Raw genomic sequence first — 70,865 nt, forward strand, 5'->3', positions numbered from 1 at the left:
CAAGTGCTCCCCAACTTTGTATACCTGCTCCTGCAAGGTGCATTAGATGAAGTGGTCTGCAACAGCCCTGGGCATAAAGGTAAAGGGGCCCCTGACCATTGGGTCCAGTCGTGGCCGACTCTGGGGTTGCGGCGTTCATCTCGCTTTATTGGCCGAGGGAGCTGGCGTACAGCTTCCGGGTCATGTGGCCAGCATGACGAAGCCGCTTCTGGCGAACCAGAGCAGTGCACGGAAACGCCGTTTACCTTCCTGCTGGAGTGGTACCTATTTATCTACTTGCACTTTGACGTGCTTTCGAACTGCTAGGTTGGCAGGAGCAGGGACCGAGCAACGGGAGCTCACCCCGTCGCAGGGATTCAAACCACCAACCTTCTGATCGGCAAGTCCTAGGCTCAGTGGTTTAACCCACAGCGCCACCCGTGCCGCTGCTCCTGCAAGGTGCATTAGATGAAGTGGTCTGCAGCAGCCCTGGGCATAGGATTTATTGGGGCGGTGGCAAGACACCCACCTGTCGTCATCCTCTGTCAGGTTCTGCCTAGCAGATTTGGAAGAAAACATCTCAACCGCAGTTGTACCTTCTTTTGACTCCAAGCGCTCAGAAAAATAGGTCAAAATCTTTCTAATTTTAGTCAAGCATTTTTATTACTTCTTTTTACCACTGAAGCTTGTTGCTGCAATATATTTGCACGTCTTTAAAGATGCCACAAGACTCTCTTTGTTGTTGTTTTACACTGAGCAACGCTAAGCAAACGCGCATGCAGGATCGTGTGTGCCCAACTACTCGAGAGCAGCATCTCGTTCCACATTTGCTCCTTGGGCATAAAGCTAGGACTTAGAGGCGGGCAGAACCTCAGCTAGTTAAGTATTTTTTATTGATTTACTTTGGGGGGGGGCAGTTGCCTCCATCCCGTGCCTTCCCCTTGGCTACACCTTGGGCACGTTTTGGAACTACCTTGCCGCTGATTCCAAAGATCCCGGCATTGCAGGGGGGTTAAACTAGATGTCCCCCTCCAACTCTACCATTATATGATCTCGGTGGGGGCTCACTTCTAAGCAACATAGGACTGTCGGCTAGGATCTGGGGGGTGGGGGTGCCATAACCCTGGCACCGAAATTTGTGGTTGCCCGACCCCCTTCCTGGGGAATTTTGTGGGTGCTCAAGCAATGATAATTAATTAATTAATTATACCCCGCCCATCTGGCAGGGTTTCCCCAGCCACTCTGGGCGGCTTCCAGCAAAATATTAAAATACAAAAATTCATCGAATATTAAAAGTTTCACTAAACAGGGTTGCCTTCAGATTTTTTTTTAAACCTTTTTTATTTTGCACATAGTATGTACGGGCTGCAAAAATCCGTAAATAAATAAAAAGGCGTGTCCCTGTTATTTATTCTCCCTGTTTTCCCCAACCCCAACCCGCCTTTGGGAAAAGGAGAGCGGGGGAAGGGAAAGAGAGGGGATTCCCCCCCCCCTCCCTCGCATCAGAAGCCCAGGAACTTCCCTGGAGGGCGGGGCAGAGAAGGAGGATGAGATAGGGAAAGGAAGGAAACTCCGCGCCTGCGCAGGAGCGAGCCAGCCAACCCTCCCCCCTCGTGTCCCCCTCCTCCTCCCACGGAGCCCCGCGCGCCTGCGCAGCCGCCTCCTCGTCCTCCCCCTCCTCCCCCCGGACTGGGCTGTCCGCCCAGCGATACATAAGGCGATGCAGGGAGGCGGCGCTACGGAAAGAGCCGCTGCAGCCGCCGCCGAGAAGTCGCAGGAACCGCCGGAAGGACGCGCAAAGATGGTGAAGACCGTGGGCAGCCTGGTAAGGGTCTTCCCCCTTGCATTGGGGGGCTGCTTTCCCACGCCCAAGGCCCGGGAGGGAGGAACCACCGCCGGGGGAGAAGCGCGCGTGCAAAAATCCCGGGGTTGCAACATTTGCAGCTGCCGACTCCTAACTCCTCCGCCCTCTCCTTAAGGGACCAGATCTGACCCCCCCCAACCCGGGGGGGCTGCAGAAGTCCCAACTTGAATGAAATATTTGGGGGGCCCTTACCCACGGGCGTAGCCAAGGGGAGGGGGGCAGGGGACAGCTGACCCCCACACACAATCCAATTAAAAATACTTAACTAACTGTGGTTCTGCTCCACAGTCTGCTCAACACCCCCCCCCAAGAATCCTGGCCCATGGGACACCCCCCCAAGTATGGAGTAGCTAGGATTTATGTTGGGGGGGCGAGCTATCCAAGGTGCCACTGGGCAGAGAGTTAAGTATTTTTTTTATTTGGGGGGGAGCAGTGGCCCCCACCCGGCAACGCCCATGGGCCCAGGTAAGCCCTGTCGTCCGGCATAACCGGATCACAAGGCGCACACCAGTTTGAATGGCAATGCCTGTTAACTTGAGGGGGGGCTCCAGCCCCCTACAATATTTATTGAGGAGGGGCTGAAGGGACCTTGGACCCCTTAGGAGTTGGCTCCTTGCCTCTTATCTAGTGTGGGAAAGATCCTTTGGGTGCCTGTTGCATTCTTAGTTCCTTGCGCTTAAAAATAAATAAATGCATGCAGGGCTTTTACGCTGATGGTGGCTTTGCAGGGGTCAGGAAGAGGCGCTTCTAGCTTCCTGAAGTGTCCCTTCTTCTTCTTTTTCTTCTTCCACCGGCCGCCTCCTCTCCCTGCCTGGCATTGCGGCTGCCGCTGCCACCCGGAAAACCTGCCCCAGAGGCTCATTGGAGTTGCATCAGCATCTGCTTCCGCATGTGCCACTTAAGAGGAGCATTGGGGCATGGGAGTGAGGGCTTTTGTCTGCTTCCCTTCCCTCTTCTCTTCGCCTGCATCATCTCAGAGCCCCTTCCTAGCTCTGTGTACAGGGGCTCCTCCTTCTCTGCTTGCTGAGAAAAGCACCATGGCGGCTCCCCAGCACTTTTCCTCCTCCGACTTCTGCCTGGATCCGCCTGATTAAACTCTTCCGCAGGGCTGGCTACCTAGAAAGGACACTTTGTCCCCCCAGTGGAAGGAGTGGCGGCAGGTACAATCGCCTCCTTGCCGTGGAGAGTTAAGAATCTTGCGGCACAACTCTGCCCATGTGTAAAGTCCGCCGCCGACCAAAGTGTGGTCCTCTTGAGTCGGCAGCTTTAATGGCAACTCCCCATTTCCGACTCCCGCTTTGAACATCAAGAGTTTTTGCCAAGCTCTTATCTGAGCTGCGGCCGCCTCTTTGCCTAGCCCAGGACTTGATGTTTGGAGAGTTGTGCCCCACTGCCCCGGCGAAGGGCCTCTTGTGTTCTTGCTGTTCTGGATTTTCCTGCGGCAGACTTTAATGGCTGCTGCGAATGGTTGCAGCAGCAGCAGCGGCGTGGGCACAGAGGGAGGAGGCAAATGGCAGGAGGAGAGACAGCGGTTGCAGCCAAAAAAACAACAATTGCTGTAATAACCCACTGCAGAGACACACTCTCTCTCTGACAAGCTCCTGCATTTTGAGAGATTCCTGGCTGTCCCTTTTTTTAAAAAAAGGATTCCATCCCTCGTTTCCTTTACCTGACGGGAAGCTTGTGTTAATTGCAGAGGGAGAGATGCTTGCTGCCTTCGCCATCCTTCAGTCCTCTTAGTCGTGCTCGACCCTCTGTGACCCTATGAACCAGAGCATGTGTTGGAATTTCTCCTCAAAGCTTCTCCTTTTGTCCATGGGGTGTTCATGGCAAAATACTGGAGTGGGTTGCCAGTACCTTCTCCAGCTTGCTACCTTACAACTGTATAATTCTATGATTCTTGTAGTATAGTATTCTCCTCTGTTGTTTACATAAACTGCTCGTGCGCTAGTGCCCTATGCCCTGGGGATGTGGCTGCTTTCAGCGCCCCCCCCCCCCGCTGCCGCCGCCCCTGTGATCAACTGTACTCAGTCGTAGGAAGGCTTAAATTTTCCTGGACTACAGAAGCAGCACAGGGACTTCAAGTGCAGAAACATCCAACACCATTGTCAAGCAGGGCATTGCTGCACACTCAAAGATGTCTGTACTGAGAACTAGGAAATAAGTTTTCTCTTTAATGACAACATAATGTTCCGCTCCGGCGGGAAGGTAAACGGCGTTTCCGTGCGCTGCTCTGGTTCGCCAGAAGCGGCTTAGTCCTGTTGGCCACATGACCCGGAAAAACTGTCTGCAGACAAACGCTGGCTCCCTCGGCCAGTAAAGCGAGATGAGTGCTGCAACCCCAGAGTCGTCCACGACTGGACTTAATGGTTAGGGTCCCTTTACTTTTAATGTTAGCAAGTTGGTGAGTTGCCGTTAGGATACAAGTTTCTTCCGATTTAGGGGGCGGGTATTAGATATGTACTGGAACATAGTTATAAACGACTATTCTAATGAATTGTTTCCTGTGATCTGGGGGGAGACAAAACATCCTTGATTTATTCCTCAATCATATCGGTGACCAGCTGTTAGCTTCTTGACGTTTGCTGAATGTGGTTGTGTGGCTTTGCTCATTTGGGAAGGAAAACTACTGCTTGGAAAAAATTAGTTGGTGTGAGCCTAACCCGTGTTTTTTTTCCCTTTTTCTTTTTAAGCCTTCACGGCTTCTCCTCCTCCTCCTTCTCCTTCTCCATCCCCACAATTCATGCTCTACTTTCTCTTGTATTCCTCTTTCTAGCATCCCTTCCCTGGCCTAAGCAGAAAAGTTGAAATGTGGCTAGCTTTCTAATCCTGACATGCCCTAGGCATGAAACTGAAAGGATGACCTGCTTTTGCTTCTTCCACCCTCCGCAGAGATTTCCGGTAGCCACCCCAATGTCTGAGAAATGACTCACAGTGGCACAGGGAAGTTTTTCTCGGGCTGGTTTCATCTGCTATCATTGAGACATAAAAGGTTGTCTTGGGTTAGCAGCGCTTAAACACTGCTTTGGGAGAGGAGGGCTGGAGTGTTAAAGGGAAATGCCAGAAGGCAACAAAACTAAAAACATCTGCATCTTAAAACAACAACAACAAAACTTGCATTTTGTAGAGATCTTTCTCTCCCTCCCCTCCCTCCTTCCAGTTTAAGCCTATTGTGACTTGGTAAGGTAGGCCAGTCCTTTCAGGGTGGGATCGATTACAAAAGACGCAGCCAATGAGCTTATTGCTGTCAGATGACAGATGAACTTCCTGGCTTCCCCTTTAACAAGACATTGACTTGTTACAGGCTAAAGTTATGGAAGTCCCCCAGTGTCTGTGGGTGCGTTCATTGGAATTTAGCAAGAATCCAGCCCCAGATCTGGATTTTCTGCCTCTTCATAGAGAGTTCCTGGAATATGTTTGCCCCAGCTCTTTCCATGACAGCTTCAAAGAAGGAAGCTTTGTAACTTACTAAGCTCTAGTCCATTGCTGAGCTGTTATCTCCTAACCTTTAGCTTGACTCTTTCTCTCTACTGTGATCTTTAGGTTATTGCCACTTGAGCTCTTCTCAGTCATGTTGAATTGTTTTTGCTGGCCTCTTAATATAGTTGAAACATAAGGGTATTCCTTCTCTGCTCTCATCCCCTTTATGTAAATACAGTCAAACCTCAGTTCCTGAACGCTTCCGTTTTGGACCGTTTTGGCTCCTGAACGCCGAAAACCTGGAAGTAAATGCTCCGGTTTTCAAACTTTTTTGGAAGTCGAACATCCAATGCAGCTTCCACTTGAGTGCAGGAAGCTCTTGCAACCAATCAGAAGCTGTGCCTTGGTTGTCAAACATTTCGGAAGCCAAATGGGCTTCCGGAACGGATTACGTTAGATGGCCACGGTTAGACTGTACAGGGAGATGGTAACCGTAAGCACTTACTAGGAAGTTAGCATGACCAATCACAGTGGGACTCGCTTCTGAGAAAACATGTCCAGCTTGTGCTGCCATACGGCATACAGACTATCCTTTCTCATTCTGTTTTCCTGCTGGAAATGCTCTTCTAACTCTCCACTGGATTGCTTTTTCAGTATCCCTTAAATTTGGTGCCGTGCTTGAATCTAGCCTTCTTGCTATCCAGTGAAGCATTGCTGCTACTTTATTCCTTTATGTGACCTGCAGTGCTAGAAAGTCAGGTATACAAGCTAGGCGCCAAATGGCTCCTTAAACCAAGGTTGCAGTTGCCAAAACAGATTGTCTAGTTGCCGTTTGGGGGCAAGACAACTCTAAAGTTTTATTTTCCAAATGATGGACTGACCGGGATTGATTCTCAGTTAGATTTCTACCTAGTTCAGATGACAACCTTGAGCTAGGTTAGGAACTTTGAGAACTTTCTTTCCTTAAGTCACTTGATCCAGGAAAAGTCTGCAAATCTAATGGCTTTTCCGACCTCTTTCTTAATGGTGACACAGACCATTCGTAATGTAGGAATAAACAGCACCCATTCAAGTTGAAACCCCATCCCCATTAAAACAAAAAGTTTGCAGGAATCCAAAAAAGGTACATGTCACCAGACCACATTGGACCGCATGCACACCTGTGTGAAGAGGCCCCGAGGTCTCGTCGGTGTGATGTGTGAAAAGACTTTAGCTTCCTCAGCTAAACTTGTGCTTTGTAAAAACAGAAGTCACATGGTTTCTGTTTTGCAAGCTGTAACACAAAATATTGCAACTCTGGGAAGTCCAGAATCCCAGTTTTGAATGAAACGCCGTGTGATAAATTGAAATCAGGCAAATCGGTCCCAGTTTCACAGTGTGCAGCAAAAGCCACAAGTGTTCTAAAAATAATCGCTGTGGTGCCATCCAGTTTCACCATGAGAATAATACCCTGGATGTTGAGATCCCACGAGAGCCGTGCTAGAAACTCAGATATATAAGCTAGGCACCAAATGGCTCCTTAAACCAAGGTTCCAGTCGCCTAAACAGAATCCCTAATTGCCATTTTGGGGCAAGACGGTTCTAAAGTTTTATTTTCCAAATGATGGACTGACGAGTTGATTCTCAGTTAAGCATCTGTCTAGTTCAGATGAAAACATTGAGCTTGGAGACTGCAATAAGGAAAGTCCCTTGATCCAGAGACAGGTCACATATAAATTAGCCTATTCCGACCTCTTTTTCTTAATGGTGACAGGTATCATTCATAATGTAGGAATATTCTTCACAACGGTGAGCAGAGCAGTGGGACGGGGCAAGCGAAGACAAGCTGCAACCATTCACTGTAACGTCGTTCACTGCTTCTGCTCAGGCTGCACAGAAAAAGCATTTTGGTTCCTGAAATCCATTCCGATTATGAAGATAAAATGTAACTGATAGAATTCTACAGGATGGGGCATTGATGTGTGAAAACAGTTTGGGTCCAATTATTCCCAGGCATGCACCTCCAGATGGTGGAGATGCCATCCTGGTGCCCAGGCATCTTGGTCACAAGTGGCTGATGGCCAGCTGCAAAATGCGTTTGGCTAATTTTGAACACTGGTAACCCGAAATGGTTACCAAAAGGGACGCGGGTGGCGCTGTGGGTTAAACCACAGAGCCTATGACTTGCTGATCAGAAGGTTGGCGGTTCGAATCCCTGCAACGGGGTGAGTTCCCATTGCTCGCCTGCCCACCTAGCAGTTTGAAAGCACGTAGTGCAAGTAGATAAATAGGTACCGCTCCGGCAGGAAGGTAAACGGCGTTTCCGTGCGCTGCTCTGGTTCGCCAAAAGTGGCTTAGTCATGCCATAAAGCAAAATGAGTGCCGCAACCCCAGAGTCGGTCACGACTGGACCTAATGGTCAGGGGTCCTTTAACCCGAAATGGCAGCATCCCTATGTGCTGCACTTTGTGCCATCTGTTAAAGAGTGATTTGAATCTTTAGCTTGTCTCTTTCATCTCCTCTCCACTTATGAGACCTGTGGACTTGTACTGTCTTCTAAATTTTGGGGAATGCTGTTTATTTAATAAATAGTAAACAATAGCTCTATTTAATGAACACCATCCTCTTTAAATGCCACTTAGGTTAAGCATCACTTAAGTTAAAGCCTGGGTTATTCCACAATGCCCATATGCCCCCCTCCTATATGATTATCATTGTGAGCTTTGTAGATATATATTTATACCTTGGCTAATAGGAAGATCTGCTGAGCAAGTACCATGTTATTAATGCTGCAACCTGACTGCCTCTTGATTAAACTGGCCTGTAATTTGTGGGCAAGCATCTATTAGTTTAGACTTCAGAAGAATCTTTCTCTGAACAGCAACTTAACATGGAAATGTGGAATAAGCTTATTAGGAGTAGACTGTTGCCTTGTCATTAGGAACAGACTGCTTGCTGCCTTGTATGGCAGAAAGGAAATTTGAGAGATACTATTGGGACTTCTTGGCCATTCATTGGTGACCTTCACAGGTTGATTTTTCTGCCAAAGCAGCTTACAATTTTAAAATGCTAAAACAAACAAATGATGTGAACTGTAATAAGGGTTGAGTCATAGATGGCCGTCTTTTATGTTTCTGACTAACATCTCTTCAGTGGTTGTGAGAGGAAAGGGCTCTCTCGCTTTAACAATTGGGTGACGCCCTTCAGAGGGCCGCCTTGAATTCCTAAGTCAGTGTGGTTTAATGGACTTGTCTGATGGCTCATTCAGCTATTGTGGCTGGTGCACATGCTTCTACTGAACTGTAGGTCTCTAGGGAGCTATAGAGTTCGATCGCTGGTCCCTCTAATGTATTGTCTACATCAGGGTGACCAACTCCCAAGAGACTACGATCTACCTACAGAATTAAAAACTGGCAGTGATCTACCCCCATTTTGGGGGGGGGGGGTTCAGGTCAAAGTCCTTGAGTTTTTTTTAGGGAAGAGGAAAGCCCTGGTTTTAAGGGTTTTGGGGGAAACATAGGAACACCAGCTCACCAACAAATTGCTGGGGAAACAGCTTCACTCAATAACTCCGTCTTCTGTTCTGCAGATCGTGCAACAATGAAGGGCAGGGCAAGGGGGCTGGGATGAAAACGATTTTAGCAACGCTAAGGAAAGGGACCCTGCGATCGACCGCTATCTATGAAAACCTCCCGGGGATCTACCAGTAGATTGGGATCGACCTGTTGGACATCCCTGGTCTACATTAATTAGCAGCAGCCCTTCAGGATTTCAGATGGGACCAGTGCTTGAAATTGGACACATTTTGCACCTGGGTATGAACCACTAGCGACCAAGTAAAGATGTCTGGGTGCCAATATGGCGCCTGAGGTCTCCTCCATATGAAGGCAGTGTTAGAAACTCACATATAGAAACTAGGTGCCAAATAGCTCCTTAAACCAAGGTTACAGTCACCAAAACGGAATCTCTAGTTGCCATTTGGGGGCAAGATGGCTCCAATGTCTTATTTTTCAAAGGATGGACTGACTGGGATTGATTCTCAGTTAAACATCTGGCTAGTTCAGAGACAACCTTGAGCCAGGTTAAGAGCTTTGAGAACTTCAAAAAGAACAGTCACTTGATCCAGGGACAGCCCACATTATTGGCCTATTCTGATCTCTTTTTCTTAATGGTGACACAGACCGTTCAAAACATCGGAATATTCTTCACAACGGTGAGCAGGGCAGTAGGACGGGGAAGTGAAGACAAGCTACAACCATTCACTGTAAGATCGTTCACTGCTCCTGCTCAGGCTGTACAGAAAAAGCATTTTGGTTCCTGAAATTCATTCTGATTGTGCAGTTAAAATGTAACTGATAGAATTCTACAGGATGTGGTTTTAATGTGTGAAAACAGTCTGGGTCCAATTATTCCCAGGCATGCACCTCCAGATGGTGGAGATGCCATCCTGGTGCCCAGGCATCTTCACTTGGTGACAAGTGGCTGACAGCCAGGTGCAAAATGTGCCTGGCGCCTGGCTAATTTCGAACACTGCCTGGAGGTGCCTGTCTGGGGATCCTTGCATCTTGACTGTTTTCACACAGAATTCCCCCATCCTGTAGAATTCTATCTGTTGTATTTTATCTGTAAAATCAGAATGAATTTCTGGAACCAAAAAGTCGTACTGAAAAATAAGACTTTTGAACCGTCTGGCCCAAAAATGGCAACTAGGCATTCAGTTTTGGCGACTGTAACCTTGCTTGAAGGAGCCATTTGCTGCCCAGCTTGTGTATTTTAGTTTCTAACACTGGGTGGGGCATTCCTGGTGCTACAGAGCTGCCAAGGATTGTGTGTGGAACCTTTTGCCTGCACATCAAATGCTCCACTTCTAAGCTTGAGGACCTTTCTGTCTCAATATCTTGGATGGCGGTATCCTATATCCTTGCCCATAGGAGTCCAGCTCCTTTTGTGTTTTGAATACACTGTGAGATAAAGGTAAAGGGACCCCTGACCATTAGGTCCAGTCATGACCAACTCTGGGGTTGCGCACTCATCACATTCTATAGGCCGAGGGAACCGGCGTACAGCTTCCGGGTCATGTGGCCAGCATGACTAAGCCGCTTCTGGTGAACTAGAGTAGTGCACAGAAACGCCGTTTACCTTCCTGCCGGAGCGGTACCTATTTATTTACTTGCACTTTGAGGTGCTTTCGAACTGCTAGGTTGGCAGGAGCTGGGACCAAGCAACGGGAGCTCACCCCGTCGCGGGGATTCGAACCGCAGACCTTCTGATCGGCAAATCCTAGGCTCTGTGATTTAACCCACAGCGCCACCCGTGTCCTCCTCCTTAAAGAGTAAAACCTTTGAACTCTGCTTATTCTTAGCACTTGTTACATTGTTCTATCTCGGAAATGGCTACAAAATATTTGGGCAGGTTCCCTTTTTTTGGCTTTGTAAACTGTCCTTGGACTTGGGTTTATTTGTCCAAGATAGCTGTGTGTATGCCATTTTCCAAAAAAATTTCCTTTTTTGAAATGGGTGTTCTCAAAACTTCTTAGTATAAGGCATTTCTTTTTTATAATGTGGATACACGATGTTCAGCCAGCAACAAAATGGCGCATGCCAGGGGTGCATTGCAGCTGAGATTTCATAATCTCTAATGGCAAAGTTGGCTGTGGTGAGAATGTTGTTTTCTTTGTCTTGAATACACTCTGAATATAATGTCCAAAGGGGAATGCAGCAGTTTCTTAGACTTGGACTCTCTCTCCCCTCCCCAACCCCTAATTTTCTTTCTAATTTGCTTGACTGCATTTGGAGTTGCTGAATTTCTTAAGACTTGACTGCAAGCCAAGGCCATCGCCGTAGGCACGAACCTATCTTGGATTCTAGCGCAGTGGTTCTCCGGACAGCTTGGTCCAAATTCATACACAGTACAATTCCAGGAAGGTTATTTTGCAAAAGTTCACTGTGTGCAACAGTTGGGCACCCGGACTTCTTCACTTGGTTCCAGGTGGCTGATAGCCGGGTGCAAAATACGCCAGGCGAATTTTGAGCGCTGCTTAAAACTTGCTATAAAGAGACATGAAAAAGGAATGGTGTACATGTTCTCTGTTTAAAATGATGTAAAGTTGGGCAAGGGCTTAAGTTACTGAAAACAGTTTTAAAATGTACAGTGGTGCCTCAGGTTAAGTACTTAATTGGTTCCGGAGGTCCGTTCTTAACCTGAAACTGTTCTTAACCTGAAGCTGCCGCGCCCCCAGAGCCCGATTTCTGTTCTCATCCTGAAGCAAAGTTCTTAACCTGAAGCACTATTTCTGAGTTAGCAGAGTCTGTAACCTGAAGCATATATAACCTGAAACGTATGTAACCCGAGGTACCACTGTATATCCAAAGAGCTGTGCATTCCTTATACTCTTCCAAAGGGATAGTCATCTAGGGTACAAAGTGCACCTGCAACTTTGAAACGGCCCTGTTTGATAGCTAGTTGTATTTTTGGTCACGCTACCAGTTGTGCAGGTTTTTCTTAGAAAAGTTTCCATGGATGAACGCTGAGAAAACATTACAACTCTCAGTGCATGGCTTGTGCATCAGGGCAGTTCGACCTCGTCAGTAGATCTTCATTCTTAATTCCACCCCTGTATATGTTGTTGTTTGCAGCCTGCCTTGATTTGGGTTGCAACCCCATCGTGGGCCTTGACTGAAGACTCAGTGGCTTGCACTCACCCACTCCTCCTCCTCCTGTTGTGCTGCACTACTAACCAGTGTTAGAAACTGGGATAGAAAAGCTAGAAGCCCAATGGCTCCTGGGACCTGGGTTGTGGGCGCCAAAACAGAATGTCTAGTTGCCATTTTGTGGGGCGTTCGGCAACACTTTTCATTACCTTGATAAGCATGAAGTAATGCACAGTTCACATAAAGTGATACATTGTTAATATCACATTTTTAAGAGAAATTGTTTAACTGTTGACAATAAACATATGGGCACCATACTTCAGTTTTCAAAACACACTACTTTTTATTGTTAAACTCCTTAACGTATTGCCTATCCTTAACATATACTCGGGAGCTTCAAAGCACATACATTTCAGTCATCCTGAAGGGTCAGCCAGGCTCCAAAAATGGCACCCAGACTTTTTGAGGGGCTCACAAATGGAGAATCTTTAGGCGCAAAATGCACCTGGCGCCCTGTTAATTTCGAACCCTGCTACTAACCCAGCACCAGCTGAAGGGAGAGTTTCAGAGAGCATGGGATTCACCCCTCAGCTTCCCTTGTTTAAATGTGCCGATCTTGGCTACTAGCCGAGTTCACCGGACTCGTGGCTGGAGGCATGGGCTGCGTTGACATGCCACATTCCCCTCCATTAGTTGTGCTACTTTCTGGCTAGTAGAGATTCCAGGAAGATGAGATTGTTCAGGCCTCGCTGACTGCGGGGAAATGGTTTTGGAGCTGTCCACCAAGGTAATGGAAATGGATATTGACATGAGATACATTCAAAGACGCATGCCAACTTCAAAGTGCATGCACTTAGGTAGGCCCTGGGGAATGCAACCCAAAACCTTCCAGTGAGTTCTCAAAATCTAACTTGAAAGCTGCATTCCCTGGGCAAAGGTTGGGGAGATGCGGAAGGCTGCACTCAAAGGCTGCGTTCAGTGTCTTTTCTTACAGCTTGTTCTGCAGAGAGATCTTTGCACCCAGTGTTAGAAACTCAGGTATATAACCTAGGCACCAAATGGCTCCTTAAAGCAAGGTTACGGTCGCCAAAACGGAGTGCCTAGTTTTGGGTCAAGGTGGCTCTGAAGTCTTATTTTTCAAATGGTGGACTGGCTATCAGTTAAGCATCTGGCCAGTTCAGAGGACGACCTTGAGCTAGGTTAAGAACTTGGAGACCTTGAAGAAAAGTCCCTTGATCTGGGGAAAGTCCCCATATCTATTGGCCTCTTCCAACCTCTTTAGTAACATGTTCATGTTGTTGTTGTTTAGTCATTTAGTCGTGTCTGACTCTTCGTGACCCCATGGACCAGAGCACACCAGGCACTCCTGTCTTCCACTGCCTCCCGCAGTTTAGTCAAACTCATGCTGGTAGCTTTGAGAACACTGTCCAACCATCTCGTCCTCTGTCATCCCCTTCTCCTTGTGCCCTCCATCTTTCCCAACATCAGGGTCTTTTCCAGGGAGTCTTCTCTTCTCATGAGGTGGCCAAAGTATTGGAGCCTCAGCGTCAGGATCTGTCCTTCCAGTGAGCACTCAGGGCTGATTTCAGAATGGATAGGTTTGATCTTCTTGCAGTCCATGGGACTCTCAAAAGTCTCCTCCAGCACCATAATTCCAAAGCATCAATTCTTCGGTGATCGGCCTTCTTTATGGTTCAGCTCTCACTTCCATACATCACTACTGGGAAAACCATAGCTTTAACTATACGGACCTTTGTCGGCAAGGTGATGTCTCTGCTTTTTAAGATGCGAGAATATTCTTCACAACTGTGAGGAGGGCAATGGCAAGTGAAGCCAAGCAACAACCATTAAATATAATGTTTACTTCTCCTGCACAGAAACAGCTTTTCGGTTCCAGAAATTCATTCTGAAACCTGGAAAACCTGAACAGCCACTGCCATTCAGTGAGAAATATACTGGATGGAGCTCTGATCTGGCTTGGTGTAAGGCCGCTCCCTGAGGATGTAAACAACCACTTGGTTATGGCCTGTAAGGACGGCCTCCCAGGGCACCTGTGGGCTTAGTAACTTCCATGGATTGCAAAGCTTGGAACAAATTGGTGTGGTTAAAAGTTGGCACAAAGTGTTCTCAAGCGGCAACTGCGTGGTGCATGGGTTTGCAATGCTTGCCTGCTCTCAACAGATGTGCTTCCTGCCGCCTTAGCTTTTAGCTGGTATTCCATCCTGTTGCTCTTTCAATTGGGCTCTGGGGGGATCTGAACGCAGACCACACCTCTGGAAGGCACTTTCCAAAAGGCGGAATAGAAACTAGTCTTCGGCGTGCCTTTGTTTATTTGCTTTTCGCAGGGGTGGGGGCAGGTATGGACCTTGGCACGAGCTGTTTCAGTTTTGGATTCGGCCTTTGAAAAAGTGCTTCATAAACAGAGTTGCATCTTTTTGTGTAGAAGGGGCGCCTGAATTAATTGAAACTGCCCCTATAAACTGGTTTCTCTCTCTTCTCTCACCCTGCCCAGACGGAATTTCAGGCAGAATTGACAAATGCTGGTGGAAAGCTCATAGTCGTCGACTTCTCTGCCACATGGTGTGGACCATGCAAAATGATCAAGCCATTCTTCCACGTAAGTAAGCTGCTCTGAGTCTACGGGGTGGATAAAAACCAATGAACTTAAAAAAAAAATTAAATAAGATTTTTTAAAAAATTAAATCAGATTTTTAAAATAAAATGCTTTTGGAGCAAAAATCTTTCTAAAGATAGCTTTCTATTTAAGTTACATTATAGTCCATTATAGTCCAAAGGCTGATCATCAGGAAATAAGGATTTGTTTTAAGTTTTTCATGTGTGCTAAAACTCAAAAATAAAATAAAATGTTTTAAATCAAGTCTTCCTGACTAGTGATTTAAATCATGATTTAAATCGATTTTATTTAAATCAAATCCACCCTGAATGTCATTTTTGGGCAAGAGGGCTCTAAAGTTTTACTTTTCAAATGGTGGACTTACTATCAGTTAAACATCTGGCTAGTTCAGATGTGACAACCTTGAGGCAGGTTAAGAGCTTAGAGAACCTGGAGAAAAGTCCCTTGCTCCAGGGACCGTCCCCATATCTATTGGCCTGTTCCTACCTCTTATTCTTAATGGTGACATGAACCATTCATAACGTAGGAATATTCTTCACAACTGTGAGCACGGCAGTGGAACAGGGTAGGTGGAGACAAGTGACAACAGTGTGCTATCACATCGTTCACTGCTCCTTCTCAGGCTGCACAGAAAAAGAATTTTGCTTCCAGAAATTCATTCCGGTTCTGCAGATAAAATATAACTGATAGAATTCTACAGGAAGGGGTATGAGTGTGTGAAAAGATCCCCAGAATGTGGAGATGTCACATGCCATCATGGTGCCAGGCATCTTCAGTGGCCCTGGTGCCTGGCTAATTTCGAACCCTGAATAGTGCTCCTATACATTTTTAAGATGGGACACTTTAATTTCCTCCCTGCCGTCCCAGCACAACAGGAGATGAGACCATTTCATCGTCTTCTTCCCCTTGGTAGTTGCCAATCACTTCCTTTTTGCCTGCAGAACTTGTGGGAGAAACTAGGGTTGCCATGCTCATGAGCTTGTGTGGATGAGGGATACTTGCAAATTGACATTGGTCCTGCTCAACAACCTCAAACATCGAGAGGGTGGACCCTTGAATTGTCCCCTCGGCTTCCTTTCGGCTTTCCCCTTAGCCCATGAACCCTGAGGGGGAGAGAGCAGAGCAATAGAGGTTCTGCCCACTGATTCAGCTGCTTGCCCTAGCTGCCAGGGAACGAGAATGACCCATGGCCAAAGTGGAAGGCTCCCAAAGATGAACCTTGCCCAGCCTCCTGATGGATCCTCTACCCAACATGTCAACTCCTTTTATGCTCAGATTGACCCCATCATCTCTGCCATTTGCTTGGGGGTGGCTAACGAGGGCTTCCATGTACGAGAGAGTAGATAACTCACTGCTGGAAGGGAAGCTACAGGGAACCAGGCAGAGGGTCTTCTCGGTAGCAGCGCCCTCCCTGTAGAACGCCCTACTGTCAGATGGCAAGGAGATGAAGAACACAACTTTTAGAAGACATCTGAAGGCAGCCCTGTTTCAGGAAGGTTTTTAATGTTTGACATTTTATGTTTTTCTATGTGCTGGAAGCTGCCCAGAGTGGTTGGGACAACCCAACCAACTGGGCATGGTATATTATTATTATTATTATTATTATTATTATTATTATTATTATTATTTAATAATAATAATAAATAATAACCTCTCTCCTCCTCTAGTATAACCCTCTCTCCTTTCTTTACCCAACAGAGTCTTCTCGAAAAGTATCCGGATGTAGTGTTTATTGAAATCGACGTGGATGATGCTCAGGTAAATTCCAGAGTGCAGCTGTCAAACTAGAAGTGTGTGTGTGAGAGAGAGAGAGAGGGAGAGAAAGAAAGAAAGAAAGAAAGAAAGAAAGAAAGAAAGAAAGAGAAAGCTGTAGCTGTGTATTTTAAGGACTTGTCTCTTGGGGAAACTCTCGCACTTTGCAGAGGGTTCTGGACAATGTCCTCCGAGGGGGCAGGGTGGCACTCAGACTTCGTTGCCAAGTATTCAGCTTGGGACCAGGACCACCTGAAGCATGGTCTCACCCCTTTTAGACCGACTGGATCACTGCGATCTGCGGAAGGGTCCTCTTGCAGATGCCCATCTTATCAAGAGGTCTGTTCTGCGCAACACAGGGATCAGCCTTTAGTGCTCTGACACCCAAACTTCAGAATTCCCTCTCCTTGAACATTCAGCGGCTCTGCCTCTGTTGTCTTTTCGGTGCCTGCGGAAGACCTTCCTCTGTCAACAAGTTGTTTCAGTTGTGGCCTTTCCCTGGTCTGTGTTGGGAATGCTTTTAGGATGGATCATTGTTGAGTCACGTGGTGTTTGCCACCCTGGTCTCCTTTGGGAGAAAGGGTGTCATATATGTTTAACGAACAACCCCAGGCTTCACCAGAACAAACTGAAAACAGCTTCATGCTATCGCAATCCCAGAAATAAGGATGGAACTATGTAAAGGTGAGCCTGGGCTTTTAAAACTGCTCGAAATGCAGAATTTCTCTTGCCAAGGAGCCCTGGGAATTTGTAGCTTGGCCAGTGCTGACCATTCCATTCTCAAACCTTGGCTTCACAAAACTAAACTTCCCAGGCAAGAGGGAATTTACTGTTTAAACTGGCTTCACTACGTGGTGTGGTAGATAGGGTGTGATATTTTGCAATTCTCGGCATTTACCCAGCTGCAATTTACAAAATTATTTTTTTTGGGGGGGGGATATTAAAATGGTATAGAAGTTTAGAATACATATTGGCTATTCCTCCATTAGCCCTAAGGGTAGACAAGCATGACATTGTGCAATTGGAACATTGCTGTTCCATAGTTTTTATTCCCCTGTGGCTAAGAGAAATACAAATGGGCGACTTGTGCATAATATGGTTTGCCTTGGTGCAGGCAAAACTTAAGGTCCACAAATGACAACATTTTGGAGGTCCCAGGTCGCAAGGTGATTAGATTGGTTGCAACTAGGGCCAGGGCCTTTTCAGTACTGGCCCCGACTTGGTGGAACGCTCTTGTCACAAGAGACCAGTGCCCTGCGGGACTTGACATCTTTCCACAGGGCCTGCAAGACAGAGCTGTTCCGCCTGGCCTTTGGTTTGGACTCCGTCTGACCTTTTATGTTTCCCTCCCCTATTGGTTTTGATCTATGGGCTACTTTTAAAATGAGGCTGCATTTTAGATTGCATTTTAACCTGTATTTTAAATTGGTCCCGTCCCCCCCATTATGAGTTTGCTGTAATTTTACTGGTGTTAGCCACCCTGAGCCTGGCTCTGGCCGAGGAGGGTGGGATAGAAATATTTGTTGTTGTGGTTCAGCTTCGTTTCAGGTTTTCCTGATCTTGGGTACCAACTCATGTGCTCACCTGAGACTAATACAGATAACCTCTTTCATCTCCTCTAGGATGTTGCCGCTCACTGTGACGTCAAGTGCATGCCAACATTCCAGTTCTACAAGAACAATCAGAAGGTATGTGTAGTCCCACATTTCCGGCAAAACATCTTGGGGGTGGGGGCCGTGGGGTGCCACCTCCAGAATTATTATTTTTGGGTGGGGAAGGGAGGCACTATATTCAGTTGTTGGGGGTCTTGTGAGGCATCCCTCGTGGCTCAACCTACCTGGATTTCTGCCCTCCCTACCCAACACTCCGTACAAGGTTGTATATACAGTGGTGCTTTGCTTCTCAAACTTAATCCGTTCCGGGAGTCCGTTCGACTCCCGAAATGTTTCGAAAACCAAGACGCAGCTTCCGATTGGCTACAGGAGCTCCCTGCACTCAGTCAGGAAGCTGCGGAAGCCGTGTCGGCTGTTTGGCTTCCGAAAAGTGCTCGCAAACCGGAACACTCGCTTCTGGGTTTGCGGCATTTGGGAGCCGATTTCTTTGGGAGCCAAGCCGTTCAGGAAACAAGGTACCACTGTATACAGTGACACACACCTGGTGGTAAAGGGATAATAATAATAATAATAATAATAATAATAATAATAATAATAATAATAATTATTATTATTATTATTATTATTATTATTATTTATACCCCGCCCATCTGGCTGGGCTTCCCCAGCCACTCTGGGCGGCTTCCAAAAAAATATTAAAATACTATAATACATCAAACATTAAAAGCTTCCCTAAACAGGGCTGCCTTCAGATGTCTTCTAAAAGTCTGGTAGTTGTTGTTCTCTTTGACATCTGGTGGGAGGGCGTTCCACAGGCAAGGCGCCACTACCAAGAAGGCCCTCTGCCTGGTTCCCTGTAACTTGGCTTCTCACAGTGAGGGAACTGCCAGAAGGCCCTCGGTGCTGGACCTCAGTGTCCGGGTAGAACGATGGGGGTGGGGACGCTCCTTCAGATATACTGGACGAAGGCCGTTTAGGGCTTTAAAGGTCAGCACCAACACTTTGAATTGTGCTCGGAAATGTACTGGGAGCCAATGTAGGTCTTTCAAGGCCGCGTTCTGGATTAGTTGTAGTTTCCGGGTCACCTTCAAAGGTAGCCCCACGTAGAGTGCATTGCAGTAATCCAAGCGGGAGATAACCAGAGCATGCACCACTCTGGTGAGGCAGTCCGCAGGCAGATAGGGTCTCAGCCTGCGTACCAGATGGAGCTGGTAAACAGCTGCCCTGGACACAGAATTAACCTGCGCCTCCATGGACAGCTGTGAGTCCAAAATGACTCCCAGGCTGCGCACCTGGTCCTTCAGGGGCACAGTTACCCCATTCAGGACCAGGGAATGCCTGTTGAGTCTACCTCTGAGGCTTCAGGCGCCAGATTTCATCATGTGCATCGCTTGTTAGGTTATGGGTAGCAGTGGCTGTGGCCGGGGGAATACTGCAATTCTCTGGCAGGATTCAAAATTAGCCAGGCACATTTGTGACTGGCGGGGGTCCCATTTCTGCCACGTGGAGATCTCTGGGTGCCATGCTGGTGACAGACAACTCCACCTGGCTGGTCCCTCCAGCTTTCTTGAACAGGTAAGCGGAAAAGCTTATTTATTTCATCTATAGCCCCCTCCTCAGTTAATCCCTGCAACAACCCCGTGAGGTGGGTTAAGAGGCTGTGACTAGCTCCAAGGTCATGCAGTGAGCTTCAGGACGGAATGGAGATTTGAACCCTGGTCCCCCAGGTCCTGGTCTGACACTCTAACCACTAAACCACACTGCCTCCCTAGAGTACTTCTGCTCTGGGGCAGCTTTATAAATTAAGCAGATAGATAGAGATAGATAGATAGATAGATAGATAGGGGGGAAGCAAAATGTTCCTTAGAGAAGATCTGAAATATTTTCCTTGAAGCTTGAATTTGTTTTATTCCAGATTGTTTTATTTGATGTTTTGATGTGCTCTCAACCACTTTAGAGATTTTTCCTTTAAAATATAAAGCAGCGTAGAAATGAGGAATAATGATAAAATCTTGCTGATTAAAAGAAACATTTGTTTGTGGTGATGGAACCTTGGTTTAAGGTGCCATATATATGTGTGTGGGATGTTATTAGGGTTTATAGAGAAAAGTACAAAACTTCCTCTTTTTTTGTCCAAACTGAAACTTATCTAAATGCAATAAAAACAAAGGGGAGGAGGAGAAAGGAGTAAAGAAAAATATTTAATTTAAAAAAAAGATTAAGAGGGAGAAAATAAAATTCAGAAGGGACTTCCGATTCTTCTGTATGCTATATGTAAACAACATTCACTTCTTCTACTCCAATAGAACACCCAACAATTAGCCTTATATGTTTGAGTTTCCAACACTGCACAAGCAATAACAAAAGTGGAATTCTGAGGTTAGGATGAATGACAGAGAGAGAGGCTGGAAACTGAGAATGAAGCTGCTAAGAAACCTGTGTCTGGTGACTTCTGTCTGGAAGAGGAGAAAATTACAATCATCTTGACATGAAAAGCACGCATCTTTTGAGCGTCCATAAACTATAAGTGTTAGCAAGTGTGCATTTCTGTGTGACTTTGAATGCTCTCAATTTGTCTGCTTTGTTACTTCAAAAGTGATGGTTTCAAAGAAAGGCCTGAACTTGGAATTCCTGTATTTCAGGTGCATGAATTCTCTGGAGCGAACAAAGAGAAGCTGGAAGAAACCATCAAGAATCTAAAGTAACCTAACCCACAGATTCCTAAATCATAAAAAAAAGTGCTGACTGTTAAATTATAGCCTTTTCTACATAATGAACTGATCAAGTTAGATCATGTATCCAAATACACTTTTGACTCGTTGGCCTGTAAATGAGAAGAATAAAAATGTATAAAACGGGTGTCGCTGCATGAATCTTGTGGCTTCGCTGTTAAAAAACACAATACAACAAGCGTCAGCTATGTATTCCTTTATTACAGCTGTCAGTAAGAAAGTAAGCAAATTTAGAAGAAAGCAGAGTTTAAAACTTAAGGAAAACAACCTTGTTGGGGGCTAGTTTCACATTAAGCTGAATGCATGGCGCCAAAATATGTATGGGTATGTTTAACGGGTGGTAGCAATTTTTTTTTTTTAAGGGCTCAAAACAATTGTAAGCTGCCCTCAACGAAGACCCCTTTCCTTAGGGTATGGACAACATGGAATCAATATGTTGGTTTACCTAAATCATTTTTATTTCAAAATACCCACACATTAAAAGAATAGCATTTTTATGCAGTGAAGGGTAGAAATCCAGCATTAATTTTGTAATCTCCACTATGGATTGGAAGGAGGGTGTTTTTGAGCATCCTTATGGGGGCAATAAAATCTCCCCCCCCCCCGCTCATACCAGATGTTTTCCAGAAGAAAAATGGTTGCAGGCTTGTAAGGTAATAAAAGAGGACAGAGGATTCCACACATGCCTCTACCACGCCTTAAAACTAGACATCCTGCTTTACTACAAATCTTTCCCAACACCTAACCCTTGGAGTACACGGGCTCAGGCTTTCAGCATATTCGTGTTACGCAAGCAACAGGAGCAAACTGGCATGTTTATGAATGAGATTTTGGCAGTTAAAAGAGGGAGTAGTCATTTATTGTGCTGAATTTCTTGCCAGAGTAAGCCACGTGCCCGTCAGACTTTTAGGACCGCCTTCCCAGTATTTTCTCCTTTGAGCATTCCCATGAATGCTGCCGGCATGTTTTCAAAGCCCTGGGTGATGTGTTCTTGGCACTTAATTTTCCCCTGTACAAAACAAAAAAATGGGTTTTGGATTTCAGTTTGTTTCTAAACAATCCATGAAAAAGTTTCCACTTTAATTTACTGTATCAGGGTGGGGGCACTGAGCCAGGTTAATAATAATAATAATATTTATACCCCGCCCATCTGGCTGGGTTTCCCCAGCCACTCTGGGCGGCTCCCAACAGAACACTAAAAACAGAATAAAACTTCAAAAAGGTTTTTTCTTCTTCTAAAAGTCAGATAGTTGTTTACTTCCTTGTCATCTGATGGACGGGCATTCCACAGGGCAGGCACCACCACCGAGAAGGCCCTCTACCTGTTTCCCTGTAACTTGACTTCTCGCAGTGAGGGAACCGCCAGAAGGCCCTCGGAGGTGGACCTCAGTGTCTGGGCAGAACGATGGGGGTGGAGACGCTCCTTCAGGTATACAAATGCCCAGCTGCCCCACTTTTCACCTGGGGTAGCACAGACACTCCCAACCCTCACTCTCATTCAGGGGAGGGGTTCTTTTATCTCCAACTGTTGTAGGCTCTTACCGCTCATGGCAGCCAAAAAACTTACTTCCCTTCCCCACCAAAAAATTATATTTCAGTCCGGTATGGGGTGATGGCACCTTGGTTCTCATGGTGACCCCTGAATTAGGCTGAAGCCCAGAGGGAAACCCCTCTTTGGGGTCGACCTTCCATGTTTTCCCAGTTTGACTTTAAGTTGTTTTACAGCAGGAATGTACAGTGGTACCTCGGGTTACATACGCTTCAGGTTACACACTCCGCTAACCCAGAAATAGTGCTTCAGGTTAAGAACTTTGCTTCGGGATGACAACAGAAATTGTGCTCCGGCGGCGTGGCAGCAGCAGGAGGCCCCATTAGCTAAAGTGGTGCTTCAGGTTAAGAACAGTTTCAGGTTAAGAACGGCCTCCGGAACACTTAACCTGAGGTACCACTGAGGTACTCCGGAAGTACTTAACCTGAGGTACCACTGTATACACTTCCAGGTTTGCCATGACCGTAACCCGAAGATCCCGTATGTAGAGGGACCTGAGAGAGATTCGCTGTCCCAAGAGTTTCAAAAATTACGAAACCTCTATCACAATATGGACTTCAAACTGGTTTCGGATGATATACCGCCCAGCCCTAACGCACATCATGATTCATGATATATTGCCAGGTCATAAATTATGAGACCAATATCACAATACGGACTTGGGTCAAGCTTCACAATTCTAAGGTCCAAAGACAACACAGAACAAACTTACCTCTGCGACCCATTTCAACAGTGCCGTCATACCTTCCTCTCTCCTGTCCGCCCAGCGCTGGACGACGAACCCTTCCATGCGCAGCTCTTTTAGGATCATCATAAGCTGCATATAAGGTCCTGGAAGACACATGAGGGAAAAGGGTTAGTGAAATTTGCACGCTACAGGCAGTTTGCACCAGCTTTAGCTTCATGTTAGAATTGCACAGTTGGAAGGGATGTCGGACATCATTTATTCCAACCCCCCAAACTCAGCACAGGGTGCAAATACTAGTCATGGCTCAGTGGCGGAGTTATCTTGCGGGGTCAATGCCTGGCATCTCCAGGTAAAGGGACCCCTAACCATTAAGTCCAGTCGTGGCCGGCTCTGGGGTTGCAGTGCTCCTCTCGCTTTATTGGCCGAGGGAGCCGGCGTACAGCTTCCAGGTCATGTGGCCAGCATGACTAAGCCGCTTCTGGCGAACCAGAGCAGCGCACGGAAACACCGTTTACCTTCCCGCTGGAGCAGTACCTATTTATCTACTTGCTTATCTAGGTGCTTCTGCACTAGGGGTTTAAAATAGAATAGCTGTGCTTGGTCCCTCTCACTTCTTACTTTTTTCATCACCAAATTGCTTTCCTCCCCTGTTTTCCCTGTGCTTCTTCCTGTCTGCTGGAGGAAAAGTTGGGGAAAGGAACCTGATGGGAGCAGAAGGTCAGGCAACTCAGTCACCTTGGAACTGCCAAGAGGAAAGACGCCATCTTTGACCAAAGCCCAGTTAACTATTGTTCCACAACTTCCCATTCCAGCAGAGATCGCAGTGCTTTCACATAATCCTGTTGCACAGCTCCCCCTAACAGTCAAAATAAGCTCAGAGCAGAACTGTTGTTTTTTTAAATAAATTTTTAAAAGCCCACAAAATATTGCGCTCCTTGCTTTGTCATTCTTACCAACAGCCCTGTGAGGTAGGCGACATTGAAGCACTGCCTCTTGCTTAATTCTGCCCAAACTGTACAGCTAGGTAAAGGTAAAGGGACCCCTGACCATTAGGTCCAGTCGTGACCGACTCTGGGGTTGTGGCGCTCATCTCGTTTTATTGGCCAAGGGAGCCGGCATACAGCTTCCGGGTCATGTGGCCGGCATGACTAAGCTGCTTCTGGGAAAACCAGAGCAGCGCACGGAAATGCCTTTTACCTTCCCGTCAGAGCGGTACCTATTTATCTACTTGCACTTTGACGTGCTTTCAAACTGCTAGGTTGGCAGGAGCTGGGACCGAGCAACGGGAGCTCACCCCGTCACGGGGATTCGAACCGCTAACCTTCTGATCGGCAAGTCCTAGGCTCTGTGGTTTAACCCACAGCGATTTTTAACCGAGGTTTCTAGGCCCGATACTCTTTTTCATTACATCCCAGCGTCTGAAAGGAGTAACCGTGGATGCCAATCGCAAACCAGTGATTAGCAAATTTCGCTACCGCTTCCAAGTGCTTTGCAAGAGGAATGGTGAGCTGACATGTACCAATGGTCCCAAATGACTTCAGAAGACTAGGAGTGTTTGGAAACTTCAGCAGGGAAGAGGGGGGAGCCAGTTAACTCAACTAGAAGCCAACTAGAAGCCCGAGTTTCAATTGCTCAACTGTGCTGCTACGATAAGGGGGAATGCTGAAATTATTTTCAAAGCAGCAGCAAGTGGTTTCTTTTTTATATATATGTAAATTTTTATTAATTTTTCAACTTACCATTTTCAACAGTAATTAAACATACTTTCATTTCTTACACCATTTTTTTTACTTCCACCAATCACATCTGACAATTTCCCCATCTAATCACTTAATATACATTTCTTACTTCCACTATTACATTTAACTCTCAAAACTAGCATCTCTCTTCTTTCGCCTCTTTGCAATATTTCATATATTTCTCCTTACAAAACGTCTAGTCCTGCTAGCGTAATTTGTTGATTACAGTAGCAGCAAGTGGTTTCTAGCTCACTACGGACCTCTTGTGGTGTCAAACTATTCCGCTCCTCAAATAGGTATTTGAGAAATGTTGCCCGTATGGCCTTATCAAGCTACACTGAATGCTGATATACAAAGGATCCCTGAAAAGATCCAGCAAACGTTATAGCCTTTGTTGTTGTTTTTGAGCAGGAGCTTCTGTCGTCTACACTCAGGTTGTTCCACACACTAACCCAGGGGTTGGCAAACTATGGCCCGGGGGCTGGATGCGGCCCACCGGGCTCGTAAATCTGGCCTGCGGACCCTGCCGCCTGCTCGGTCAGTCCCCGTGTTAAACCAGCACAGTGCGGAGGCCTCGCCATGCGGGGACTGACTTCCACAACGCTGGTGTGGCTTCCGATTGGCTGCAGGAAGCTCCTGCAGCCAATCCAAAGTCGTGGACACCTCTGGGTGACACCCCTTCCTTCCCGCTGAGGCGGCCATGTATGGCCAAGAGCAGAAAGGGAGGAAGCTGCAGCGGCAGGGAGGCTGCTTCTGCTGCCCAGGCCAGCAGCATGGGCTCTGCACCCCGCAGAGGACGATGACGACGCTGCTGAAGACGAGGTGGCGGTGGCGTGAGGGGCGGGTCCTTTCAGGAGAAGGTGGGTCTGGCCCCCCACAAGGTCTGAGGGACAGTGGACCGGCCCCCTCCTGAAAGGTTTGCTGACCCCTGCACTAAACGTTTCTCACTGCCTCCATTTCCATTTCTCACTGGAGGCAGTGAGAGGTTTTACTTTCTTGGGCTCCATGATCACTGCAGATGGTGACAGCAGTCCCAAAATTAAAAGACGCCTGCTTCTTGGGAGAAAAGCGATGACAAACCTAGACAGCATCTTAAAAAGCAGAGACATCACCTTGCCAACTAAGGTCCGTATAGTTAAAGCCATGGTTTTCCCAGTAGTGATGTATGGAAGTGAGAGCTGGACTATAAAGAAGGCTGATCGCCAAAGAATTTATGCTTTTGAATTATGGTGCTGGAGGAGACTCTTGAGAGTCCCATGGACTGCAAGAAGATCAAACCTATCCATTCTGAAGGAAATCAGCCCTGAGTGCTCACTGGAAGGACAGATCCTGAAGCTGAGGCTCCAAGACTTTGGCCACCTCATGAGAAGAGAAGACTCCCTGGAAAAGACCCTGATGTTGGGAAAGATGGAGGGCACAAGTAGAAGGGGACGACAGAGGACGAGATGGTTGGACAGTGTTCTCAAAGATACCAGCATGAGTTTGACCAAACTGCGGGAGGCAGTGGAAGACAGGAGTGCCTGGCGTGCTCTGGTCCATGGGGTCACGAAGAGTCAGATATGACTAAACGACTAAACAACATCCTTCGTTGCCATCCTTCGTTGACTCACATTTTAGGGCAAACCCAGACAATGCCACTGAACCATTGTATCCCAGAGCTTCCTGCATGTTGTCTTCTTGTAGAGCCCAATTCAAAGTGCTGTTTTGACCTATAAAGCCTTAAACAGCTCAGGACCGCAATACCTCAAGGACCGCCTCTTCCCATATGAACCTACCCGGACCCTGAGATCATCTTATGAGGCCCTCCTTCGTGTGCCGTCTCCTTGAGGGGTCCGGAGAGTGGCAACACGAGAACAGGGCCTTCTCTACAGTGGCTCCCTGTCTGTGGAATGTTCTCCACAGGGAAGTTTGCCTGGCACCTTCATTATACACCTTTAGGTGACAGGCAAAAACATTCATTTTCGTTGATCTGTTTGACATCCTATGCCCTTTTTTAAAAAAAAAAAAAAGGGTGTATTGGGTTGTTGATTTTATTTTTATTATGTATTTTGTGATTTTATATCTTGATTTTATTCTGTGAACCACCGAAACCTCCGGGGTATAGGGCAGTATATAAATTTAACAACAACAATAATAAGTTGGAAGGGACCGCAATGGTCATCTAGTCCAACCTTCTGCAATGCAGGAATCTTTTTGCCCAATGTGAGGCTCAAACTCAGAACCTTAAGATTAAGTGCTCTACCAACTGAGCTATTGAACTTTTAATTAAAAGCTTCCACTGGCAGCTTCTGGCAGTTGTTTTGCCTGTTAAACATGGCAATGGAATTCCTGAAGAACAGCCCCATTAAATTGTGAAGTGTGACCTATGTAAGCATTATAAACTTGTGCCTTTATCAGCCCGTGACCCTTTCCCCCCAGAAGCTATAAAGCAACAGACAAAAATAAAAATACAACTTTTACCTGTTTGGGGCACTGTGTCATTGTACAAGGAGATGGCGCCACACACAGCAATTCTCCCAAATTTCTTCATCTGGCCCAGGGCAACAGTTGAAAACTGGCCTCCGACCTGTTCAGATAAAGACCGTTACAATGTGCCATGATGCAATGCATTGAAAAAAACACTAAGGGGTTTCTGCTACAATTCCCAGCACATACTGTACATTTCCCAGTATTCTTTGGGGGAAACACATGACTGCTAAACTGGTGCAAGCATGCATTATTAAATGCATGGTGTGCATGTGGATTTGACGACAGTCTCTTTCTCTTTTCTCTCTCCATTCAGGCAGGCTGGCCACTTTTAATTTTTCTTTGGTGAGGGGAGGCAGGTTCCCCCCCCCCCCCGAAGCACTTTGCATGCATATCTGCTTAAATAAAACCAACTTCGGAGTTTGGACACTCTGACAGTTTTCTTTACTATTGAAAAACTACCCAGAAGGGGAGGAAGGTGGCTTTGTGTACTGGAAACCAAGCCATGGGTGGATCTACACACGGGGGGGGGGGCGACTCTATAAATAAGTCAGAAATTAAATTGTTATAACAAAGGTGGGGGGAACCACAATGTAAAAAAATGTATAGAAAATGTTTTCTCTCTGGTGCCATCTAGTGGTGCATGTTTGTAAGGAATTCAAAACGTCCTTTGAATTCAACCGTTATGAGGAACGGTTGAAGGAGCTAGGTTATGTTTATAGTCTGGACAAGAGGAGCTACAATTCCCAAAGCTCCCTAGAAACAGGAACTGCCTGTTAAACCATTTTAGGAATTGTACCTCTAGAGGTCTGGTAAAAACTCTTTACAAATGACAGTATCCAAGTGGTACAACACCGCTTTGAGCGTATTCTGCGGATGGGGCCGAAGTTTTCAAACCGAAAAAATTTGCTGCAAGCAGTATCTCTTATTTCCAGGGAATTGAGCAGGTAAGGAACCAGGCCCCTGCAGTTATGCGTTGGGAAGATCAAACTGGCAAGTCAATGCAGGTGTTCAAATTATTCCGGGCAGGCTTGTTTTTACAAGGTAGGCTTCTCTGGTTCAGCACACAAATCTTAGCTCCAACTTGCCGCAGGTGTGTAAGTCACTGTGGCTCGCTCAGCACCTATCCTGCCTGACATGTATGATCTAGCTGAGATTCCTGGATTAGAGCAGGTTGGACTAGATGACCCTAGAATGACCCCTTTCCATCTTTAGAATTCATTGCATTGGAACAGGTTCAGGCTGTTGCTTGCCCAAAACCAAGGATGTTTAGCAGCTCCTTTGCTACAGCCAAGTCTGTGCACTGGCATAACCTTGCTCTAGCAAGGTTAGACCGAAAGCTTTTGACAACGTCCCACTCCAAACAAGCAAACAATACCAAAAAGCTTTCCTTCAATCAGGGGTGGAGTGTGCGGGGGTCCCAGGAGGCACAATATTTAGGGGGGGTGAACCAGACGTCCCTATCCTGCCCTGCTTGTTTGCTAGGGGTATCTGGGACCCGGATCATGGCCTCACATCCGCATCCTCAGCCCCCTTGCTGACCGTGTGACGTTAACATATGAGAGTGCTGGAGGTGAAATAGTTAAACAGGTTACCCAATCAGAACCCAGGGGGGTGGAGTCAGAGAGACTATAAAACCAGCTCTGGGAGGGGCGAAGAGAAGAGTTTGTTGGTTGGTTGGAGTGGGAGTGAATGGGGATAGAGTCTGTGGGGAGGTTGAGTTAGTGTAGCGAAATAAGCTGAGTCAGGAACAGTTAGGAGCTAGGAAGACAAGTAAATATCTGAGAGGTGGTTTAGTGAGAGAGAGCAAGTAACGAAGTTTTAGGTCTGGATAGGCACCCCATGTTTGTAATTGACCGATACCGTTTATGAAACCACATGCTTGTTAAACTGCAATAAATAAACAGAAGTTTATGTTCCAATTTAACCCTGACTGGACTCAGCATTGTCCCAGGTAGGGCCTGGGTGGTGGCAGCGAGAAATAAAGTGGTGGCACAGGGATCAATAGATGGTGAAACGTCCGGGGACCCTGTGTGATCGCCACAGACTGCCAAGGCCGCACCGGCCAGCTGGGCTCATTCCGGTGCGAGTAGCTGGCACAGCGCAGCCCTGCTTGGCTCCAGCTGCAAGGGCTCAGCCATGGGCTCCATAAATCCTCCATGCCCCATGTGCCCACCTGGCAACACTGGCATTGACAGCTGGGGCAGTGGGTTCTGTTCACCCTCCACACCACACCCCAATGTGCATGCGCACACGCCGTAGGTGCCAGCAAACGGCGCAAACGTCTCCCGTTTTTCAAGAGTTGGCGCTCCGTTTGAGCTTACGTTGTCGAAGTAGCAGTCATAGCCATCGGGCGAAGCTTTCTTCAGGGCCTCTTCCAGAGACCCCACCGTCTTATAGTTGAAGGCTTCATCATAGCCAATTTCTTTGAGGAAGGCCACTTTCTTGTCCGAACCTGCACAGCCAACCACTTTGCAACCCTGCAGGATAAAGAAAATAAGTTATTTAATGCTTCCTCGCACTGCTCGTGCCGTTTCAAAACCATAGCTGTCAACCGTCCTTTAATTGGCGGGAAACTCCCTTATCCCAGCGCCATGTCCCGCTGCTGTCCCTTATTGATGATGTCCCTTAAATTTCCCGGGTTTCAAAGGAAGCAGCTCCTCTCCCTCCCTCCCTGCGGGCCAGGGAGGAGGGAGGCTCCAACTGTGTTGCTTGGCTGCCCAGCCTTCCCCCCTCCAGCCTCCTTTCACCAGCCTCGGCCCCCTGGAGACCCTCCCTGCTGGGACTGGCGGGAGCCTCAGGCCCTTCCGCTGCCATCCTCCTTGCAGCTGCCGAACTGAGCGTCTCTGCCTGGGGCCTCCCCTCTGCCGACCGCTGCTCCCACTAGGCCGTACTGCGGCTGCGCTGCCTAAGGACCCGGATGAGATGGGCAGCCTGGCGCGGCCTATGAATTGCGGAGGAGCCTTGAGAGGAGAGCGAGAGCAACCATAGAGAAAGCAGTTCAGAGAGAGGAGGAGGAGGCGGAGGCGCGGGCAGGTGTTCCAAGGGCTAACCATAGAGGCGGAAAGCGGAGGAAGGACCGCAAGCGCTTCTCCCATAGATTTGTAGTGGTAGTCTAGCATAGATGGTCTGATCTGCGGGTTTACTTCGGGTGCTATTCCCCCCCCCTCCCGCCTCGCCTGATGGAACTGAGAGCTGCAGATGGAGCGCAAGAGAAAAGATACAGAACTGCAGCAGCATCTTCGTAACTTGGACTTCGTTTTGCGTGAAAAGTGGTTGCTGCTTGTACTTATTTAATTGCAGTGTTTCATCAGCTGGTGTCTTGAGCAGCAACCTCTGGAAACAAAGGGCTAAAAACCGGTGCTGCTCTCCCAAATTATCTGGTTCCTTTTAACTTTGCATTTCAGCTGGTTGACTAAAATTCCTTATTTTGGCTGCTGATCCCTTATTTTCAAATCTGTAAGTTGACAGCTATGTTCAAAACCCATTTGTTTTTCACGCCATTCAGGAAACCATCACAACGCTACACGCTCAAAAGGTAACTGGACTGACAGCTTTCTTCCTGCCATTTCTCATCCATGCTCCTCTTTGGAGCGTTGCAGCGTCCTTAATTCTCCTGACTGCACAAGCTGAACGAGCCCATGCACGAAAAAGAATTCTGCATCGTTGTCACGGGCAAAGCATCAAGCTTTGTGACAACAAGCGAAAGGGCCAAAGGAGATTAACAAAAATTAAAGAATCTCGAGACACCGGGATGGAAGCCAAAGCACCAGCGCTTTTATCTCTTCGAGACAACCATGCCTGCAGAAAGAAAAACCCTCTCCTGCCATTGGAGCAAAGTGAACATTGCATGCCAATACACTTCTCCCATAGCAGCTGGCATGGTGGGGCAGAGATGCCAAGCCACCAGCCCAACCCTGGTGCCATTGGAGTTTATCTGGATGGGACGGGCAGGGGGTGCAAAGCGGCTGCAAGGTTCGGCAGCCTGTGGATACTGTGGCAGAGGCAACCCAGGACTCCTGCTGGAATATCCACACAAGCCTAATGGCAGCCGAGCACACATGATGCCAGCCAAAATCCATAACCCCCGCCGTTTCTTGAAAACTATTCTTGTTTTGTCACGTTTCCCCTCAAACCAGCTTCCCTCCGGGGGGGCTCCGCTAGGGGCACCTTGGAAGATGGCCGACAATACCATCTCTCCAGCTCACACGAGGTAATTAAGGGGCTGTTATGGAAGTAAATCAGCCTCCCGTTTTTCTTCCCGGTGTAAGGGAAGATGCAGCCTCGTCCGTGGTTGCCCATAAATCAACCCCAAGTTTGAAAGAAGGAGGGGGTGAGGGCACTGGACGGAAAACCCTCGAGCGAGCTTGAATCTCCCGGACGCTGTCTCCGAGTTCGACCCTAGTTGCATTTCTTAAGATGAAAAATTGGATATAAGATTAATTGCACACACTTCGAGCGAAGAAAAGGGTATGTTAGCTGCTAATTAAAGCTGCCACTGAGAAGTTAAGAGTGATGGATTGGACTGGAAAGGAGGTAACATCAAAGAATAACATCTATGCCGGTATGTTGAAACAGAACGGAAAGGGGGGGGACTTTTTATTTTCTTATTACGCTATTACCTAACAACCCCCCCTCCTAGAAGAATCGTTAATACGACCTATAGCAAGTGAGATTGGAAAATAAACTGTGTGGAAATAAAAATATCAACTAAAGCCTTTGTTTTTTGAAATATCTGGAAAGAAAATAAAAGGCTCTCTTGTGACGCAGTTTTTAATCAGGATCCGCCATTATGAGACAGACTATGTTGCGAGATTAACAGTCATAGGGGGAGGCGAGCCATTATTCTGTTATCATGTTTGTATTCTAAGTTCGACTTGGCAATTCTTCCCTGGAAAGACTACTTTATGGTGCAACTTTATGAGCAAACGCCTAGATTTATGAGCAACTTTATGAGCAAACGCCTAGAGTTTATTTCATCGGAACTGAGAAATATGGCGTCTGCCACCCGAGGAGGACTTTGGATCAGCATGTGAGGATTTATGACAAACAAAAGACTTACCAGCTTTAAAAAAAGGTAGAGCCTTACAACGTTCACACAGAAGCATAATATTGATAATATTGCTTACTTTAACTCACCTGTGGAAACAACTCAGAGGCTATTAGGAAGAAAAAGGAAAACAACAAGAAGATTGAAAGATGGGACTGGGGAACACTAAAAGCAGCAGAAATATGAGATGATTGGACCCTACTGAACTTGAAGCATGGGAACCCCCAACAAAAATTTATAATTTGGCAAAATATTTGGACTTTATGATATGTATTGGTATAATTTGGAATAATTAATGTGATATGATTGGATTGTTAAATGGAAAACTTAATAAAAATTATTATATATATATAAAAACCAGCTTCCCTCCGATTTGAAAATACAGTCCGTGGTTACGCAAAGGTGTGTACGTCTGAAAGCTGTCATCGCGCATGTGCAGAAGACAGCTTCACTGAATTGGGGGGGGGGCTGCAGGCACAGAGAAACCCGGCGAGGCGCATTGTGTCAAGACACACCCACCCCGCCTCTTCTCTGGTGCATAGCCCAAAGGAAAAACGCAACTGGAAACACAGTGCAGGTAAGCGACATCACCAAGATGCTAAGATGCGCTAAGATGCTAACGTGTACCTAAGCCCACGACTTTGCACCATCACGCCAACCGATATCTCACTTTTCTTAGCATGCACAGACTTAGAGCCACTGTCAAACTGGCCTAACAAAGGGAGGCCCCAATTTCCACCTGGATTCCACATCTGGATTCTGAATAATTCACAGGATGATTATTAAAGAGAGAAATGCTTCTCAGACTGTTCTACTTTGCAAGAAAGGAACATGCACACACCTTTTTTAAGGTTCAGGGTGGATGGAACACAGTAAAGGTAAAGGTAAAGGTACCCCTGCCCGTACAGGCCAGTCGTGTCCGACTATGGGGTTGTGCGCCCATCTCACTTAAGAGGCCAGCGCTGTCCGGAGACACTTCCGGGTCACGTGGCCAGCGTGATGAAGCTGCTCTGGCGAGCCGGCACCAGCGCAGCACACGGAAACGCCGTTTACCTTCCCACTATAAAGCGGTACCTATTTATCTACTTGCACTTAGGGGTGCTTTCGAACTGCTAGGTAGGCAGGAGCTGGGACCGAAAGACAGGAGCTCACCCCGCTGCGGGGATTTGAACCGCAACCATACGGTTGGCAAGTCCTAGGCACTGAGGTTTTACCCACAGCGCCACCCGCGTCCCTCATGGATCAGAGTAGTTTTGTCCTACTCTCTCTCTCTCTCTCTCTCTCTCTCTCTCTCTCTCTCTCTCACACACACACACACACACACACGTACATTCTTGTCCCATTCCCCATCAAATCAAGCGGTGCAGAGATGTAATAATAATAATAATAAATTTTTATTTGTACCCTGCCCTTCCCGGTTCAGAAAACCGGGCTCAGGACGGCTAAGAACAAATTTAAAACACTTAATTGATGCAACCAAAAATAGCATAAAATACAGTATAAAATGTGAATAACAATAAATTCAGAATTCAAAAATCAATTTAGGTGGAAAATCCATCCAATAAACATTAGATGATCACCAGGGCTAGCTGGCTAAATTAGTCCTATTTGGGTCAGTGAGGAGACCAGGGGAGAATTAGCTGTGGGATCCCAGAGCAGGTAATCTTCATAAAAAGGGGTAGGGGAGGGAAGGAAGGGGAATAAAAGATCAGGCTAAATTCAAAATGAAAGCCAGGCGGAATAGCTCTGTCTTACAGGCCCTGCAGAAGGAAGTTAAATCCTGCAGGGCCCTGGTCTCATGGGACAGAGCCTTCCACCAGGTCGGAGTCATTCCTGAGAAGGCCCTGGCCCTGGTGGAGGATAATCTGACGTCCTTAGGGCCCGGGACCTCTAAACTATGATTATTCATGGACCTTAAGGTCCTCTGCAGGGCATACCAGGAGAGGCAGTATGTACTGCCTGGGACACTTCCTCCAAGTCCCCCTGCCCTTTCTGCTCTGGGCCCATAACACCAACACGTTCTTCCACGACCGCTTACCTTTATTTTCGCAATCTGCCCAGCCACACTCCCCACAGCCCCAGCTGCAGCATTGATCAGGACGGTATCTCCAGGTTTCATCTGACAGATCTCAAGCAGGCCAAAGTAGGCAGTGAGCCTGGGAGGGACAGAGGGGAGGGGGGGAGGAAAAGTTAGCTTGTCAAGGATGTCGAAGGGAGCATGGCGTCCTTCTCACGCCAACCTCCCTGAGCTGCTTTGCAAGGCTGGTACCACTCTGGCAGTGGCAAGGGTTGGGCTGGCATTTGGTGGGCTCCCTTTGCCCTCTATATCTCCCCGGTGCACACAGATGCCCCGGGTGCCATAAAAAAGTTCTGCCACTAGGAGGAAGAAGAGCCGCTGGCCATGGAGGCCGAGCTGCCATGCAGCACCTGGTAAAGGTAAAGGACCCCTGGATGGTTAAGTCCAGTCAAAGGCAACTATGGGGTTATGGCGCTCATCTCGCTTTCAGGCCGAGGGAGCCGGCATTTGTCCACAGACAGCTTTCCGGGTCATGTGGCCAGCAGGACTAAACCGCTTCAGGCGCAATGGAACACCGTGACAGAAACCAGAGCACACTGAATTGCCATTTACCTTCCCACTGCAGTGGTACCTATTTATCTACTTGCACTGGTGTGCTTTCAAACTGCTAGGTTGGCAGGAGCTGGAACAGAGCAATGGGAGCTCACTCTGTTGCAGGGATTCGAACCACCGACCTTCCAACTGGCAAGCACAAGAGGTTCAGTGGGTTAGGCCGGAGCGCTGCCCGCAGTACCTAGATGTCGCATGTGACATTGCACACACACCCCCAATCTCCTTACCAAGTCGGCGCACCTGCAACCAAGTTATGGTCTGGGCTCTACTTTCCATTGGCTCAGACTGTTCCAGCTGTTGACCTCCCTGCCTTCTGCCCTCCGAAAACCAATGGGCACCAGCCACCGCTGCCCCCATCTAAGGGTTCTTGGAAGGCCTCCCCCCAATCAGAGACAGTGCCCCCGGGAGAGGCATTCTGCCTACACCCAGGATTTTTGTTGGGGGGGGCGGGCAGTAGAATTCTGGAACCTACCTGTATATAAAAGGGCTTAGCCCGAGGTTTGAGTTGTTGGTGGGGAGTTGGTTGGTTTTAGTGGGTTGGTTGGTTGGGAAAGGCATTTGGAGAAGCAGTTGGCAGGCAGTTGGAAACAGAGAGACAGTTAGGGCAGTGGGTTCTTGAGTGAGGAGAGGTAGAAGAGATAGAGAGAGGAAAATTAAGACTAAGAAAGTAAAGAGTAACAACGTTTGGAATGCCGTTAAAGTTTGTTTGTGTCTGAAATAAACTACACTCTTCTTTATTAACTTGAGAACCTGACTGAGACTGAAGTGATTTTACTGGGGAGGACCTGGTTGGTGGCAGCGGATTAGTGGTGTACGGGTCAATAGTCCGTGAGACGACCGGGGGCGCTGTATGAACGCCACACAGAGCATTTTTTTAAAATCATGGGTAAATACAGTGGAGGACGTGGTTGGCGCTGTGGGTTAAACCACAGAGCCTAGGACTTGTCGATCAGAAGGTCGGCGGTTCGAATCCCCGCAACAGGGTGAGCTCCCATTGCTCGGTCCCTGCTCCTGCCAACCTAGCAATTCGAAAGCACGTCAAAGTGCAAGTAGATACCGTATTTTTCTCTCTATAAGACGCACCAGACCACAAGACGCACCTAGTTTTTGGAGGAGGAAAACAAGAAAAAAAATATTCTGAATCTCAGGAGCCAGAACAGCAAGAGGGATCGCTGCGCAGTGAAAGCAGCAATCCCTCTTGCTGTTCTGGCTTCTGGGATAGCTGCGCAGCCTGCATTCGCTCCATAAGACGCACACACATTTCCGCTTACTTTTTAGGAGGGAAAAAGTGAGTCTTATAGAGCAAAAAATACGGTAAATAGGTACTGCTCCAGTGGGAAGGTAAACGGCGTTTCCGTGCGCTGCTCTGGTTCGCCAGAAGCGGCTTAGAAATGCTGGCCACATGACCCGGAAGCTCCCTCGGCCTATAAAGCGAGATGAGCGCCGCAACCCCAGAGTCAGCCACGACTGGACCTAAAGGTCAGGGGCCCCTTTACCTTTACCTTTAAATACAGTGGTACCTCAGGTTACAGACGCTTCAGGTTACATATGCTTTAGGTTACAGACTCCGCTAACCCAGAAATAGTACCTCAGGTTAAGAACTTTGCTTCAGGATGAGAACAGAAATCGTTCTCCGTTGGCACGGCAGCAGCAGGATGCCCCATTAGCTAAAGTGGTACCTCAGGTTAAGAACAGTTTCAGGTTAAGAATGGACCTCCAGAACGAATTAAGTTCTTAACCCGAGGCACAACTGTATATCCATAAAAAGTGGACATTATGGGGGGCAGGCTTGGGTCGTGGGCGTGGAACCTCCGTTAATTGAGCGCTTTCAATGCTTTTCAATGCTTTTCAATGGCTTTTGTGGATCTGGAGGGGAGAGAGCTACACAACCGGCTACACAACCACGTCTATGCCTTCTCACATTTCGCACAAGCGCCACGATGCGTCAGTGCCCAAAAGGGAGTGGAAGCCACATACTTGAAGCTCATCCCCAAAGCTTCTGAGCCACTTCCAAGGCTACTCACCCAGGCATGCCAATAGCTCCCAGAGCCAATGATCGGGGCAGTTTTTCCGGCCAGTTAGGTAGCATAGGAAACAGCTCTTTGCTTGTGGAGATGAAGTGAGTTGTCCAGCCTGCTCTGGCTAGGGCGAAGGAGCCCACAGGGAACGTGGGGCACTTGCTTTCCAGAACTCTATATATATATGTTTAAAAAAAAAGCACAGTTGCATCAGCAAAACTGCTCTGCATACAGCAAAGTGAAAGCAGATTTTGTCATTCATTTCTAAACAGGTATTAAGCAGCTGCAACTTTACTGTGCAGAGAGAGGTACCGGAGAGGATTTTTTTGCATAGAATCGGCAGCATGCTCTCCAAAGATGGGACACGGGTTACATTGATAAGGGTGCCCCGTCTGCTCTACAGACTTAATGCTGTGCCGTACCATAGTCGCAGCTTCTGCCAAAGAATCATAGGAACTGTAGTTAGTTAAGAGTGCTGAGGGTTATTAGCTGAGAGTTCTTCCCTCCAGAGCTACAATTCCTGGAGAGGTTTAACCATCACTTCCTCTTCCCAAAATTCTTTAGGGGAAGTCACATACAATACAGACGGGGCTCCTGACACTATAGCTCAGCACTATAGCTATGCCCAGATTCAAATCCTCCCATCCCCAGCTATGACTGAGAAAGACTGTCTGAAGCTCTGGGGAGCTGCAGCTAATGGGTGTGGACTGTACTCAGATACAGGAATCATTGGTTTAAGGCAGGAAGATGCCTACCTTTCTAATATCAATCACCACAAATCTACTAAAACACAGTGCTTTTTTCGTAAAAAAAAAATGTTTAGGGGTACTCTCATTTTGACTCAAGAAAATCACCATTTTATAATTCAAATCGGGGGAAATAAATATAGTAAATGGACTAAAGTACAATGATTCACAGTGTGTTTAGGGGTATGTGTCCGCCTTTGTCCCCCACAGAAAAAAGCACTGCTAAAATATAATGTGTTCCCTGAAATCTTAATTCTGTTTCCAGTCTATTTCTCTTCCTCTCTCACACGCACGCATGCTTGTTTAAAGAGCGCCACCTTAAACATTTGCAAAGTGCAAAAGATATGCTAGAACTACTTTATATTAACTAAGGCTCAAGGATAGCAGCAGCAACACAGCTGTCAACATCAGCAAAATCTTTTCACAAACACAGAGAGAGAGAGATGTTGATGGAGGATCTTACTTTGCAACTTGGGATCCTAGCATTGTATCCCCTTCCTTCAGATGAATCCTGCTGTATGGTCTGTAGAGAACAAAACAAAACACACCAACAAGACGGGCTTGTCAGAGAATGTCTAGAGAATGCCTTTGCAGTTATGGGAGCAATTTGCACCGACAATTGGGATTCGAACCCAGAACCAGCCTTTTACTATGCTTCTTGTTTTTTTGCCTTTATAAACTTTTGATAACCACGACCGCTTCAAAACACAAGAGCATGCAACAAGAGGCATGGTATCCAAGTCAATGTTTTCATTATGGTGTATAACTCGGGAGTTTGCCAACTGACCAGAGCAATGGCCTGGCCTGCTCTTGTGCAGTCAACAACCACCGAGAGAGCAGAACTACAGAACAACTCATAGATGAATTTTACACAGTCTGCATATAAATGTTCTAAACTACCAGCATTTGCAGAGAGAAGTTGCTATTAAAGGCACAGGAGTAGAGGCTGGTAAAAATTGGTAAGATTAACAACCCTACTTATGGCAAAAGCAACAGAAACTACCGTAAATACTAATGACAATATAATGCATGGGTGATCAAGACCACACAGAGGACAGAATAAGCTGTTAACAATGGGCGGTCAGTCTATAATTTTTCACGAGGAACTTTCTCTACAGTGTTTGAAATTTCATAAAATTGCCTGTTGACGTTCTTCAAAAACGTGTCATAATATAGTGAAGTAGGTTCAGGTACTTCCTGGTCATGGCCTCAGCATTTGAAAGTATATTTTTATCTTATCTTATATTTTTAATGACAAATTGCTCATAGGAGAATTCCGTACAGGGATTTCAAATCCTGAAGTCGTAGGCTGTGGTGACAGACTTATCCTCTGGAAGCTTACACCAATTAAAACTCTGCTACAGAATAAGCTCTCAAGGGAAGACAAAAGCTGCGCTCCAACACAATGCTCAACCACAGATTCAGCTATTCTTGGGCTCACACTCTTGGTTCCTCTTTCCTCACGGCCGTGAAGAAATTAGAAACTTCTGCTTTCGAATAACTGTGGTTTGCTGCGATGCCTGAAACCTTGTCTGCAGTTATTTGTTATGTGTGGTTAGTGGAAACGAGCCAAATTTGTTAACTATGGTTGGGAGTTGGCTTGGTTCCACTAACTATAGCTAAGACTACATAGCTACATCTTGTTGGAGTTTTGGGCAACACAGCAAGTTTTGCAAACTTTCAAAACCGAAGTGAAAGATTCCGAGCTCTTCTTGATGGCCACAGCGACAAAGGAGCGTGCGAGAGCCTAAGGTTTGCTGTGGGCTCATTCACCTAATGCGAAACTATGGTTTCGTCTTGCATCCAAACTGGCCCAGAGTTAACATTTAATAGGGAAATCTAGGCAAGAGGTATAGCCAAGCTGTACTGCAATTTCAGGGTTATACTTCAATGGGTAAGTCCAACAAAAAGAACAATACCTCATATATGGGTCAAGACTGAGGAACACGGTTTCAAGCAGCACCTCTGAAATACAGAATATGATAAAGTAGATTAATGGACAAACTTGACCATAGATCGGAGACAATCTTAGTCTCTTAAATTCGTTAAAAAAATAGTCACCATGGCAAGAGAGAACCAGATAGGGTTGGGGCATCTGAAAGGCTTCAGGCTGGGATCCAAGACATGTTTACTCAGTAGTAAGTCTTACTAAGTTCGAATCGTAGAGTTGGAAGGGGACCAAGCCGTCATCTAGTCCAACCCTCTTCAATGCAGGAATCACAACGAAAGAAACCCTATCCAGTGGTGTAGCATGGGGAACACGGGCAGTTGACCCGGTTGCAAAATGATTAGGGGCGCAAAATTTCAACACCCGGTGCTGCCTGAATACAGCTGCATGCTTCTGTCACTGTACGCCGTTGAAAAGCAGCTTTTCCATGCAAACCAGGAAGAGGGGCGCAAAATTTCAACACCCGGTGCTGCTTGAATATAGCTGCATGCTTCTGTCACTGTACGCCATTGAAAAGAAGCTTTTCCATGCAAACCAGGAAGTGACCTCTCCAGACAATGACTCTTCTTTCCCTATCTCTGCAGCTGCAAACTCCTGGGTGACGTGGATGTCATTAGGCGTTGAATGAGCATGCGTACTCCACCCATTTCCCTCCCTTCCACCCGCTCCATGTGGCCCCGGGCACTGTCAACCCAAGCTACACCACTGTCCCTATTCAACCTCTGTGTAAAAACCTCTAGTGAATGAGAGAGTCTACTACCTTCTGACACAGTTCATTCCATTATCAAACAGCTCTTGACCTGTCCTATTCTCCAGTGCAGCATAATACAAGCTTGCTCCACCTCCCTTGGAATCAAATGCAATGAAAATCATTTCTTCTTAGCAAATGTTCCACATGCATCCTATTGAGATTCATGTTCTGATGGTGGGCCAAAATGACGAGTCAATGGATTCACCCCTTCAGTTTATTCACATAAAACTTTGAGTACGAAGACAAAAATCCCTCTTACCTCCATCCTTCAGTGCCGGTAATTCCACCTCTTTCAGTTCAAAATCACTGTGCTTAGGAAATCCCTCAAAGTGCTTCTTCAAGATCCAAATCTTTGCACGCACCATCTTTCACGTCCTGAGTGATCAAATAAGATTATACAAAGTTATAAACCATCAGAGGAATTGCCTGTGTGCTGCTCTCCACACTCTTCGATTGCTGAAGCAAAGGTTTGTGTGTCTCCCCAGCCCCACATTAAAACTGGGAACACACTTCTGTGATTTATTTCAATCAGCTCCCTGAACCACAGGCTGGTGGGTATCCTCCTTGCAATTCCAGGATACCCCAACTAACATTATTTTCTTGCAACCTGCTCTCTTCTTTCCTTTGGATGAAAGCATTGCATCTTTCAGATTTCAACATGCCTATCAGCTGTATAGGGACACAGGTGGAGCTGTAGGTTAAACCACAGAGCCTAGGACTTGCTGATCAGAAGGTCGGCGGTTCGAATCCCCGCGACAGGGTGAGCTCCCGTTGCTTGGTCCCTGCTCTTGCCCACCTAGCAGTTCGAAAGCACGTCAAAGTGCAAGTAGATAAATAGGTACCACTCCGGCGGGAAGGTAAATGGCATTTCTGTGCGCTACTCTGGTTCGCCAGAAGCGGCTTAGTCATGCTGGCCACATGACCCAGAAGCTGTATGCCGGCTCCCTCGGCCAATAAAGCGAGATGAGCCCCAGAGTCGGTCATGGCTGTACCTAATGGTCAGGGGTCCCTTTACCTTTTACTATCAGCTGTATAGCACAGCTGACAGAATCCCAATGCACCCTTCCTTTCTTTTGGGTAAAGGACTGTGGAAGAGAGCTGCATTGACATGGCAGATTAGTCCATTTCCCCAACATTTCCCTAACGGTTAATTTCCACATTATACTTCAGCTTTCACATGATGTGAAATCCAATTCCAGAAATATAGCAGAATCTGGAACAAAGTTAGGACTCCTTTCTGTGTCGGTTGCAAATGGGTGCTTTTTGACGTAACGACACAGAAACAAGCACTAATCCTTGCTCTAGATTTTGCTATATTTCTGGAAGCAGATTTTCACATCATGTGAAAGGGCCAAATGTAATGTAGAAGTTAGAGAAAAGTCAGGAAATTGAGACAAATTGCCATGCGAATACAACCTTGGTTTCCAATCACTGCCACTAGATTTTGTTTCATATACCTGCTTAAAGTCTCCTTAGTCAGCCCCTCCAAGTCACTCCCTTTTAAAGATTTAAACAAGGCACTGAAATGTGTAACTAAAGGGTAGGTTTGCACACAATGATTTGTCAATCTCTCTGCCCTTTTCTTCTGTCACACTGCAAGGAGATTGCTTTGTAACCGGAGCAGTTATGAAACCACCACTCTGTGTGAAAGGGCATTTCGCTGTGAATGATCAACACAAGCTTCGTGCCTTCTCCTAGCGATTCATTCCTGAACGGGAACATTACCTGTCGCAAGTTTTCTTTTGTATTATTACCAAAGTTGCTGACACACCCTGAACGTTAGCATATGGAAACTTGTGGGAAACTGCAACAAGATGTGGTAGATTAGTTTCGGCCAGAGGTGGGGAATCTGGTCTTCCAGATGTTGCAGGAAGTCCCATGAGTCCTAGAGCCAGCATGACCAATGGACAGGGGTGGTGAAAATCCAACATCTGGAGGACCACAGGTTCCCTGGGTGGTGAAAATCCAACATCTAGAAGACCACAAGTTCCCCATCTCTGGACTAGACCAGTGCTATAGCAATAATTATCATACAATCATAGAATTGTAGAAATGGAAGTAGGGTTGCCATATAAAAAGGTAAAGGGACCCCTGACCATTAGGTTCAGTCGTGACCGACTCTGGGGTTGCGGCGCTCATCTCGCTTTATTGGCCGAGGGAGCCGGTGTACAGCTTCCAGGTCATGTGGCCAGCGACTAAGCCGCTTCTGGCGAACCAGAGCAGCGCATGGAAACGCCGTTTACCTTCCTGCCAGAGCGGTACCTATTTATCTACTTGCACTTTGACGTGCTTTCGAACTGCTAGGTTGGCAGGAGCAGGGACCAAGCAACGGGAGCTCACCCCGTCGTGGGGATTCGAACCACCGACCTTCTGATTGGCAAGTCCTAGGCTCTGTGGTTTAACCCACAGCGCCACCCGCATCCCTAGGGTTGCCATATACTGAAGAGCAAAAAAGGGCAGCTCAAGCCGCTGCGAGCCCGAGTCAGGGAAAGAGGCATGTGGGGCTGCCACAGCAATGCCCGTGTGCCTTTCCCCAGCTCAGGCTGGCAGCAGCACGCAGATCAGCCAGAGCAGAGGCAGGACCCCAGCTCCTGATATTCGCTGCAAAGGCCTTGCTCTGCTGTGCTGCTGCTGGGGCACAGCGCCCTCCTAAGCAAGTGTGCGCCCCCCAACATTTCCTTTAAACTGCAAAAAATCTACCCATATGTGCATGTTAGGGCCCCCCAAAAGAGGAGAATGTCTAGTTTTCCTGGATGTATGGGAACCCAATAATAATAATAATAATAATAATAATAATAATAATAATAATAATAATAATTTATACCCCGCTCTTCCCAGTTTAAAAACCAGGCTCAGGGTGGCTAACAGCAAATATAAAACAGTGATTAAAATGCAACTTTGAAACAGCATAAAACAGAACATAAAATGCAGCATCAATATCAATAGAATTCAAAAATTCACGGGTCATGGGGGGGGGGGACAAAACCCAGTCAGTAGACATCAAATGATCACCAGGGCAACTGGCCAAGCTGGTCCTACTGGGGCCAGCAAGGAGACCAAGGAAGAATTTAAATGTGGGGTCCCAGAAAGGGATTCTTCATAGAAGAGGAAAGGGAAAAGGCCATAGAGGATCAGGCTAATTCAAATTGAAGGCCAGGCGGAATAGCTCTGTCTTACAGGCCCTGCGGAAGGAGATCAAGTCCTGCAGGGCCCTAGTCTCATGGGACAGAGCATTTCACCAGGTCGGAGCCGCCACTGAAAAGGCCCTGGCCCTGGTGGAGGATAGTCTGGCTTCCTTAGGGCCCGGGACCTTTAAGCTATTATTCTTCATGGACCTTGGGGTCCTCTGAGGGACATACCATTTCCTAATGGAAGTGACCCTCAGGATCCTCTAGTCTAATGCAGGAATATCCAGCTCTCCCATTACAGAGATCAAACCTGCAACCTTGGCTTTATCAGCACCACGTTCTAACCAACTGAGCTTGGGTTGCTCGCGTGTGGTTTTTTTTTTGGGGGGGGGGAGAAATTATTTTCCATCAACTAATGAGAAAAGACTCAGCCAGCAAATGGCCACATACGAAAGCTAATTTCCTTGTTAGATAAAAGATATGGATGCACATTATATGGGCAAAGGGCTGCAGCTTGGCATATGTTTCGCATGAAAAAGGTTCCAAGTACAACTCCCAGAATCCTCAGCGAGGGTGTACCTTAAACCCTGGACAAAGGCAGGCGTTGCCCACTTCAATTTGTTAATCTCTCTAGCTTATCTTATATCAAGAGCTTGCTTGGCTTTAATAATCAGAAGAATTATGAAACCACCACTCCCTCGAGGTGAAAGAGCATGAGCAACAAAAGCTTAATCATACATTCTCCTGGTGATTCATTCCTAAATGGAATGTTACGTTTTGCAAGTTTTCTCTTGCATTATGTCAAAGCTACTGACATCCTAGACGTTAATGTACAAGATGCAATTTACGAGGAAAACACAAGATGATGTGATAGATTTGGCCAGGGATCGTGGAATATACTCAGAGCCCTGTAGTGGTTTCATGCTCTTTATTGCAGCTTGTACGCGGGTGGCGCTGTGGGTTAAACCACAGAACCTAGAACTTGCCGATCAGAAGGTTGGCGTTTCGAATCCCCGTCACGGGGTGAGCTCCCGTTGCTCGATCCCTGCTCCTGCCAACCTAGCAGTTCGAAAGCACGTCAAAGTGCAAGTAGATAAATAAGTACCGCTCTGGCAGGAAGGTAAACGGCATTTCCGTGCACTGCTCTGGTTTGCCAGAAGTGGCTTAGTCATGCTGGCCAAATGACCTGGAAGCTGTACGCCGACTCCCTCGGCCAATAAAGCGAGATGAGCACCGCAACCCCAGAGTCGGTCACGACTGGAACTAATGGTCAGGGGTCCCTTTACCTTTACCTTTATTGCAGCTTGTAAAACAGTGATTGAATTGCCCCCCAAACCTAACATAAAGGTTTTCATAATCATATAGTAAGAAAAATGCTTATAAAAGTTTGGAATAAATATAAAGACTTTCTAGAACCAAAAACCCCATGGTGGCTCTCGCCAGTGGAAGCATTAGCATTAAAACCACTTAGTAAGGGAGGAAATTGGCCGGCATATAGAGAATTATTAATAGAGGTGGAAAAAGGGTTAAGGCTGAAAGGATATGAGGAACTGAAGACCTTTTTACAAAGTTGGTTACATCATAGACAATTGAATGAACAGTTTAAGGAAGACAGTAAGAAAGGTTTTAGTTATACAGTTTCAAACTTTCAAAAAGAGATAGTCGAGAGTGACACGAAATTACTTAAAAAAACGTACAATCTCCTACTTTATGGGGAAGCGTTAGTTTGAAATGGTAAAGTCAGCACAAATAAAGTGGGCTCAGGATTTAGGTCATAATATACAACTTCAAGATTGGAAAAAGATGTGGAAGCTGAGTGGCTAATACAACCCTTAAAGGAAGTCTGCAATGAAATATTGGAAGGGAAAGGGGCACTAGAGTCTTGGAAAGAGGCGTACATTACACTTATACCGAAGACAGAGACTGAAAAGACTCAGCTTAAGAACTACCGCCCCATATTGTTACTTAATGTGGATTACAAAATTTTTGCAGACATTTTGGCCAAGAGATTGAAAAAAGTGGAAGAGATTTATAAAGACCAAGCGGGCTTTCTCCCGGGAAGACATTTGTCCGATAATTTGAGGAATATAATTGATATTCTGGAAAAACTAGAAGTTAACATAAATACCAAAGCAGTTTTGATATTTGTGGACGCGGAGAAAGCTTTTGATAATATCTCTTGGAGTTTTATGAAGAAGAACCTACAGGGGATGGGGGTAGGCCAAGGTTTTGAAAACGGTATAAGTGCAATTTATTCAGAACAAAAGGCTAAACTAATTGTAAATAATGTGGTGACGGAAGAATTTAGGATAGAAAAAGGGACAAGACAAGGTTGCCCAATTTCCCCACTGCTTTTTATATCGGTCCTGGAGGTTTTGCTGAATACGATTAGAAGGGACCGGTTGGTTAAAGGTATACAGGTCGGAGCTAAGCAGTACAAACTGAGAGCATTTGCAGATGACTTAGTATTGACGTTACAGGAGCCAGAATCTAGTACCAAAAGAGTTTTAGAACTGATTCAAGAGTTTGGTCAAGTTGCGGGATTTAAGTTGAATAAGTTAAAGACCAAGGTTTTAGAGAAAAATTTAACACCAATGGAGAAAGAGAGGTTTCAGAATGAGACAGGTTTAACAGTGGTTAAGAAAGTTAAATACTTGGGGATTAACATGACAGCAAAAAATGGGAATTTGTTTAAAGATAACTATGAAAAATGCTGGGCTGAAGTGAAAAAAGACTTAGAAATTTGGTCAAATTTGAAGCTTTCATTGCTGGGCCGTATTGCTGCGGTAAAAATGAATGTATTGCCTAGAATGTTGTTTTTGTTTCAAACATTGCAAATTGTGGACAAAATGGACTGTTTCAAGAGGTGGCAGAGAGATATTTCTAAATTTGTCTGGCAGGACAAGAAGCCTAGAATAAAATTTAAAATATTAACAGATGCAAAGGAAAGAGGTGGATTTGCCCTGCCAGACTTTAAACTTTACTATGAATCAGCAGCTTTTTGCTGGTTGAAAGAATGGTTGCTTCTTGAAAACACTGACATTTTGGATTTAGAAGGTTTCAACAATGTATTTGGATGGCATGCATATCTGTGGTATGATAAGGTCAAAGCTCATAAAGCATTTAAAAACCACATCGTCAGGAAAGCATTGTTTAATGTCTGGATAAGATATAAGGACTTATTGGAAAATAAAACTCCAAGGTGGCTGTCACCGATGGAAGCAAAAGCTCAGAAAAAGCTCAATATGGAGGCCAAATGGCCGAAATATTGGGAAATTTTGGAACAAGATGGAGATAGACTAAAATTGCAGAGTTTTGAGAAATTAAAAAACAAAGTGCGAGACTGGCTTCATTATTATCAGATAATGGAGGCATATAATCTGGATAAGAAAATCGGTTTTCGGGTGGAAAAATCAAAATTAGAAACAGAACTATTAGAACCCAAAACTAAGATTTTGTCAAAGATGTATAACTTGCTGTTGAAATGGAATACTCAGGATGAAACGGTGAAATCTGCTATGATTAAATGGGCACAAGATGTTGGTTACAACATAATGATGGCTGACTGGGAACAGTTATAGACCACAGGTATGAAGTTTACGGCATGTAATGCCCTAAGAGAGAATATTATGAAAATGATTTACAGGTGGTACATGACCGCAGTCAAGCTTGCAAAAATTTATCATTTGCCCGATAACAAATGTTGGAAATGTAAAGAAATTGAAGGTACATTCTTTCACCTTTGGTGGACGTGCCCAAGGATTAAGGCTTTCTGGGAAATGATATATAATGAACTGAAAAAGGTATTTAAATATACCTTCTTGAAGAAACCAGAGGCCTTTCTCCTGGGCATAGTCGGTCAATTGGTGCCAAAGAAGGATAGAACCTTTTTTATGTATGCTACAACATCAGCAAGAATACTCATTGCAAAGTATTGGAAGACACAAGATTTACCCACTCTGGAAGAATGGCAGATGAAGCTGATGGACTATATGGAACTGGCAGAAATGACTGGCAGAATCCGAGACCAGGGAGAAGAGTCGGTGGAAGAAGATTGGAAGATGTTCAAAGATTATCTACAGAAATATTGTAAAACCTCAGCGCCTAGGACTTGCCGATCGCATGGTCGGCGGATCGAATCCCCGCGGCGGGGTGCACTCCCGTCCTTCAGTCCCAGCGCCTGCCAACCTAGCAGTTCGAAAGCACCCCCGGGTGCAAGTAGATAAATAGGGACCGCTTACCAGCGGGAAGGTAAACGGCATTCCGTGTGCTGCGCTGGCTCGCCAGATGCAGCTTGTCACGCTGGCCACGTGACCCGGAAGTGTCTGCGGACAGCGCTGGCTCCCGGCCTATAGAGTTAGATGAGCGCACAACCCTAGAGTCTGTCAAGACTGGCCCGTAAGGGCAGGGGTACCTTTACCTTTTTAGAACGATGTTGGATAGAAATTAAGTGGTTTATAGCTGTAATGCTCTAAGGGAATATGAAAAAGGGGTTGTTAAGAGGTAAAAATCTAATGTTATTATTTTAAGATCAAAGATTAGGATAAATAAAGAGGGTAAGGATTTGCTGAACCAACAAACTGAACTGGAATACAAAAGGGAGGTATGAGGAGGTCCGGGAAACAAGCTAAAGAAAAATAATCAATGGAAAACTTGAGTGTTTTTAACCATTTTTATTTTGTTTTTTTCATTTTTTATTGTAATACTTCAAAAAAATCCTAATAAATCTTATTAAAAAAAAAAGATGTGGAAGGTGAACCTAAAATTTACAGATTGTATCTTATTGAAAGAGAATTATATGAAAATGATGTATAGATGGTATATAACCAGAGAAAGTGGTCAAAATGTATAAAAAGGTATCAAAAACCTGTTGGAAATGTAAAGAAAAAGAAGGAACATTCTATCATATGTGGTGGGAATGCAAAAAGATTAAAAATTATTGGGAAATGATATATAATGAATAAAAAAATGTTTAAAAGGACCTTTGTTAAGAAACCAGAAGCATTCCTTCTAGGAATTTTAGACCAAGATGTAAAAAAAGAAAACTGGAAATTATTTATGTATGCAACAACAGCGGCAAGAATTATATTAGCCCAAACTTGGAAGACAGAAGAAATACCAATGAAAGAACAATGGCAAGAGAAACTTATGGAACATGCAGAACTGGGAAAACTAACAGATAAATTACCGTATTTTTCGCTCCATAGGGCGCACCTAGTTTTTAGGGGGGGGAATCAAGAAAAAAAATCTTATTTCCCCCCCAGCCCCAAAGAGCAGCGTACAGGCTGCGCACAACCTCTCCCTGCCGGAGGGGTTGCGCCCGGCTATGGCACAAGCCAAGGCAGCCAGCGGGATGGATCCCACTCGCTGTTTTGGCTTCCTCTTTAGCCCCGCACAGCCATAGCCATAGCCCCGTGCAGCCTCTCCCTACCGGAGGAGCTGCGCACGGCTATCCCTGAAGCCTGGAGAGCGGGAGGGGTCTGTGCGCACCGACGCCTCTCGCTCTCCAGGCTTCAGCAAAAGCAACGCGAAGCCTCCGGAGCGAGGAGGGAGCGCTTCCTCTGCGCTTCGGAGGCTTAGCGTTGCTATCGCTGAAGCCAAGGAGCCTGCATTCGCTCCATAGGACGCACACACATTTCCCCTCAATTTTTGGAGGGGAAAAAGTGCGTCCTATAGAGCGAAAAATACAGTGCCTGAAAAGGACAACAAAGACTTTAAAAGAGAATGGGAACCATTTACAACATATATGAAGAGGCAACATAAAGAAATGGACTCATTGGCAGGGTTTGAGTAAACAATCACAACTGTATACAACAAAATATAAGACTATATGTATTGAGAAAATTTTGGGGAAACAATACACAGGGTGAAAAATATGGGGTAAAAACAAAACGGGAGTATGGGGGAAGTCCAGGGGAGGAGGGTCAAAATATAAAAAATTGTTAAAGATATATTGTTAAAAGAAGCATACATGGAAAAATCAATAAAAATTATTTTTTTAAAAAAAGAATTGCCCCCCCCCAAAAAATCCTCAGGCTTTTATTTCCATTACATTTACATACATTTATATTATTTACACAATGAGTCTCGTCTGATTGGCTGAGTCTGCTTCCCTCCTGGATCCTGACTGGTCTTTTCCTGCAGGCCAATCAGTTGTTGCATTCTAGGATCCTACTTGCCTATTGTTCTAGGATCCAAGCTTAGTACATAAAAAGTACTGGACACTAGCTTTGTTATGTTCCGCCTGAATGGATCACTGAATCAAAGACAAGGAAAAGATAAGCTACAAAAGAAGCCAGGAAAGCATTATAGCGATGGATCAATTAACCCAATAGTTGTCAATAGTTAAGGACTGTGCTTGACTGACAGATGTCATTAACACTCCTCCTCCCCCTACAAAAATAAAAATAAAATTGGATGAATGGACCAAAAAGATTCTGTCTTTCTGCTTAGAGAGAAGACCCAGAACAACGTACTAACAATTTCAAAACACCAAACAGAAACGGGTAACTTTGAGAATGTCAGCAATTCATCATTCCCAAAAAGCCTTCAAACCAAGCCTGCTTTTCGCATTACAAAACCTGAACTTTGGACTACACTGAGTGATTGTTAAGAAATTAGAAGATTTAAAATGGTCTGCATACTGCAATACCCTGGTTCCAATTTCCCATCCCGCTCCCTGCTATCAGTTACTAACCTGTGTAGCCGTTTGACAAGTCTGCCTTGCAGCCGAGAAAACGAGCTTTGCTTCTGGCACACTACCGAGTTTGGAGAGGATGTTGGGTGTATGCAAGCATTTATATACAGTACTCTGGGTTGCCTCCTGCTGTCCCTCTGCAACACTACAAGTCAACACTAGCAAATTATGCAGAAGCTGGGAAGCTGAAGTTCTCCACTCTATACTTGGCTCGAAAAAATTGCCCTGAACTGTTCATTTTCTTCTCTGCCTTTTCTAACAACCAATTTTTAATGGGTTCATAATTAACACAATGCAGCAGGGGTGTCCACAAATTGCATTCAACAAACGCGCAGTCTGTATACTTAGGTACTACAAGTTCTTTCTATCGGATGTAAATCTTGTTAGAAAGCAAGCTGCACTTCCTTAAACAGTCACAGGGCATTCCTGGACTTGTTGCCAGCAAAAGAAAATGGCTTCAATGAGACGTATTAGAAGCATCACTGAAGCAATTCCCTTTTACTGGCAACGAGACCAGGAATGCCCTGTCTATTTCAGGAAGTGCAACTTGCTTTCTAACAAAAGAACTGTGGCAGAAAGGGGAATGTAGCTCATTTCATTTTTCTGGCGCAACTTCCCAATTTTTAAAAATCAAAGCACCAACATTTAAAACAAAAAATACCAATGCCTTTAAAGATCATAACTGCAGTTTGCAAATGCTTTATTTTCATTAAAAAAAATAAATCAATAAAGTTTGTAAAGTATCCAGCTTACCTGAGGCACCTAGGTCGTGCTGCAAAAATCTCAACAAGACATGCAGCTGGAATATCATTTTTTGGCAAATACTTCTACTCGCTGGACCTCTGCACAACATTTAACTGAACTTGAAAAAATCTGAAGAAATCAGGATACACTTGACGGATTGGCTGCAATATTTTCAGATAAATGATAGATTAAGCATGGATAGACTAGGAAAACAAAATAATATGATGCTGTATGTAAAACAACAAAATAAGTAACAAGTTTAATCGGAAGTCAATTTTTTTATCTTTCCTCAATCTTCTTCTCTTTTCTCATCTCTTCTTTTCTTTCTTCTTTCATTATATAAAATAGACATTGATACAATCTTGGATTGGTGCTGTATGTATTGTATTGTTGTGTATTGTTAGATATGGTGGATTGCTGTGTATGGTGGATTGTCATGTTAGTAATTGTTGTTTGTCAAATAAAGTATATTTTTTTTAAAAAAAATAAAACTTTTAATAAGTAAGTTCTGTTCCCCACTTGAATTAAAAAAACAAAAACATTAATAATAATAATAATAATAATAATAGACAGCTATTTGTGTTTTTACAGATGTGAAATATTTCATTAATTTTTTTATCAAAAGAATAGTTTATCTGCATTTTTTGCATTATTAATGTTATGCTACAATAAAACTGTTAATGCAGTTTCATTATTTCTACTTCAATGAATGACAGACGGGAGGAAAAGTATGTGTACTGCTTGCTTCTGTGTTTTCGCAAGCTTGAAAGCAACCAATCCTCTTCAAATTAAAGAAATGGGGGGGAAATGTTAACACTTCCATACACTTTTCACCAATCAGATACCCCTTTCAGTTTCCGCAGACGGATTTCTTCATGAAGCTGATGCCTGAACCTCAACATGTCATCTACATCTTTACAGCGAAGCATTTCCTCAACAGACAAGAGCTTAAAACCATTCAATTTAAAAGGCAGCAGGTTCATGCAGATACACAAAATTTAAAGGATTTCTTAAGTTATATGACAGTTTACCTAACTGTTTTTTGTGTGATTGATGATGGGAGTCCTGTGAAAAACGTTAAAAAAAACACTGGAGCCTAATTTGAATAGCAGAGTGCTGGGTATCTGGTGGGCGGGGCTTGTGTGTTTTGCTCTGGAATCAGCCCCTCCCTTCAGTGGGTGTTCCGTTATGTTCGGTTAAGACGGCTGTGCCGTCTCCATGGGGACGGGCGGCGCCAGTGCCAGGTGAGGGTCGGGAGCAAAGAGCAGGCCTTTCTCTCAGCGACCTGCCATGCCCCGTTGCTTAACACAGGGAGCGTGAGGTCAAGGGGGCTTGGGAGCCCACGGAACCAGGGCACGTGTCTTGGCGTGGCAGACCCGATTGAAACCTTGATCACCAATGAGATAAGGTTTGAGGTCTCTGCCCAAAGGGAGCTATGAGTGATTGCACTGGAGGAAAATTTTTGTATCCCTGTGTTGTGTGAGCATGAGGTGTCCCTCTCATCTGGGATGCAGGCACTGAGAAGATGCTCCAAACCAGCAACTATAGCCTGGTCCTTTCCTTGCAGTTCCTACTGCTGTTCTATGACCTCTTTGTCAACTCCTTCTCGGAGCTGCTGCGCATGGCGCCCGTCATCCAGCTTGTGCTTTTCATCATTCAGGATATTGCCATCCTCTTCAACGTCATCATCATCTTCCTCATGTTCTTCAACACCTTCGTCTTCCAGGCTGGCCTGGTTAATCTTCTGTTCCAGAAATTTAAAGGGACCATTGTCCTGTCAGCAGCTTACCTTGCCTTGAGCATATCCTTCCACATCTGGGTCATGAACCTCCGCTGGAAAAATTCCAAATATTTTGTGTGGATAGATGGGCTGCAGACTCTCTTTGTTTTCCAGAGAACGGTGGCTGTGCTATACTACTACTTCTATAAGAGGACGTCTCTGCACTTGGGAGATCCACGTTTCTACCAGGACTCTCTTTGGCTGCGGAAAGAGTTTGCACAAGCGCACCGTTGACAGCTGCTTCTGGATCATTTGGCTCAGAGGCCAGTTTGCTAGAATGTGCACAGAGATTTTACCAGTGTCTTGCAAGTTCCCCTCCACCCGCTACAATTTGTCTCCTGCACTCAAGTTCTAAATCTCATGTGGTCAAATGACTTCATCAGTTTCCTACGTTCAAAAGAGCAGTTTCACTGATGCGTAGCCTAGTCTCCAAGCTCTCCACAATCCTCCTCTCAGTTCAGCAAACTGCACTCTGGATGCGGCTGCAGCCTTACTGAGGAATGATTTGAAGCGCCAAACAGATCTGGCTGAGAACCCCCACTGAGTAGCAATGCTGCCTTTTCCTCCTTGAGAATATTTCCTTGCCCTAAGCTCCCCTGTGACAGAAAAGGATTCCTGCCACTAGTACCTGACAGTGTGACAAGGCACAAAGACTATGGTTTGGCTTTGCAGGATTCAGCCAGGGCAAATGTACTCTCATTGACTTGTTAGATTCTCCTTTTGTACTTGCATTTTCATTCATATGTTCAGTTAAGAATGTCAGTTAACAACTGCCTCTTCTTGCCTCAGGTTTGCCTCATGTTGTATTTAGCTTCTCTCAACATGTTATTTTGTTACAGTTTTCTTCATTATTAAAGCTTAGTTTACATTTACGTGAGCCACTTAATTTTTCTCAAAGAAGAAGAATACATCTCTGGGTTATTTGTGGGGCCTGCCTGGTGTTTTTACATGAGTAGAATGTGTGTTTTTATTTAAAATGCATCTCTGGGTTATTTGTGGGGCACAGGAATTTGTTCTCCCCCCCCCCCAAAAAAAAATATAGTCCGGTCTGAGGGACAGTGGACCGGCCCCCTGCTGAAAAAGCTTGCTGACCCCTGGGAGAAAGGTTATGGTGAACTAACTATAGATGAATGTCCAATTATTATTATTATCATTAAAAAATGCTGTGTAGATGATATGTGTATAATGAAGGTGGGGTCATGATTATGCTGTCTAGACTCACACTGCACATGCCCCAGAACCCCTGACCAGAATCCACAGGAAGATGCAGTTCTGAACATGCCATGTCAAACCTTCAAGTAATAAGATACTATTATATCTGTGAAACATCAGGAACAACTGTTTTTACTTCCTGCAAATCATTTTGGACCTGAACGAAGTCTCAGTTGATGCCTTCCCTCTTCAATATTCCAACTCTGTAATTCTACGTTCTATGCTTTTTGGTACTACAAGTCAGCAACTCTGCATACAGAATCAGGTGATATTACAATGGCCTGCCAACCAAGGCCTCCCCCCAGGCTGAGAAGGTGGCAAAGGCGGAAAAGGCTGCCAGGAGCATGGAAAATGGCAGCCATCCAGGCTGCCAAAGCCTTCCCTCCCCTAAGCTGAGTACGTAGGTGAAGGAGGCCGCGCGAGCCCCCCTCACCAGCTCCCTGGCCGAGGTGGCGAAGGGGGAAAGGAAGGTCGTGTGATCCGGCGCAAGAACACACCCAGCGGCACAACAATCACCACCTGGAGCATGGGAAATGGAGAAAGGGAGGCTGTGTTGAAGAACGGGGGTAAGGAAGGTGTCGCAGCTCCTTGCAAGGAGCGCAATTGGGAGAAGGAGCCGTGGAAGAGGAAGTGATGGGGCCCCAATGTAGTCGAAGCAGGAATCCATAGATCTTCCCTTCTCCCTGAAGGCCCGGAGCCGACTGCATGCTTGCTGCTGGCTTCACCCCCTATTTATACGTCAAAGCGGACCAATGGGAAGCCTGCCCATTTAGGTCCGCTAGGCTGGCTCCGCCTCCAAGCAAGCCACTGACAGGTTTAATTGGGGTTTGTCGGGAACCCCGAACAACTAAGGCGACAGGGAGGCCACCCAGCTGGTGAGCCTGGTACGCAGGCTGAGACCCTACCTGCCTGCGGACTGTCTCGCCAGAGTGGTGCATGCTCTAGTTATCTCCCGCTTGGACTACTGCAATGCGCTCTATGTGGGGCTACCTTCGAAGGTGACTCGGAAACTACAACTAATCCAGAATGCGGCAGCTAGACTGGTGACTGGGGGCGGCCGCCAAGACCACATAACACCGGTCTTGATAATAATAATAATAATAATAATAATAATAATAATAATAATATCTTTATTGTCATTGCCCCCTCTCGGGGACAACGAAATTACTTGACTGCTCCATAAAAACACTAATTAAAACAATACAGTATAGTACAGCAAGGAAGATTAGATGACTTTCAAAGTCCAGGCTTCCCATTCAGGGCCGAGATCGCTCTGGAGAAGAAGCTGTTCTTAAAACGGCTCGTTCTTGTCTTCATCGTCCTGTATCTCCGTCCCGACGGCAGAAGCTCGAAGAGACAGTGACCAGGATGCGATGGATCTTTTACTATGTCCAGTGCCTTCCTATGGCACCTTGTGGCATAAATCTGCTCTAAGGTGGAGAGTGGGCAGCCAACAATGCTCTCTGCTGCCTTAACAACTCTGCACAACCCCATCCTGTCCTGGGTAGTACAGCTTCCGTACCACACACATAAGCCATAAGTGAGCACGCTCTCAATGGCACAGTGATAGAAGGCAAGCAGCAGTTTCTGCGGAAGATGGTTTTTCCTTAGAATTCTCAAAAAGTACAATCTCTGCTGCGCCTTCTTCACAAGCCCCCTTGTGTTGACACTCCAGGACAGATCCTCTTGTAATTCAATGCCCAAAAATCTGAACGTTGTTACCCTCTCCACACAGACCCCATCAATCAAAAGTGGCTGGACATTGCTCTTCTGTCTCCTGAAGTCCACCACAAGCTCCTTTGTCTTCCTTGTATTTATGAGCAAGTTGTTAGCTCTGCACCACTCTGTCAACCGCTCCACCTCATCTCTATAATCCGTTTCACCCTCCCTTTCAGGGATGAGCCCAATCACGGTTGTGTCATCTGCAAATTTGACAACCCTATTACTAGGGTGAGCAGCGACACAATCGTACGTGTGGAGAATATAAAGGAGCGGACTGAGTACGCATCCCTGTGGTGTTCCTGTGTTAGTCTTAAGCATATTAGAGGTATAAGGGCCCAACCGAACCCTCTGGGGGCGGTCTGACAAAAAGTCCAATATCCACCCACAAAGTGATAATGGAAGCCCCAGATCTTCCAGTTTAGACATCAGACGTTGTGGTAGAATGGTATTAAATGCCGAGCTGAAATCTAAAAAAAGCAGTCTGGCATAACCCCCCCCCGCTGCTCCAAATGTGCAAGGACGGCATGGAGGGCAATCGCCACAGCGTCCTCTGTCGATCTTTTTGTTTTATAAGCAAATTGGAATGTGTCCAGTCCCTCTGGTAGGCAGGCAATGACATAATTTCGTACCAGGGAAGATCTATGGATTGAAAGACCTACATTGGCTCCCAATACGTTTCCGAGCACAATTCAAAGTGCTGGTGTTGACCTTTAAAGCCCTAAACGGCCTCGGCCCAGTATACCTGAAGGAGCGTCTCCACCCCCATTGTTCTGCCCGGACGCTGAGGTCCAGCGCCGAGGGCCTTCTGGCGGTTCCCTCATTGCGAGAAGCAAAGCTACAGGGAACCAGGCAGAGGGCCTGTCAGTGTTTGTAAAAAGCAAAAAAAAAAAAAAAAGAAGAAGAAGAAGAAGAAGAAGAAGAAGGAAAAGGTTCTGACCTCCCTTTGTCTCCTCAGCCTGGTCCTCGGACCCTTGTCGGCACAAAAATCGAGTCCACGAGAATATCCTTGCAGAGTTTTATTCTTAAAAGTCTTTGTGCAAAACACGACTGAACAACTATACACACCAGCACCAATCAACCAACCAACCCAAACACCAGCCTCAGCACAAACTGACATTTCTCACTTTATATATACAACCTGCTGCAGGCCGCTGAGTCATGCTGACCCAGCTTTATTCGCATTAAAGAAAACAGCGGCCATTTTAGCCGTGACAGGGCCTTCTCGGTAGTGGCGCCCGCCCTGTGGAACGCCCTCCCATCAGATGTCAAAATGATAAACAACTACCTGACATTCAGAAGACATCTTAAGGCAGCCCTGTTCAGGGAAGTTTTTAATGTATGATATTTTAGTGTTTTTTGATTTCTATGGAAGCCCCCCAGGGTGGCTGGGGAAAAAATAATAAATTATTATTATTATTATTATTATTGAAAAAGGGATCCTGGTCCCCTGCGTGTCACCTTGCAACACCCCCGTACACCCTATAAAAAAACCTTCGGGAGAAGGGGCCCCAGTTCGTTACAGTTTTGTTCAGGACTTAAGACGTGTCAACCAATTTGTAATACCTCGCCACCCAGTGGTGGGCAACCCAAACTCCCTCCTGAATGCAATCCCGGCTGGGACCACATGGTATAGCACTGCAGACCTATGCTCTGTATTTTTCAGTATTCCCTTAGACCCAGAGAGCCAGTTCCTTTTTGCCTTCACCTGGGGACCTAGTCAATTAACTTGGACCAGACTACCCCAGGGTTATGCGGAATCACCCACGATTTTTTCCGCAATATTACACCAGGACCTACAGGACATACATCTGCCTGCTGGCTCCACCTATTTGCTGTATGTAGATGACATTTTAATTGTTCTACCAGCGAGGAGGCATGTAAATTAGACACAAAACACCTCCTCCTCGAGCTAGCACACAAGGGACACAAGGTGTCCACTAAGAACCTGCAATACTGCAAGCAGGAAGATAATACCTCGGGCCTATCCTGGGGATAGGTACCCGAAGCCTAGTGACTGACAGAATAGAGGCAGTCACCAAAATTCCCCCCCCCCCCAAAAAAGAAAGAGACAACTGTGAGGCTTCCTTGGTATGGTGGGCTTTTGTCGAGCTTGGATTGCCGGCTACAGCGAAATAACTAAACCCTTGTCTGCCATGACCCGCCAAGATCATCTTGATGAATTGGTTTGGGGAGAAGAAGCCTATAACTCCTCTGAACACCTTAAGAGGGAATTAAGATCTGCCCCCGCCTTGGGCCTCCCGGACTATCACATCCCTTTCAACCTATTCATTCATGAACAAATGGGGGTAGCCTCAGGAGTTCTTACCCAGCCCTTCCGAAATCAAGAAAGGCCAGTGGCATATTACAGTTTACAACTAGATAATACTGCCAAGGGAGCAGTGAGTTGCCCGAGGGCCATTGCTGCCGCCACACTCCTCCTTGAAAAGGCTCAAGAGACAGTGTTGGGACACGAGATCACAATCCATGTCCCCCACACGGTCTCAACCCTTCCAACTTTGAGAGGCTGCCACCACTTCTCAAATCCACATCGGAACCGCTATGAAGCCCTTCTGTTAACTCCATCCAATGTAACCATTAAATGGGTCAACTTACTAAACCCAGCAAACCCTATTACCCTTCCCAGATGATGGCACCCCACACCATGATTGTACAAAGATAGTCCGCCAAGCTGAGAAACCCCGAGAAGATTTAGACCACCTCCCTCTAGAAAACCCCGATCTAATACTCTATACAGACAGCAGCTCCAAAGTCATAAACGGGGAGAGAGGAAGACCGGATATGCCGTAGTTTCTGACTAACCCGCAATACAGCGCCCAAGCTGTGGAATTAATTGCCCTTATATGTGCTTGCGAAATTAGTGAGGGGAAGAGGACAACCATCTATGCCGGTAGCAAATATTGCTTCGGGCTGGTACATACGACCGGCCAAATCTGGCTTCAGAGAGGTTTTCTGACCACAGCCGGCTCTCAGATCTCCCACGCCGCCCTAGTGGAAAGGTTACTAACAGCCATCCACATGCCTAGTGCAATAGCAGTCGTCCACTGTAAAGCACATACAAGGGGGAGGGACTCAAGTCTCCAAGGGTAACAGGCGAGCTGACAGGGCAGCCCAAATGGCTGCACTACACCTCCAAAATGGCGAGACTGAGTTCCAAGGTATACAACTCCCTGCAGACATTGACTTCGAACAAATGTATCAATCGGCCACCGAAGAGTAAAAAACAATGTGGGAATCCATGAGCGCTAGCAAATTTGTGCGGGTCCTCCACCTTGCTCCAGTCTCCAGCTGCGCTCCTTTTGTTCCACAGGGACCCGTGTCCTTAGTCCGATGAACTAGGTGGCAGAGCAGCCTTGCACCTGGATTTTTCCGTAACAGACTGGACTCGGACCACGCTGCACAGTAACCCCCCGGGACCAGCACAATTCCATAGAGTTTTATTGGATTATGTTGATATGTCAATGCCAATGGGTTGCTCTGTAGCCTGCGCAGCCTTCAAAGCTTTGAGTACTTTTATTGATTGAGCTTTGCATTTTCCGTCTGGTTTGTCTGGTGTCACTCGTTTTTTATATGATTTTTTTTTGGCTGGCCCAGCTGGTACTTGATACTGCACATTTTTGTTGGAATCCTTAGCCTCGTTGGCTGGGGAGCTAGGTCTTCCCTTGGCAGCCGGGAAGACGGAAGATCCTACAAGCAAGTTGATCTATCTTAGAATTCAGTTAGATACAATTCTTCAAACTTCTCAGTTGAGGATGCAGAACTGTTGGTTTTCATCCGCAGGTTTAATTAGACCTAGTGGCCCAGGCCCATTTTTAGTTCATGAGGACAAGGCCCCATTGACCAGAAACCAACTCACCAGAGTTATGCGCCAAGGCCATTCTGGCATTCAAATTATCACCTGGCCTTTATGCAGCTCATTCATTTTGGATTGGTGCCTCTATGACCGTTGCTCATTGGGGCCTGTCTACCAGAAGGATTAAGAATCTGGGGCGCTGGAGGTCTGATGCCTTCAGGGGCTATGTGAGATAATTCTTGTGCAATTTGTGTTACTTACCTCTTTGTCATTTCCTTTCTTTTAGTGCCACCTGTGTTCCAAGTTTGGATTCTGGGCCATAGCATTGTGTATTGGACCAGCAGGCAAGCGGTGGAGACAGGCATTGGGCGTGATCTCTCTTTATCCGCTTGGCTGAAAATTTCATGGTTTGGCAAAGGGGAGGTAGAAGAGTTAGAGACAGGATAAAAAAAAGACTTAAGAAGGTAAAGAGTAACAACGTTCTGAATGCAGTTAAAGTTTATTTGTGTCTGCAATAAACTACACTCTTCTTTGTTAACTTAAGGACCTGACTGAGAAGAAGTGATTTACTGGGGAGGACCTGGTTGGTGGCAGCGGATTAGTGGCGTACGGGTCAATAGTCCGTGAGACGACCGGGGGCTCTGTAGGAATGCCGCAGCAACCCTTGCCACCCCTTTGATGAATTTGTGTAAAAAATTTCTGCCTGTTAAGGTGACCTGGACTGAGGAGTGTCAGCATGCTTTTGAAATGTTAGAACAGACATTAGTGAGCTCAACTGTAATGCTTGCACCTGACCAGCAGAGCCACTTCCGGCCTGCCCAGGAGGTGGGGTTGCGGGCTTCACGCCCACCCTGTGAGCGGGGGCTGATTTCAGCCCCCGCGAGAACAGGGGAATCCCAACCGCGTCTGCCCCCCAGCCAGCCAATCGGCTGGCTGGGGGGGCGTGGCCTGCCCTATTTAGGGCCGGCACAGAGGGGGCTCGCCCTCTTTTCGCCGGCTAGCCCCCACGTATTGTTTCTTCGGCTCGTGCTCCTTGGCTCATCTTTTCTTCAGGTTTCTGTCTTGCAGGGTCCTGGTCTTCCTAGAGACCCCGTCGTTTAGCCTTCGCTGCATCAGCTTTCAAGTCTTTATTCAATCATCAAGTCCAGGTCAGGGTCCGCGGCTGCCGTTTACTTGGCTTGGTGTGAGCAAAGGATTAATCGGGATTGGATTCGTCGCTGTCTCCTCGGGTTGCCGCAAAACTCCAGGAAGCCCTATCGGAGGCGGAGTGCTGGTCCCGGTCGCCTCTGCAGTCACTGCTTCCGATCGGAGCCGTATTCGCCCCCTCAGTGCTGCCGCTCGTCTGTGGATTATCGTTATACGCTGCTCGCTCGCCAAGCCACTTCATCTGGAATCGGCCATACCAGCTGAGGATCGGAGCACGCTCCAATGAACAGGTTTTGTACCTCCGAGTTGCTTAAATTGGCTGAATTGCGGGGCACTGGGGCACGTGAGCGACAGGTGGGGGAACGAGGCGCGCGTCTGTTGCCTTCAATTTGTGTGCAATCGGGCAGCCCTTGTGTTTGGTTGGGGTGAGGCGTGTGCCCTCCTCCGCAGTTGTTGTGTGGTTTGCTGTCGGGGTCTTCAATTTATTTCGCTTGGTGGTAATTTGTTGGGGGTAAGGGCGCCTTACTGCAGTGGTGAGTGCCTATTGAAGGGCAAGCACAGCTAGTGTTTGGGGATTTATTTGGCCGAGGAAAGAGCGTAGCGCTCGGGGAACACGTCTTATTTCGCGTCTGTGTCGGCAGCGCTTGCATTTGGGGCTGAGGGTGGTTCATTAGCGTTTCATGCCTTGCTTCCCTTCCGCTGTTATTGTTTCTGGACCACGCGTTAGCCGCTGCCAGGATAAGAAGCCGTACCGTTGCTAAGCGACGCCAGCGTAATCGCCCACGTGGCTTGAGGCGGCCACCATCTTACTATAGGCGACAGCGTGTGGGATCTCCTTTGCCTTAACACTCTTTAAAGCATAGTGGACGCAGTAGGTGCATAGTTATCGCTTCCTGGTATTGGCGCGCTGCGGGAAGAGCACCGCTGGTGGCTGTCGCCTCCTTTTGTTAGAACCGAGCTGCTTTGCTGCGGGGTGTCTGGCCCACCCGGCCGCCATTTTGTCCGCCCACGCGGTCTTCTGTGTCGGCCGCCATCTTGCTATAGGCGGTTCACGTGGGAAATTTTTCCGCCAAGCCTCCCCTTGTAAGCCTTATCGGATACAGCTAGGGGTGGTTTGCTTCAAGGATATATAGCAGTACAATTTATCTTTAATAGTTATATGATCACTGAGAGTTTATAAGTGGCTGATCTCTAATTGTTTCCAAGGCTGTATATTTACTGCAATATAATTCATTTGACTGTTTTAGTTAAAAGTGCTGAAGTGCCTCAAGGAGCGTTGCCTTGCCAAAGCAATTCATTGCTTCGAATTTTAATTAATTTAAGTAAGCCTTTAGTTATATATAAAGTATATCTGTTAGTTTACAAGGTTATATATTTAATCTGGCAATTTAATTCATTTGGTCGATAAACTATAAAGGCTTAGCATCTGTTTAGTTTCAAGGCTATATTTAATCAGGCAATTTAATTTATTTGGTTATTTTATTAAAGTGTTTAAGGGCTCCTGGGAGCTTGGCTTTGCTTTTAAGTGGGTTATATAGGTTTGCTGCATAACTCAAGTTATCCTTCTTCACTGCTGAATTGTTGGGTACAATCCATAGTGCAACCTTTCGATTGCTGCATAGCTAGCTGCTTGCTTTATCAAAGTTCACTTCTGTTTATTATAGATTCTGCAAGCAATCAGTTTTAAGGGTTTAGCATAGAGCAAAAATAAATAAATCAAACAAATTAAAATAAATAAATAATATTTAGGAAGCTAGATTGCTTGCCGTTACTGCTAGTGATTAAAATTTCCCTGGATTGAATTCACCGAATATAGAACCACTCGGAGTTTATACCAGTGCAGACAATACTGAACTACTGTCATAGTGCATATAAGCTGAGCTAGTTGCCGCTGACTTTATTGAGTTAGGTTAATCAAGAGTCTTTATCGCAGGTATGTCGGCTCAAGAAAACCAGGTAAATTCCGCAGCAGCCGGGGGTGCACAAGGGAACCAGGAGGAGTTCCAGCCCTTTGTAATACCAAGTAACCCACAGGCATTGGCGCAGTTTTTCACGGCTTTTCAGGAATTTTATAGGCAAAGTAGGTCTGCAGGCCAGGTGACACCCACACCAGGGGCAGCAGCACCAATGACGGTCCCAACAGTGGCAGCAGCACCAACGGCAGTTGCACCAGTGGTAGCGGCGCCAGTGCCCTCTGCACCAATGGCGTTCTCCCAGGAGTTCATCCCGGACACTCAACTTAATGAGGTGGTACTCCCAGGTACCTCCGCGTCCACTGTGGCAGTGCTGAGTGCAGCCAAAGAGGCAACAGCCTGGCAAAAGAAGAATACCCGGGCTCAGTTGGCCACCTCAGGCAAGTCAAAAGGAGGCCAGAGGGGTGGCAGGAAGGGCAAGGCTAGTACGCAAGGTTCCAAGGCTGCTAACCCACAAAAGGACCCAGGTGTCTCTAGTCTCTTTCAGATCCCGCCTCTGCAGGCAGCACCAGCCGAGGGCGCATCAGACTCCACTTCGGACGAGGAAACGCAGGGACTGCAGGCGGTACAGGCGAGCAGCGTACCGGAACAAGCCACGCTGGAGGTCCTCTCTGGGAAGAGGAAGGAAAAAAGGAAACACACATCGAAGAAGAGTAAGAAGAGTAGGCGGTCGGAATCAGAGGATGATTCAGGTCCGACTCCGATAGTGATGCTCCTAGGGAGGAGTACTGGGGCCATGGGGAAGACTGCGTGGGTCTTCCTTCATGGGCCCATGAAAGGAGGGCCAATTCCTACCGTAAGTCCTTTAACGGGACCCTCGAATGGAAGGGCGGCGCGCTAGTGCCGGATGTTAAAACTTCCACTCACCTGTCTACAGATTTCATTGTAGGTAACCATTTATCTCAGAGAAAGAGGGACAAGATCCTTAATGGGGACTTTATTGATATGTTCAGATTGTTGCCTCCAGCTAAGCTGACAGGTAAAGGAGAAAAGAGGCGCAGCCATGGAAAACGCAGGTACAGAACTCCCAGAGTCGAACGCACTTTTGAAAATTGGCTGGATGGGTTCCAGGTGTTCATGGGTGTGGTCAGCGCGGCTTACCCAAAACAGGCGATGCATTTAGTCGCCTACATGGCCCATGTTAGGAGGGCACGAGAACTAGCGGGGGATACTGCTGCTCTAAATTATGATGAAGATTTCCGCAGAAATGCTTCGCTGTTATCTTCCACACGTTGGGATCTGAGGGACCAAAACTATTGGTCAGAGCACGTGGGCCCCTACATAGACAAGAAGCCCCAGGACTCATCAAAATCCTGGAACACTGCTGCGAGACAGAGGCGACTGTGCTGGGAATACAATAAAGGGGTTTGTGTGCGGCCTGTCTGTAAGTACAGCCACGAGTGTGAAAAATGCCTCGGTAACCACCCAGCCACTGCCTGCATGAAAGGGAGACAGCCCTTTCGGGGTGGGAGATGTTCCTACAATCAGGGATCCAGGGGTGGCCATGGAGCCCCATTTGGACCTCAGGGGAACAGGCAGTAATTCCAGTCTGGGCCTGGCCTTTTCCCCCATCAAGTTGACCCCATTAAAAAACCTTTTACATCTCTATCCCAACAGGACAGCAGCAGTGTATTTATGGGAAGGTTTTAGTACCGGCTTTAGGATCCCAGTAGCTTTCCCCCCCAATTCAGGTGATCCACCAAATCAAAAATCAGTGAGGGAGATGCCCGAGGTTGCCCAAAAGAAAATTAGTAAAGAAATTAAAGCAGGTAGGGTAGCTGGCCCCTTTTTAACTCCTCCAATAGAAGGCCTTCACATATCCCCGTTAGGTATAGTCCCTAAGAAAGCGCCTGGTAAGGACTTCCGGGTTGGCGCCATCGTCTAATGGCGGATTCCCTCCGAGCTCCGGAGGGAATCTGCTCAACAGGGGTCGGGTTCTGCCGCGGCGGCGACGCGGGGACCCTTAGAAACCACAGGCGCTGAAGCCTGTGGACCTGGTGACTCGGTGGGCACCATTTGCGCGCCCCCCCGACCCGCAAAGAAGCCTTTTTAAAGGCTTCGGAACGGGGGACGGAGGGAGGTGTGGTGCTGAGAGTTCGACTGCTTCCCCTGCTGAGTGAAGCCGCATGCCATGGATGGAGAGCGCTAATTTCTTCTTTTGAACTTTTGGATCAAAAGTAACGACCCGTGAGTAACACGGTAATTGGACTTAAAAGGGAAAATTATTTCTGGGAATTCGGCAAGATCGGGTAAGGTGCTAAAAAGGAAGTCAACCTGCCCGCCTTGTAAACATCGTAAAGCAAGGATTTTATTACTAAGGTTGTGTGAATGTCTTTTTGTGTGTGTGGAAAAGTGCAATTAACTTTATATTGGGCCAATTTAAGTGACTGTGCTGGAGGATAAGAGAACGGAATTCACCCCTCCCCCAAAACCCGGGAGCGATCGGGGAGAGAGCCTGTGGAAGAGGTTTATAGATTTTGACAGCTGTCAAATTAGCTGTCAAAGTTGGAAAAAAAAGGAGAACTGTGTCTTTGCTGGTTACATCTGATACAATTTGGTAACAAATTGTTAAAAATAAAGAAAAGGTTAATTTGTCATTAAGTAACTAGAATCCCTCTAGAGGGGGTTTAGGACATTACAAAAATGGCTGTAAGTGGAAAAATACTGGCTGAACTGGAAAAGACCTTCCGTCTTTTGGGAAATCTACAGAAGCAGACAAATGTTTTGACTATGAGTGTAATAACAATGAAGGGAACAGTAAACAAAATTGCTGAACCTGGAAAGGATATGATTCAAGCTCCTGCAGATGTACAGGGAAGTGTTGTTGCTGATACAAAAATCCTTATAGCCAAACAGGAGAAAGAGTCTGAGTCATTTGAGATGCCATTTAAAGAATATGAGAAAGAAGGAGGCGCTGGGATGTTGCAGATGGCTAAAGAGAGCCAGAGGCCTGTTAAGTTGGAAACAATTGAAAATAAGAACATGACAATGAAAGTTTGGCTGGAAGTGAAGAATGGAATCTGGAGAGATCTCCTCTTATGGGGATCTGAAGACATATGGAATATAAGTATGGACAGTACAGAGTTTGGAGCCTTTGGGACATTTGAACTTATGAGAAGCAAGAAACAAGATTTTGGCTCCATTGTTAAATATGGAGGTCTGGCTGGAAGAAATATGGATTTTACTGGAACAGAGCCTCTTCGAGATTCAGAATTTAAAATAAAGGACTATCAAGAAAACCGGCAGAGAGAAATTGAGAGAGGCTTAAGTGCCTCGGATGTGAGATCGCCAGGCTGATTTTGGATGGACTGATGGACTTTGGTTGGGGATCGAAACCGGGAAAGGGGGTGGGAGGGCTTCGGGAATTTAAAGGGTGTAAAAATATGATTCTGTTTTAATTAAGTTGGCTTTTGCCACTAACATAAAAATGGGGAATTTGGGGAGAGATTTGGGGCCGACCTTAGCAAAAGATTATCAAAAATAAGTGTTTCGTGTATAAAGATTGGGATTTTTAAGTTTAAATAGGTTAATTAAATTGATGGAGGAATTTAGGGAAAGTATGTTAAGAATAAGTTTTGAAATATAAAGATAGAGGTTTAGAAGTTAAAATTTGTTTAAGATAATTGAATTAGAGGAAATAAGGTAAAGTGGGGGGGATAAAAATTGCTGAGCTAAAAATTGGAATTGGAATACAAGAAGGGCAGGTGTGGGGAAGTCAAGGAAATTGGGTATGGAATGTAATTACGGTAAACTTTTTAAACTGCTGTTTTTCTTTTTCTCTTCTTTTTTCTTTTTTTCTTTTCTGTTTTCCTTTGTATTTTTTTGAAAATTTTAATAAACATAATTAAAAAAAAAGAAAGAAAGCGCCTGGTAAGTTTCGCATGATTCACAACCTTTCTTACCCAAAGGGAGGGTCCGTCAATGATGCGATACCACAGGAACTTTGTACTGTGAGATATGCCACTTTTGACCAAGCGGTCAAGCTTATTCGTAAATTCGGTAAGGGCGCGCTGCTGGCAAAATGTGACATTGAGTCGGCCTTTAGACTCCTGCCAGTTCATCCGGAAGATTTCCGGTGGCTTGGTTTCAAATTTGAAGGGGCTTATTTTGTGGACAAAGCAATGCCCATGGGTTGCTCAGTGGCTTTCACATCATTAGCGGGGGAGTTGGGAGTTCCCTTAGCCGCCGACAAAACGGAGGGCCCAGCTACAATCATGGTTTACTTAGGTATTGAGTAGGACACGGTCGCTCAGACCTCAAAACTTCCCAGAGAGAAACTGATCGCGCTCGGCGACCTCATTCGGCAGCTCCTCCCCCTAAGAAAAGTGACACTTAAGCAGATACAGTCACTGCTAGGCCATTTAAATTTTGCTTGCCGCATGGTTTCCCCTGGCCGCCCATTCTGCGGCCGCCTCGTGAAGCTGTCTGCAGGCCTGCGTTCCCTTCATCATAGGGTTCGCCTATCTAAGGGGGCAAAATCTGACTTGGAAGTCTGGTTGAAGTTCCTGGAGAACTACAACGGTATTTCCTTGTGGCAGGAGAACTTGTCGCTGCAAGTGGACTTTCAGGTGCATTCAGATGCTTCAGGCTCCCTAGGGTTTGGCGTTTACTTTAGGGGGCAATGGTGTGCCCAACGTTGGCCTGCAGCATGGCAGGGGGGCCCCATAACCAGAGATTTAACCTTCCTAGAATTCTTTCCGATCGTAGTGGCAGTGCACTTGTGGTCAGAGGCCTTTAGTAACCATAGGGTTTGCTTCCACACCGACAACCAGGCAGTAGTAGGAGTCCTTTCCAGGCAGGCCGCACGGTCCCCAAGGGTAGGCGCTCTTCTGCGTTCCTTCGTTCTCCGGTGTCTAGAACTTAATATCCACTTCTCCGCCAAATTTGTGCCTGGCGTCAACAATGACATCGCGGATGCCCTATCTTGTTTTCAGATGGACCGCTTCCGCTCGTTAGCACCGGATGCTCAGCCGCTCCCTCAGCCGTTCCCGGAACATCTGTGGAGACTTGGGGACCACAGTCGTGGGAACCAGAAGTGATTCAGGGAGTATTAGCCTCATTGGTGCCTTCCACTATAAGATCCTATAAGAAGGCGTGGTTGGATTTCCTTAAGTTCCGCAGTAAAACCCGCGCCGACAGAAGCAATGCCCCTCCCGTCAAGTCTGAGGTTTTATCCTACTTAGTATACTTAAGACGTTTGGGCCGCGCCCCTAGAACCCTCAACCTTCAGGCTGCGGCAATATCATTCTTTTGTAAGGCGGTATTTTCCTCCGATCCATGTGTCGATTTTATCATACGAAAGACCCTAGAGGGCTGGGCGTAGACTGCAGCCCCCAAGCCGCGATATGAGGAGGCCGATATCATTTGACATCCTTTTCCAAATTCACAAAAAGCTGAGAACGGTCTGTTGGTCAAAGTATGAGGCGCGCTTATTTTCAGCGGCATACTCCCTCGCCTTCTTCGGTGCAATGCGTGTGGGTGAGGTGGTTTACGAAGAGGGTCAGCGCGGTTCCTCCCAGGGTTTGTTATTAAGCGACCTTACACTCTCACGGGAGGATCTAGTTTTACGGATACATAGCTCCAAAACAGACCAGTACGGGAGGGGGGCCCTGGTTCGGCTCCTGGCAACCGGAAAACCAGGCCCATGTCCAGTTAAGGACACCAGGCGCTTATTTCTGCGGGCTAATTCAGCAAGTCCACTGAGGGCTAATTTGGCAGGGCCACTATTGATCCATGCAGATGGCTTACCCCTGACGCGTCACCAGTTCACTCGTGTCATGCGCTTAGCACTGGCAGCATGTGGCCTTCCCCCTGCAGATTTCGCGGCACACTCTTTCAGGATAGGAGCGGCCACCACAGCAATGCACCTGGGCCTTACTGCTGAGAGGATTAAGGACTTGGGCTGCTGGAAATCGGATGCTTATAAACGCTATGTGAGAAAAAGTTATGACGGTTCTTTATGACGGTTCAACTGGGGTTGACTGACCATGGCCTGTTCTTTCAATTTCTTACAGGAGATATGGGGGTGCGCGTCTGGATAATCAGGCACAGCATTGTGCATTGGACCAGGGTCCGTGCCATCAACTCCGGTCTTGGGCTGCGCCTTGGCTTACCGTCCGGCATCACTATATCTTGGGTCTCTCGGAGGGGAATGCGCTGGGCCGAGATGCTGCCCGCAATTAAGACCAGAGCAGCAGCGGAGGGGCCCCCAGATGCTTTACTGATACAATTGGGAGAGAATGACCTGGCTTACAGAAAGGCAGTTGATTTGCAGTGGCACATATTTAGTGACTTTGAAGAGCTTAAGGCCTCTTACCCGAATGTCACATTTGGGCCTCGTTGATGTAGAGGCTGGTCTGGAGAGATTGCAGGTGTCCGTTAGCCATGAATAGGGCTAGGACAGCCTTGGATCGGGAGGTGGTGCGTAGAGTGGCAGCCCTGGGTGGGAAGGTCATTGGACACCCGGGCATTCGTTTCAACTGTGAGGCCCTCTACCGGTGTGATGGCGTGCATCTTTCGGATGCTGGAAATGATATTTGGCTGATGGATATAGCAAAGGGGATAATAAATTGGTTTCAGGCATGAGAGTATTGGCGGCGAGCGATTGCTCGTGTGGCGGTAGGCATTGTAGGAAGGGGTTAAGAGGGTGGGGGGGAGGAACGCCATCACCTCCCCCCAGCGACCGAAGGGTAGTCCATTAAAGGACTCCGAGGGGCGTGGCCCTGTCCGAAGCCTATGGAGATGTGGGCCAAAGGAACGCCCCAGAGCGGTGACCCGGGGGAGCTCCTAGTCGATGTGCCTCAGCAGGAGACTCCCCCGATATAGTGTTAACCCTTCCCCGTGTCTCCAGCAAATGGGCTGGAGCCGGATAGTCGATAGGACCAATGCCTAAGCCAATGCCTCTCATTCCTGAATTCAATAAAGTTGCGGCCTAATTCGCCCAATTAACCTTAAATTATGGTGTCTCGTGTCTTTATTTATCCTGGTGGGGGGCGGGAACTCGCCACGCAATGTACCTTTGTGGTACAGACAGACGCTAGCCAAACAGGGTTGGGGGGGTGTACTGCTTCAGCAAGATGAGGAAGGAGCCTGGCATCCAGTTGTGTATTTCAGCAAAAAGTTGCTACCACGTGGGCAGAATTAGTCCACTGTTGAAAAAGAACGTCTTGCTTTGGTTTGGGCTTTGGTCAAACTCCATCCCGACATTTGGGGAAATAATTTTGAAGTCCAAACTGACCATTCACCCTTGTGCTGGTTAGAAAGAGTGAAACACACTAACCAGAAGTTACTCAGATGGAGTCTGACCCTGCAAGAGTATCAGGTCACAGTTTCTCATATACAGTACCTGGGAAAATTAACCCTGCAAGAGTATCAGGTCACAGTTTCTCATATACAGTACCTGGGAAAATTAACCTAGTTGCGGATACCCTATTCCTCATGTACCAGTCTGTGGAGTGAGCTGCTATTTTAGAGTCACTAAATGCCCCAGATTGGTTGGTACTACCTCAATTGTGTAAATATTACTGATGAAATTTAGGGGCTTAACCCTTTCATTTCATCTTAGAGGGGAGGGTGTAGTTAAGTTGGGAAATCTTGGTATGTCAAATGCTGGTTCATGCAGGAGTGAGGCATTGTGGGAGAGATAAAATTGTGGCCTTCTGGGGAATGGGCGTTTGGTCTCTTTAAACGTAAAACTCCGTCTCTAGAAGTGTGAGTCAGTTACATCTTGACTCTAGGCAGGTTGATGTTATCTGATTTGCAGACCCTGGCACAGCTGGGGACCTGAGTATGGATTGGGTTGTAAAAAGGCACAGGAGGCTATCAAGTCATTTACAATCTAGGAGCCTGGTACATGTAAGAGAGGCCTGGGAACAAGGAAGAGCCCTTTGATCTTAAGGTCTCTGAGTCTAAACAAAGTTCAGCTGTGCTGGTCTGACAATCAGGAGATATGGAAATGATTGGTCCCTAACCTGTCCTCCAGTGGGTTTTCAAGGATAAAGGATTTGGGAATTCAGATGCAAAGTGCAGAACATCCTGCCTTGGTACTTCGCCTGGGGGCGTTTGACCAGTGAAATGATTCTTGACTACTCGCTGTGTTTTGAACTATTGTTGTGTGCGAGTATGGTTTTAACTAGTGTCATAAGAGAATCAGGGTCAGAGAGGGGAATAAAGAAAAATGACCCTACTTAGAATCTTAGGAGTAGAAATACAAACAAAAAAAGGGGAAATTATAGTGGTGGGTATATATGCCCCGTATAACAGAAAAGAAGAATTTTATAAAAATCTAGAAGAGAGATTGTGGGATTATGCAGATGAGAGCATAATAATTATGGGGGATTTAAGTGGGGTGACATCTATAGAAATGGATAGAACACAAAGAGACAGAATGTCAAACTCAGGTAGACTACCACTCTCCTTTCATTTAACGGAAAACGTGGAGAACC

The 70,865-nt window shown here is 46.5% G+C and overlaps 3 protein-coding genes across 3 annotated transcripts; 2 read left to right on the forward strand and 1 right to left on the reverse strand.

The window, feature by feature from the left end:
* The first annotated feature begins 1,660 nt into the window (after positions 1–1,660).
* Positions 1,661–20,751, forward strand: LOC128405468 (thioredoxin). Its single transcript, XM_053372174.1, has 5 exons — positions 1,661–1,804; positions 14,405–14,509; positions 16,226–16,285; positions 17,902–17,967; positions 20,535–20,751. Exons 1-5 carry the CDS (start codon positions 1,700–1,702, stop codon positions 20,595–20,597), a joined length of 399 nt encoding a protein of 132 aa, XP_053228149.1. The 5' UTR covers positions 1,661–1,699; the 3' UTR covers positions 20,598–20,751.
* A 53-nt stretch (positions 20,752–20,804) lies between these two features.
* On the reverse strand, positions 20,805–50,158 carry PTGR1 (prostaglandin reductase 1). The gene is made up of 10 exons (XM_053372167.1): positions 50,034–50,158; positions 40,468–40,583; positions 39,429–39,474; positions 37,973–38,032; positions 36,770–36,937; positions 34,155–34,272; positions 29,391–29,546; positions 27,061–27,166; positions 22,886–23,004; positions 20,805–21,633 (listed from the first exon to the last, which is right to left on the reverse strand). Exons 2-10 carry the CDS (start codon positions 40,571–40,573, stop codon positions 21,523–21,525), a joined length of 990 nt encoding a protein of 329 aa, XP_053228142.1. The 5' UTR covers positions 40,574–40,583; positions 50,034–50,158; the 3' UTR covers positions 20,805–21,522.
* Positions 50,159–52,047: 1,889 nt separating this feature from the next.
* LOC128405467 (transmembrane protein 138-like) lies at positions 52,048–52,947 on the forward strand. Its single transcript, XM_053372173.1, has one exon. The coding sequence runs from the start codon at positions 52,303–52,305 to the stop codon at positions 52,789–52,791; it is 489 nt and encodes a 162-aa protein (XP_053228148.1). The 5' UTR covers positions 52,048–52,302; the 3' UTR covers positions 52,792–52,947.
* Positions 52,948–70,865: the final 17,918 nt, after the last annotated feature.

This window comes from Podarcis raffonei, chromosome 17, assembly GCF_027172205.1.
Source record: "Podarcis raffonei isolate rPodRaf1 chromosome 17, rPodRaf1.pri, whole genome shotgun sequence".
In the NCBI taxonomy this organism is placed as follows: Eukaryota; Metazoa; Chordata; class Lepidosauria; order Squamata; family Lacertidae; genus Podarcis; species Podarcis raffonei.

Excerpts from the sequence above, each read along its gene's own strand:
- LOC128405467 (XM_053372173.1), top strand. The coding sequence starts at position 52,303 with ATGCTCCAAACCAGCAACTATAGCCTGGTCCTTTCCTTGCAGTTCCTA.
- LOC128405468 (XM_053372174.1), top strand. The coding sequence starts at position 1,700 with ATGCAGGGAGGCGGCGCTACGGAAAGAGCCGCTGCAGCCGCCGCCGAG. Across the intron at positions 1,805-14,404 it reads TGAAGACCGTGGGCAGCCTG|ACGGAATTTCAGGCAGAATT; the intron begins GTAAGGGTCTTC and ends CACCCTGCCCAG. Across the intron at positions 16,286-17,901 it reads TCGACGTGGATGATGCTCAG|GATGTTGCCGCTCACTGTGA; the intron begins GTAAATTCCAGA and ends CATCTCCTCTAG.
- PTGR1 (XM_053372167.1), bottom strand. The coding sequence starts at position 40,573 with ATGGTGCGTGCAAAGATTTGGATCTTGAAGAAGCACTTTGAGGGATTT. Across the intron at positions 34,273-36,769 it reads GGAGCTATTGGCATGCCTGG|GCTCACTGCCTACTTTGGCC; the intron begins GTGAGTAGCCTT and ends TGTCCCTCCCAG. Across the intron at positions 23,005-27,060 it reads TGACACAGTGCCCCAAACAG|GACCTTATATGCAGCTTATG; the intron begins GTAAAAGTTGTA and ends TGTGTCTTCCAG.